The sequence below is a fragment of the Xenopus laevis genome, chromosome 2S (genome assembly GCF_017654675.1).
Source record: "Xenopus laevis strain J_2021 chromosome 2S, Xenopus_laevis_v10.1, whole genome shotgun sequence".
NCBI classification, from domain to species: domain Eukaryota; kingdom Metazoa; phylum Chordata; class Amphibia; order Anura; family Pipidae; genus Xenopus; species Xenopus laevis.
In genome coordinates, this window is record NC_054374.1 from 40,254,773 (window position 1) to 40,326,861 (window position 72,089).

Consider the following 72,089-nt stretch of genomic DNA (forward strand, 5'->3'; position numbering starts at 1 on the left):
CCCCAAACTCCGTAGCAGCTGATGACGTCACCAATGGCTGAACAAAACTGGAAGCAATAAAAATAAAGGTACAAATAGAACTATAGGGAAACTCAAGAAACAAAATTAAATAATGTGAACACACACAGGGAACAAACACAAGTTTAGCAGACACAAAAGTAAACACAACACAGTGTAGCATTTTGAAGAACATACATGAAAGTGAGACATTTCACACAAAAAATCCTGTAGATTATAATGCATAATATACCCCCTACCTAAATTTATAAAGATATCAGAAGTCACCTCGGAGTTATGTGACCTGTATAAAAGCACTCGGCCTGCGGCCTCGTGCTTTTATATGGTCACATAACTCCTCGGTGACTTATAATATCTTTATAAATTACAGTAGGGGGTACATTATCCACTATATAATGGAGTGTATGGGAGACAGCCTTTCTGTAATTCAGTGTATGGATAACGGGTTACCGGATAATGGATCCCATATTTGGATTTTCCCAAATTCTGAATCCCCCAGCAAAAACATTTGTTCTGAACTAAATCTAAATTAATTTCCTTCTTTGCATAATCAAATGTATGAGAACACAATTTTCTCTGAATTATTTTTCTACTTGCATCTACTTACATCTATTTGGTTTGTATTTTTTTTTTCTCTTTTTGTCTATATCTTTCATCTTTTCTGTTTCTTTTTCATTCTTACTTAATACTTATTGATAATGTTAAAAAAAACATCAATTAAGAAAGAAATATGAACAATGTTTTGGAATGTCAAAATTTTAAATGAGCACAATAATGCACCTTCAGCATTTTGGCACATGGACATAAGGGTTTTTATTCAACTAAATTATGATTCAATTATTATTCTTGTGTGTCAAATTTTCACAAAAAAAAGAAATCCTAGTACAGTAGTTGTTGCAATAGGTAATTTTGTAAACAAGGGCAACACTTGTGTATAATAATAAATAAAGTACCCCTTGTTGGAAAATATGAGGATTTTAGAAGTAACCTTGGAGTTCCATGATTAGTGATGGGCGAATTTGTGCCGTTTCGCCGGAAAATTCGCGAATTTCCTGCAAAATTCGCGACATGGTGAAAAATTCACGAAACGGCGCCGGCGTCTCGTTTTGACGCTGGCGTCCGTTTTTTTTGGACGCTGACAACAAATAAATGCAAATAAATTCACCCATCAATATCCATGACCTTTATATGGTCACAAACTCCTCGGTGACTTATAATATCCTTATATTTTTCAATAGGGGTACTTTATCCACTTAATATTATGCACCATTGGCTGCCTTTTATTTACAGCCATAGGTAAAAAGTGTATGTCACACTAACATGGCATAAATTTAGCAGCATCAAGACTATGAAACTACAAACATGTAGACTTTAGCAACCTTATTTTCAATTTACAGACCCACAATGCACTGTGCCTATTTATTTTTGATATTACAGTAAAAGCAGCACACTACATTTTTTTGGCCGCACAAATATTACAAAGCAGGGACAGAAAGGACAGAGTTTAGGGGAACTACCCCTCATACTTGTAGATTCGGTTATTCTGCCAGTGATCTGATCCTTCCAAAAGACGTTGCAAAAATCCAGAAGCCGTAAGCAGCACTCGCCCAATCCCTTGCAACGTCACCGACAAAAACTTTAAAAACTCCCTGTAGGAAAACCATATACAAAAATGAGTGAATATGGCTAACAAGCTTGTACCTAAAAGAAAAGGTGTACCCTCCACAAAATAAAATATAAATGATTAAATAATATGAATTAGTATTGCTGCAATGACAACTTGCATTATAAAGACACACATGTGTTGTTTCTTGTGCCTGCTGGTTCAATAATGAAATGCCTTTAGGGGATTGCTGCTGCCTGGCATGCACCTATGCCTCCTTCTTTCAAGCCCCATGAATATAATACATTTAAACTGCCCTTATTCCCCCACAGTAAGCCCTCCAGCTACCCGTACATTTTTTATGTTTCTCTGGTTGGCACCCTCAACTAGGGGAGGAGGGGGTTCAATTGGGCCAGGGCCCACACCCCCTCAGGGCCTCGGAAGCTTGCGCACTGCTGATTTCCGGCCGTATCGGACGATTTTGGGGAAGATAATATGGTACAGAGGGGGGCGGGTGCCCGGCGGTATGTCCCGCACCAGGGCCCGTCCCCCTCCAGTTACGTTACTGCCCTCAAGTATGTTGTAACATAACCCAAACAACATCACACTATACTGTATACAAGCTATCCTGCCTGTTACTCAGTTATATCGTAGTGTGGATATGAAAGTGTTCCATGCTACTATTTGAAAATCAGGATGAGTCCCTAGAGGCTGCAACATGAGAGGTTTTAATGCAATACAAAAATTAACATAATAATACATTGGGGAGGAACCAGGGACCAAAGTAGTTTCCAATAAAATTATATTTTATAATAAAATTGTATAATATTTATCTTATTATATTTTATATAATTATATTATATAATAATAATATTATTATATTTTACATTTTATTATATATATATATATATATATATATATATATATATATATATATATTATTTTATATTTTATTATAATGTTAATATATTTTATAATAGCATTTTATAATACATTTTTTAAGGAGTTTATAATAAAATCAAATGGTAAAAAGGACAGAAAGTAGAATGAAGGGAGAAAAATGGAAACTAGTAGCAGGACTATATACATGTTACAGAAAATGGTGGCTGATGGAAGTGAAATGGATAAAGAAAAAGGGAAGAAAAAGTGCAGGAGAAAAATGGAAATTTAAGGAAAGAAGAAAATGCAAATGAAAAAATGAAAGTGTAGAACTGAGAACTAAAGAAGGGATGCCAAGTCAGAGGGGCAGATTCACCAACGGGCAAATTTTCGCCAGCGTCAGCTTCGCACCCATCGTACCACTTCGCCAGGCTACGAATACGCTAATTCACTAAAATGCAAAGTTTCGTCCCGGGCGTTGAACGCTGGCTACTTTCCGCTAGCGTTACTTTGCCTGTGCGAGCATTTCATAGCGAAGATGCACTAGCATTCATTTGTGCCTAGTGAAACTTCGCTAGTGATCTTGCTCTTAGGTCAATTTGCATAGGGCGGGAAATTTAAAGTTGTATGGACGTCTTTATTATAAATGTTACCAGTTTATAGTACACATGTCCATTGTCCAGGGATCCTTAATAAAGGCAAGAAAGTTAATATAATGCCCTACACATGAGCCCACTGTAAAATGAATGTTCCATATGTTAGGAAACGTCTGGAAAAAAATGGTTCCCCCAAAAAAGTTTGTTAGGACTTTTGCAGGCAATTCTGCTAAAAAAATGAAAAGACGCCAGATTTTTTTGAACTTTGGTGCATTTTCGGCACACAGGGTATGAAGTAAGTGACAGTAGATTGAGGAAGACCTAATTGCTTTATAGCACTTCGCCTGGTCTGAGGTGGCGAAGGCAACTCTGGTGAAAGAGTTACGTTCAGTAAAATCCCACTTTAGTGAATTTGCGGAGTAACGTCCGTTCGAAAGAGCAAAAAGTCGCCTGTCGATAGAGTGCAAATGACTGCTAGCGATGAACTGTTTCGCTATTGAATTGGTGCCTGCGCCTTTTAGTAAATTGCCGATGTCCCTGCGGGTGGCAACACTGGCGAAAAGTCGCTAGTGTTAGCCACTTCGCTCTTTAGCAAATCTGCCTCCGAAACTGAATAGCATGGCACAGATTAGCACTGAATAATATTGTGTGGATATATGGGGCTGTGCATTTATTACTGGGACAATAGGTAATACAATCTGCTGGCACATTGTCGACTGTATGTACTACTGGGACACTGTGATTGTTGCACCTGTACTTAATTGTGTGTTTCATTGTAGTTTCACGGACGATTTCCGCGCGATCAGACGCGCTGCACAAAAACTCAGGCGTCACGTCAGATGCGACAGAAATTAGGTAAGTAATAGAAATGTCGGATGAAGTCCCAGTGTTGATCCGACGCGACACGACTGTCAGTTGCAGATGCAACGTGCAGCGTCTGCATCCGACAGTCGTGTCGGATCAACACTGCAACACCATCCAACAATGCATTCACTTACCTTATTTCCATTGCATCCGATTTGACGCCTGCGCTTTTGAGCAGCGCATCGGATTGCTCCAAAATCGTCCTTGGAGTTCCTCCCTTATGGTAATATGGTTGTGGCTAATATATAAGGGGTTATTTACCTACCACTTTGCAGAGAATAGTATCAAGAGGTGCAGATTAGGTCTGTTTTTACTGTCAATACAGCACTGACTAATGCAGCTAGCAATGCATTACTGAGGAAAGCTGCAAAAACTTCTCATAGCCTGTGGCAAATTATACAGTGTGCTGATTGCAGCTTTTTTTTGTTCATATAGTGGTGCAGCCTGTGAATATTTAGTGTCATGCACTGCTTGCGATAGAATCCCAGCTATTACATTGGCCCTGCCTATGGTAGCCACTAGAGCCAGATTCTATTTATTCTATTCTATTTATTTTCAGACATTAGCACAAGAGATGTTAGCAAAACAAAATACTGAGCCTCCTGTTCTAAACCTGGTTTCTTTGTGCATGAATAGTATACAAAACATGCAGTATCCACAAAATATATTTTCTGAGTGGCCTCTAACACTTCTGTTTGGCTTAAAGCAAAGTTTTTGCATTTTCTTACTAGTTATACGCCACAATTATCTTAATGCGATTTGTTTTTATATGTATATAGACCATTACTTATTGTGTTCAGTACACACATGCATAGACAATATCAGCCATTATCAGGGCCGGACTGAGAGGAAAAAGCTGCCCTTGCAAAAGTATCAAAGCAGCCCATTTATTCACGCGAATGCAAACATGATACTGTATATATATTTCTAACCTCAAGATTAACTAGAACTAGTGTTTATCAATAGATATTTTAAGTGTCCATCACCATATAATCCCCAGCAATATTATACACCCTATGTGCTGGAACTGGCCCTTGCATGAAATATCTCACCCTAGTTTCTATCACAACTATTCTATCAGATGGATTAGTTGCCCTATACTTACATAATATTCTAAATTTTCCTTTGTGTGCCCTCATCTAGACCCTGCACCCTGGCAGATGAGAGGACTTTAATTACCATGTGTCACAGGGCCAAAGTGTGGCAGACTTGAAGAGACTAGGCTGCCTGATGCAACAGCTCATTTACATTTCTTAAGTGAGTGTCTTATTTACACTTTAAATACAGACCTAATTTGCATTTTTAGGTGAGCAGGCCATTTACATTTTAAAGCAAGCGGCCCATCGGGCATTTGCCCGAACCCACAGATTGCCAGTCCGGGCCTGGCCATTATGGTCAGTATGTTTCCCAGGTTTGTGTTTCACATACCTGAGCACTTTCTTGGGACCTAGACACTGGAAGTCACAGCTCATAGAGTACAAGCCATAAAAAGTGGTCTTTATATTCAGACTTCCAAACAGGTCCCGTGGGTTGAGCTTGTAGACATTAAAGGTGACTTTTGCAATGTCCCTGCTGTTTCTTGGTTTCTCTTGCTGCAAAGTATACGACAATATATTCTGGAATAATGGTAGAAAATTAAATGAAAATGCAGGTTGCGCACACCACTTTTGAGTCACAATAAAATGCAACTATACTGTGTAAAGCAAATGGTAAAATCTCACTTAATTTTTTTGCTATATATATATATATATATATATATATATATATTTAAAAAAAAAAAGCCATGGATATCTTGTCAATTATTTCCTTATAAACGGTGAGTACTGATGTCATCAGTTATAATGATGTGAGTGAGTAGTGATGCCATTTCTGTCACATGACTCACTGAAACTTGTGTATTATATATATAGTGAATAAAGTACCCCCTCTTGTAAAATATAATGATATTATAAGTTAAAGAGGAGTTTTATAACCATATAAAAGCACAAGGCCAAAGGCTGAGTGTTTTTATACAGGTCATGAAACTCAGAGGTAACTTCTAATATCCTCATATTTTGCAACAGGAGGTACTTTATTTATTATAATACACACGTTTCAGTGAGTCATGTGACAGAAATGACATCAGAACTCACCGTTTATAAGGATACAATTTACAAGATATTCATGGCTTTTGTGTATTATAATATTATAATAAATAAAGTACCCCCTGTTGCAAAATATGGGGACAATAGAAGTTACCTCGGAGTATATAAATATAATAGTTTCTTGTGGATGCCTTTTAAAAGGCACAGATAGTTGGGTTGGAAGCTTAGCCTCTGATGACACCTAGTGAGAGAAGAGCAGTACCGACTGATTTGTGACTGCATTGTTATAAATATAAGAAAGGAACAAATATTAATATGTAATGGTCTGGCTAAATGACTTCAAACACAAGAATCAGACTGATTGATATTTGTTTCATTGCTGGAGATACACAACACCTTTCAGTTGCATCTGGTTATTTTGTTCTTATTCATTTTAAAAACAAGAGGCAAGACAACAGGTTCCTTATGGGGTATTAGCCCTGGCAGATATTTTGTCATAAAGTATATGAGAACTTCCCTTGCCCCCAGCATTGTGACACTTGGGCCTCCCTGCATGGAGATAACAGGCAGCGTAGGGAGAATATAAAGTACATGCAGCTCTGATTGTGTTATGGTTAAAACTTTTATAGACTGTACCTTCTGTGGAACCCATTTTTGTCCCCTCTCCAAGACCATGATCACAGAACCATCCTCTAGCGTTTCAAAAAAGTCTTCCCTGTCCAGCAGTGTCCCGTCATCCTCCAGCACTAATGATATGACTCCAGACAAGAACAGAGCATCCATAGCCTTACAAAGAAAAATATCACAAGAAGAAACCTTAGACACAGTATATTAGGGATAGTTGAGGACTCAAGCACTTCACCCAATAAATTTACAATTTTTGCCATTAAGAAATTATACACATGGGATATTAGCATGGAAGCAGTAATGTACAAAATGAGATGCAGAAGTGCTTGCCCTATCATTATAATGACAGTTCGCCAGCCTGAAAGTGGAGAACTTCTCTGGACGAAAATCCATTCTTGTGCTCTTAGTAACTCAGTAAAGAATCAGTGGAGAACTTTCTCCAATAAAAAATTAATTTGCCAAAACTTGCTGTTCTCATCTTCTAGTAAATTGCCCATCTTGTATGAATTATCAGTCTGGGCGAATAAACACCAAAATTCAACTTTTGTTATTTTTTCCTTAACAGTAAATATGCCCCATAAGAATGCACACAGTTAATAAAAAACATATCAGCTGATCTATAAAGACTGGATTTCTAAAACGTATAGGTTTTAGGGCAGGGCAAAGAGGGACTTGCCCAAGCACCTCACTCAGGGCAGTTGGGTGGGAGCAAAGCTGTGGAAGTGGGGTGACACCACCATACACTAAAGAAGTGATTATCAAGACGGAGTTCACAGTGAGTTTCAGATGCAGCTAGGGTTGCCATCCGGCCGGTAGTTTACCTGCCAAGGCCGGGGCCGGTATTGTCCTTTAAAAAAGCCCTTGGCCCGCCCCCAATTCACTCAGAACTTACCCTTTTTTTGGCCTTCTGACCATTGCGTGATGTTCCTTCGCCCTCTTTTGCGTCATGGTATGTGGCTCCGCCCCCTTTGTGTCATGGACAACCCCTTTTGTTCCCGCCCCCACCAGCCGGTAAAACTTTACAGAAAAGGTGGTAACCCTAGATACAGCTGATGTATATAATTTTCCTTTCCTTATGCTTTAATGTGCTGTAAATGTTATCGATATTAAAATGGTTTCTATGCATTGTAATTTTCTGCACTGCTGGTTGTGATTACATGTAACATTGAAACCATGTATGCTTCCCAAAAGCCAAGACCACAGTGTCCATAATGCATTGAAACAGAATCACAGAGCCAACTATTTTCCCATGAGGCCCAGAAACATATTTAGTTGTTTTTTCTTTCTTTTCTAGATCCTAATCTTTAAATATTTAAGAAACAAAACATCCTTTATTGACTATCTACATAAAGTAATAAAGTTCTTGATCCTATTGCGATAGAAAGACTAACCCTGGCCCCGTGACAGATTGGATGAAAAAATGACGGAGGAGCTAACCATTAAAGCACACTGATTGACCTAAAATCTAATGAGCTTGCAGTTTCAAATGGTTGACTGTCTGGAATCGAATATGTTGAAAGATAAATAGGTGTTTAAAAATTATTATTGCTCTGCAAAATTATATCAGTGTGACATATTTATTTAGGCCATTTTTATTAGCATGTAAAATGTCTGCTGTGAAGTATCTGAGAGGGGAGACGTATGAGTCTGAGAAAAATGATAAATCAATGAGAAAATATTATAATATGGTTTCATCATAATATTATATTATATCATTAAATTGATACTTGTTCCAAATAATAAATGCTTGTTCCTAATAATAGCAGTGTGGAGTTCAATTAGTGAGGTAATTGTTTCTGTGAAAAAGCAGGTGTCAATTACAGCCCTTATTTAAGGAAGGAATGAGCAAATGTTGTGCATGCTGGTTATACTGCATTTCTCTCTGAGTAAAATGGTTTAATCCAGACACTGTTCAGAAGAGTACTTTAATTAAAAGATTGATTGGAGAGAGGAAAACATATAAAGAAGTGCAGAAAATGATAGGCTGCTCAGCTAAAATTATCTCAAATGCTTTAAAATGGCAACCAAAACCTAGAAGATGTGGATGAAAACAGAAGACTACCATTGGAATGGATAGAATATTGGCAAAATGGCAAAGACAATGATCAACTTCAGGAAGATCAAAGAAGGTCTAAAGTTACCTATCAGCAAGAAGTCCCTGCAAAGTCCCATTGTTGAAAAAATACAAGCTGAAGAAGTTACAATTTGCCAAAGAACATACTGATTGGCCTAAAAAGAAATGGCGCAACATTTTGTGGACTGATGAAAGCAAGATTGTTCTTTTTGGGTCTAGAGGCTGCAGACAGTTTGTCAGACGACCCCCAAACACTAAATTCAAGTCACAGTACAGTATGAAGACAGTGAAACATGGTGACACAAGTATCACCATGGGGATGTTTCTCATACTATGGTGTTGGGCCTATTTATTACATACCAGGGATCATGGATCAGTTTCAATTAATTAAAATACTTGAAGAAGTCATGTTGCCATATGCCGAAGAGGAAATGCCCTTGAAATGGGGGTTATAACAAGACAATGGCCCCAAACACACCAGTAAATGAGCAACATCTTGGTTCCACACCAACAAGATTGACGTTATGGAGTGGCCAACCCAATCCCTGGACCTTAATCCAATAGAAAACTTGTGAAATGACATAAAGAATGCTGTTTATGAAGCAAAACCAAGAAATGCAGAAGAATCATGGAATGTAACATTTACACATTTTTCAGTTGATACAGTGATTTTTTGAGTTTGTAAAGAAGAATACAGGCCCTGCTGTTTTTAACAGATTAAAATTCCTCTTTCTTCACTTTCTGTAAAGGAATAACATAAATGTGATACATTTTTATTCATGTTTTGATTTGGAATAGAATGTGCAGTGTTCCCAATGCATTTGCGTGTTTGGAAATAAAAATTATTATAAGGATTTTGAGCTTTATTCACTTTTTAAAACACACTGCAATTATTCTGAACTCAACTTTATATATGGAGCACAGATAATATGTACCTTTCCACTTACCCTAGCTATTAGCTCTCTGAGAGATCCGGCTGTAACTCCTCTGCGTACAGTACGGTCATGGTTACAAACTCGGAATGGCCTCTGTGGTGGTGAGGAGGCAGTCTTGACTCGACGACTAATCTCTGAACCCACAGAAGACACAGACCTGTCAGCAAAAGGAGACTGGATATTAATGCAGAGAGCTACACAGCTACACAACTACAGCTGCATAGGCTTAGGTTATTGCCACCTGGGGCTGAAAAAATCAGCCCCTTCTCTTCTTGTCTGCATCCGGAACCTTTGCTTGCACTCAGGCAGATGCAATGGTTCCGGGTGTAGACTAAGTAAGGGGCGGATTGCAGCATAGGGGCTGATCCTTGGTACTGTGTTTTGCAGCAGCCCCATATGGCAATACAGTATAACATTTTTAGGTCACAGTCAGGGACTTGTTTACAATAAGTTAAAGTTAAAAGGTGTTGTTTACCTTTAAATTAACTTTTCTAAGATAATTTGCTGTTAATCTTTATGTCCTATTATTTATTAGAAACCATGCAGTGGTTTAAATGAGAGAGTGGGCGAAAAAGTAGGAGAGGGGCTGAGTAAAGCAATAAGTAATAAAAAAATATCAATACCAATAAAATTGTAGCCTCACAAATCAAGCATTTTTTGGCTGCTAGGGCAGCGACTCCTATTTGAAAGCTGGAAAGAGGCAGAAGAGGAATGCAAATAGTAATAATAAAAAACAAAAAATAAAGACATGTTGCAAAGTTGCTAAGAAGCGGCTATTCTATTACAAAAGTTAGGTGAGCTTCCCCTTTAATATTAAAGGGATACTGTCATGGGAAAAAAAAATTTTTTCAAAATGAATCAGTTAATAGTGCTGTTCCAGCAGAATTCTGCACTGAAATCCATTTGTCAAAAGAGCGAAAAAAAAAATTCCCAGCTGCCCCAAGTCATGTGATTTGTGCTCTGATAAACTTCAATCACTCTTTACTGCTGTACTGCAAGTTGGAGTGATATCACCCCCTCCCTCCCCCCCCCCAGCAGTCAAACAAAAGAACAATGGGAAGGTAACCAGATAGCAACGTCCTAACACAAGATAACAGCTGCCTGGTAGATCTAAGAACAACACTCAATAGTAAAAACCCATGTCTCACTGAGACACATTCAGTTACATTGAGAAGGAAAAACAGCAGCCTGCCAGAAAGCATTTCTCTCCCAAAGTGCAGGCACAAGTCACATGACCAGGGGCAGCTGGGAAATTGACAAAATGTCTAGCCCCATGTCAGATTTCAAAATTGAATATAAAAAAATCTGTTTGCTCTTTTGAGAAATGGATTTCAGTGCAGAATTCTGCTGGAGTAGCACTATTAACTGATACGTTTTGAAAAAAACATGTTTTCCCATGACAGGATCCCTTTAAAGAAAAGGTGAACGTTAAAGGTGAAACACCATTCCTCACCCAACTTGTTGACTGCCTGGTCCCTTTATAGAGGTAAGAAAGGGTAGCTAGGTGATTAAACTGGGCAGGTACCAGTGTCGCCACCGTGTTCAGGAGCTACAGTATATACTACATCCTAACACTAAGCCACACCCAAAGGTGGATACATGCAAATGCACTGTACATGTTATAGACAAAGTAAAGTATATAGACAAATATAATATTAACATATTGATAGTAACAATGCTATAGGTTACAGTGCCCCTTTAATAAACCTAATAAAACAAAGACATATACAGTTTAATTCTGTTTTCTCTGTAATACTTTGGATAGAACAGACACAGCTCTAATGACAATATTAAGTAACGCTGTGCAAATTATTACATGTCACTAGCTGATTATGTATCATACAGAGTATTTTAGGGCAGGATGATATTAAAATCTGTCATACAATCAGCCTATGAAGCCCTTCAGCAGACTGGGGCCATAAAAACCTTTAGAGAGACACATGTGGCCTACGGGCATCCAGTTGGACAAACCTCATGTAAAGGAACAAATCACAAAAGTAACTGGACTCTCTCTAGCCCCAATTATTGTTTCTATACTATGACAAAGCAAATAAATCACTTTAAAATCAGTGAAATTTTGGTTAAGAGTTTGGTAAGGAAACCAACCTGATTAAAGAACTCGGAGCGAAACTTGATATAAAATCCATGGAAATCCACTGTCAGTGTTTATGTGCCAGTGTTCCTATAATGGCTATGGATCCACAAGTACAGACTATTGAACTTTCCAGCAAAAATAAAGGAGCAAAGGTCAATACCATGTGAGCGAATTGTGATTTCAACACGGACAGCTCAGCCCTCACTATCAGCACACAGAACTCAGCCAAGGAATGTACTCTGACCAAGTCTCTCTTAGGGGGAAAATATAAAAATGCAGCTAGTCGCAACATAATTATGAAAGAAAGGTAAAATGTTTGCTTATCAGCAAATGTGCTTTTTATATAATTCAAAACCTTGATTGTTTCATAAATAATTTCACTTTCGTTTTTTCCATAAAAAAAGTTCTTATTAAGTTAGTAAACTTACATGAGCTCCTTACCCCTGTATCAGTCAGTATTCATCTCTAATATGAAGTTTTCATGCATACACCCAGTGCTTGAATTGGGAACAGAAAGATGAAGGGATGGTGTGTGTGGCATGTGTTGCCCCACCCACAGGATAAAGCCCCGCCCAGCAAATTGTGTTTTTAAGAGGCCACGCCGCTTTTGTGACCACACCCTCTCTAAATCAGGATTTAAATCAGTTAAATCACGACTAAATCAGGATTCCATGTATAAATACCCCATAGAACCCATAGCTATGGAAAGAATTATAGGACATACTCCTACATGTGCAGTATATACTGTAGCTTTAATGCGCTGTTTAGGTAATGATATCTGATTCCCAGATTTATAATAGTTAATTGTCAGCACAATACACAAATATGATGTTGATGACCAAGAACCCAATTACACCACAATAAACCATAATAGTGCTAATATACTGTAAGCTACAACATAAAACTAAACTCCTTTGCCTAAGGCCATATATTACCCTGATTACCCATACAGAGTGATGGCTTACCCCATTCTGGCATAATATGTAATTTGTATTATAGCAAAAGCATGAGGTATGGCAATGATTGTCATTTTGCTATTAGGTACTATACATCCCACTGACAATATATGTCCTTGCATCAGTGAATGATACATTAGGTGTTGTTAGGTTGTTAGGTGTATAAATCCTACCCAAACAGCAGAACACTAATATATATAGAAACATTCCACTAACCCTAAGAAGCAATTGAACAGAATTGTAATTTGCAAATGAAAAGGCTCATCCTTGCCCACCATACAGTGAATACTATAGGCACCATTGTACCTTGTACCCCAGCTCTATATCAGCCTCACTAAGGCAGCACCCCAAGCAAGTTAGTCCGACTTAGCTTCCTGTCAGGCACCTACTCCTGTTATTGGGGGCCACAGAAAACACATTCCGAGTTGAGGAAATGAAGCTGAATTCCCCAATTAGTGTTAAGAGTAAGCAGCAGGAGTGTGAGTATAAAGCAAGCCCCTTACCTAGGCTGTTATTGGAGACTGTAGTCCTTCTATTTTGGGCTGTTCCTAATAAATAATCCTATCAGCTTGGAATGTTTGATTCAGTCATTCCAATATTGAAACAAACCAAGAAGCCAAGTCGCTCTGAGTCACCTGCCACCAAGCCAGTTGCTCCCAATGAACAGCCTCTCTCTCTCTCCGCCACTCCAACTTGCTTCGGACTCCCTGCTTCACACAGGCGGCTCTACCTTCCCAGCAGCACAGTCACTGAAAGACCATCCCGCCTTACATAATGTGACACAGGGCAGGGATCCCAGCAACCGAGATGCGATCTCACGGGAAGGGGAGGAAGGTGCGCTCATTGTCCTGGGGGACACTGGGAAAAAACACCCCACCTCACTAACTGCTTCACTGACCAACCTACAGGAGAGCGATTTCTCCTGATGATGTCATGAAACAGCCACCATAGACAGAGCTCACAGGAAAAAAAAAAAGCTCCATCCGGGGAAAATTGGTTCCAGTGGCATCTGTCTAAGGGGATGGACATTACTGAAAAAAAGAAGTAGCGGGATGCCAGCCTACCGCATCCCGCTCCAATTCCAGCACTGCATGCATGCTTGTTAGTGATGGGCGAATTTGCGCCGTTTCGCTTCGCCGAAAAATTCCCAAATTTCGCGTGAAATTCGCGAAACGGCGAAAAATTAGCGAAACGGTGAAAAATTTGCGAAACGGCGCCGGCGTCTCGTTTTTGACGCCAGCGACCGTTTTTTTGACGCCGGCGCCCGTTTTTGCTGCGAATTTTCGCGGGCGTTTTACGAATTTATTCGCTGGCGGCGAATCGCGCAAATTCGCCCATCACTAATGCTTGTTAATAATTATCCAGAAAGTACCACCTTAAACAAATAATTCACATTCTTAGAAATGATTTTCTCGGTTACAGTTAAATACTACCTTATATTTGATGGCTGCATGAAGCCAGATTGGAGGCAAAACTCCAAAAAAACCCTATTGGGTTTACTTCATGTTTAAATTATTTTTTAGAAGACTGATGCTATGGTGATCCAAAGTATGAAAGCATCTCTTATCTGGAAACCCCCATGTCTAAAACATTTCGCATAATAGATGCTAAACCTGTAAAAGTAATAATAATAATAAGATGAATACTTGCACGATGCAAGAAACAATAGATGACTCATTACATTCACAAAATCAGGTTGGGCTATTGATTTTGTTTCTTCACCTTCAGTGTAAACTGTGCAATCACACTAGAGACTGATCTGCCAAAGCAACGATTTGTGGACACACACATACACACTGTCCCTCCCTGTCATCTTGAGTCTATTTATACAACTAACAAAATGAAGCAAAGTTAAAGCAGTATTTTGTATGGGTGGGTGGCTGGCAAATTAGACAGCGTTGGACTGGAGGGGTGTGGGCAAAACAGGGCTGACACATCAGGGGCCTGCAACCCCCTCAAGGTGGGGGGGTCAAGTCAAATGCACTGGGGGTGCCAATGTGTTAGGCACCCCCACTAAATATAATTGCTTTTCTTAGATCCTGGGCTGGATCTTTTTCCTTTTTGAAACTTTTGTTTCAATTTTCCATAAGTATAGCAGACAAGCTTAAAAAAAAGAAGCAGTACAATATGATATAAACAGATGATTATTAACAATATCAAAGTCCTGTGTCTCGTTGTTAATGAGAAGGAGAGGGGAAAGGGATGGGGATGGGGATGGGGAAGGGCAGGACAGATCCTTGCTAGGCTAGCACTTCAATTTGCTGAAAAGTGCATCAGCCTGGGGTAGTATCCTTTAAGCACCACCAGCTCTACTGGTGTTCCTCCAATCATCCTTTCTGTTGGGGATAGGCTGCACGTGCTGTAGTAAAAATTGAAGCTTTAAAGTAAAGGTAAGGATGCGCTGAATCCAGGATTCGGTTCGGGATTAAGCCAGGATTCGGTCTTCTTCAGCAGGATTCAGATTCAGCCAAATTCAAGTTCTTGGCCAAACCGAATCAGAATCCTCAAAATCATGCGACTTTTGGTCGTGCAAACCAGAAAGTGAAATTTTTTTTAAATGCGCACTGCTCATGTGGTTCTCTTTAACCCTTCTTGTCCCTTATTTTTATATGCAGTTAGAGATAGTACCCTGGGCCAGTACACTTTTCAGCAAATAGGAGTGCCGATCTGGAGCTCAAGGTAAGAGATTATATTCACTGGGGGTTAGCCTAACACATTGGCCCCCAATGAATTTGACTACACTTGTCATTCAAACATCTTGAACTTTTTTATGTTGTATTTATAATCTTTATTTATAATAAGTGCTACGGTTAAACTTTTATGTGTGTTAAGAAAACATACTCCCGTGTAGGAAACTGGCCTGCCACTATTTTTTTTCCATATATTACACCATAGTGGTGTTGTGCAGCCATCATAAAGGACCTTGAAATCCTCTGTGCAACAAAAGTTCCCTATTTAGTGCTGTCATGGCTATTTCGCTGCCTACCAATTCTTCTCAGTTACAGGTCCCATTGATCTGATAGCTGGAAATATTTAAATTTGCCATTCTCCTGCTTTCTGCTAGAGGCAAAAGCATCTCTTTACCAACACTTTCCATCGATCATTTTGCATGTCTTATGGATAGGGTTGCCACCTGGCCGGTATTTTACCGGCCTTGCCGGGGCCGGTATTACAAATTTATCGGCAATGCAGTTGCCGGGAATTTGTAATACCCTTTTAAAAAAGCCCTCGCCCTGCCCCCATTCGCGCAGAACTTACCTTTTTTGCAGTGTTCTTGACATCGCCGCAATGCCGCTCCGCCCCATTTTGCATCACACAGCATAGCCCCGCCCCTTTTTGCATCTCCTTTTTGAACCCGCCCCCCACCGGCCGGTTATTTTTTTCAGTAAAGGTGGCAACCCTACTTATGGACCAATGTGTAAAAGAAACGGATCCGCACACACCGATTAGTGCAGTCGGGGATTATCCCCTTTTATTCAGCCACCAAACATCAACGTTTCGGGGGGGAACACCCACCCTTCATCAGCTTGCAGGATTGGTGAACTACAGGTGTGCGGTAGGATAATTACATTGTAACCCTACTTATGGAACATTCCACGAGGCCTCACAAGGAAACTTTGGGTGACTTCGGAAAACTAAGCGCTCCGTGTGCCATCCCGCCGGCGATTTAGATCTTAGCTTGTGCCCTTTCCCTGATCTCAGCTGATCTGAACTGCATGTGCAGCTTCTCTGTAAGTGAGGAAAGACACACCAACTTCTTTGAAATTAAGACAGATATCAGCAGCACACTGTCGATTTGAAGAAAATGTGAAGTTTTATTGAATCATTCAAAAAAGTGCAACGTTTCGGGCCACCTGGGCCCTTTATCAAGCCCGGAAGCAGGCGTGGGTCCTTCAGCTCAGCACCTGATACGGCAAAAGGTATTTAATCAGGGATTTAAGGTCTCTGCCTTTGATATTGTATATGACACCAACTTCTTTGAAACTTTTGAGATCTAAAATCTTCAGATTTGCAATCACATCAGCTCGTTGGTGAAAAACTCAAAGAGCACTTGCATATCAATATGGAAAATGTTGATCCCAATCTCTGTACTACCTACAGTACCTAGGTCATTGTTACATAGTGATGTATATATATGCATATTTTTATTTATACAGGTATGGTATGTTATTTGGAAACCTGTTATCCTGAGAGCACTGCATCATGAAAGACTGCCATAGACTCCATTTTAATCAAATTATCAAAGTTTTAAAAAAAAGTTTCCTTTTTCTCTGTAATAATAAAACAGTAGCTTGTACTTGATCCCAACTAAGATATAATTAATCCTTACTGGAAGCAAAACAATCCTATTGGGTTTATTTAATGTTTAAATGATTGTTAGTTGACTTAAGGTATGGAGATCAAAATTACGGTAAGATTCCTTATCCAGCATTCTGGATAACAGATCCCATACCCGTAAAATGCTAGATGGCCATTAGGTGACATAACAATACCAGCAAAGCCAATAAGAGTAATTTACCTAAAAGAAGGCAGTGTACAGAATACAAAGAAACAGGTGCAATCAGCCATTTTCTATCCATCACCTAACTTTCACTGCAGAGAATGCAGATTGTAGCAGCCCCCCCTATAAGTTCTGCACCTGATGCAAGAAGAAGTGCTGCCTAAATGAGAGGGAAGCTCTTGCACTTCTTTCTCTGGTCTCTTTAAACCACCCATACATTTATTAAGCTCCTTTTTGTTTCTGTAAGTTTCCTATTCACTTTAGAAAATGTTCTTCATGGCGCAGTTGTAGGATAAAAAAATAAACATTTGCTCAATGCTCATAAATTCTTTCCATTGTTTCTTAGTGTGCCTATGTCTTGCACTGGCTCAGCCTTGCTGATCATTTAGATGAGATACTGCGGCACCGTAAGCAATGGCACAAAACATTCTGAGTTTGTTTACTAGAATGATTAACAATAGCAGTCATATTCCATGTGATGTTACACCGCCTGCTCCAGAAATCCAACAATGATCATTGTTTTTGGGTATGTGTCCATGCTTGCAGTCGTTGCATAGCTGTTCTATGGAATAGGACATTAGCCAATGGCGCAGTTAGGTCTGTGGGGCAGTTTATGTGAGCCCAGACCTTTTGCCAAGAACTTGTAATTGTTCATTTCTGTTCAATATGGTGCTTTTCTTTGCAACCATAGGATGTACGTTTCTCAGTTGTTAGGATAAGGATTCACATCATTAAGAACAGAATCACTGAATCATTTCCCCCCTCCCGTAAGACTTCCCTTGCACCATTGAAATTGGTTCATAATGAGACCTTTCATGTAGAAGAGAATGAACTGGAACTCGACAAAGCAAGCGAACGTGTGAGGGATTTCTTGGATTCATGTCAGGGGAAAGATATTAACAATCTGTCCAAGTACACGGGTAGGACAAAAGGGGTGGAAATGAGAGGGTAGTGAGGGACACCTACATCAACTCATACATGCCAGAGGCACCAGCAAGTACTTTAACGCCACAATTCCAAAAGGTACGTTTTTGTTTTTTAAATAAGGATCTTTGATCAAAGCCTGCATTTTACAGCTGTCTCAAGAGGCAATAAGGCTATTCAGTGGTGAACTGCTTAGATGTTTCTAACATCCAGATTTGGGTTACATAAGGAAACTGGCAGGTAGTGACATTAAAGGGGGTAGTTCACCTTTAAATTAACTTTTACTATGATGTAGACAATTATATGCGGGTACGATTTGCAGCTGGTCTTTATTTTTTATTTTTAATGTTTTTTCAGTATGTTCAGTAAGCTGTTTGGTATTTTAGCAGCTACCTGGTTGCTAGGGTAAATAAGACCAGGCAGTGGTTTAAATGAGAGATGGGAATATGAACAGTAGGGGGCATTGAAAGATAAGGAATAAAACATAACAATAACAATAGCTGTAGCTTCACAGAGCAATCATTTTTGGCTGAAATAATTCAAAAATTATAAAAAATAAATTATGAAAACAAATTTCAAAGTTGTTAGGAATAGGAAATTCTATAACCAAAGGTAACTTAAAGGTTAACTACCCCTTTGATGTTTAATTAGAGTAACAGCAATTTGTTTCCCAAGATATTCATAATCTGCCCACAATGTACTTTATCAGGCAATGTACACATCAGTGTGACTCGGGAGTCATTCAGTAGCTCAGGGAATTCTAGATTCAAACAACAGTTAAAATAACAATAATGTTATTAGTAACTACATTACTGCCAGTGACTTAATCTTAAATAGATCCCATGATTTCAGTGAATTATCTTAAACATTATACAGTTACATACATACACTGCAGGGCCGGAACTAGGGGTAGGCAGAGTAGGCACGTGCCTAAGGCGCAAAGCTGGAGGGGCGCCAGGCACGCACCTTCTCTGCCTCTGCTATCCCCTAGTCCGGTCCCTGCTCTGGCCGACGTGCGCGTATCTTTGTTTTGCGCGTGCGCACTTTCGTTTTTCACGCATGCGCACTCATGTTTTTTTGCGCATGCGCACTCGCGTATTGGGCGCTTTGCTGGGCCAGGCTGCCTAGGGCGCCTGCCCATGTTGGCCCGGCACTGATACACTGTAACATTACAGCACTGATCCACCATACAATCATCTTTTAGATGACCTTATTATGCATGTGATTTTAAATCATATGTTTTACAGCTCTGTGGTTTGGAATTTCAATGACTTCTGGTTGCTAGTGTCCAGATTGCCCTAGCAATGTGTTCAGCATTTTCAAAGGCAGAACACAAGAGGTACAAAAGAAGGTCTCTGCTGAAAGTTAAGCAGTATGAATTAAAAAAAAACAAAAAAAAACACAGAATCAAGTTTCTGGTTGACATATCATTTTAAGATGGAAAGAGCCTGCACAGGAAGACACATACTTCATAACCCTTAAAAAAGGAAAAAATTAACAAGCCATGAATGGGTAAAAGTCACCATTTTATAAATACAATTTTAAAAATCAACGAATGAAATAGAATGGTAAGTAGAAAGTGGGTGGTTTTTCTGCCGTGAGCTCTCTAATCTCACATTTTGATCAATTTGCCCCCATGCATTAGTTTAAAGGTTTATTTCTCCTTTATATTTGAACAAAATTGCATCTTTGGTTTATCTAATGAAAGTTCCACTGCAGGAGATATCTGTAGATAAATCAGAAGATAAGCTTTATTCTGGCATTATGTGTTACTAAGGACTAATTTAATTTGATAGTAGCTTAAGGGTTAGGGCACACGCTAAGATTCAGAGAGATTTATTCGCCCGGTGACAAATCGACTCTTCTTCAGGCGACTAATCTCCCCAAAAAGCCTTCCCGCTGGCTAGAATCTAAATCGCCGGCGGGGTGGCACTCAGAGCTCTTCGTTTTCCAAAGTTGCCTTACAAGGAAACTTCGGGCGACTACGGAACACGAAGGACCTATACAGGCCAAATGCAAGATTTATGGGGTGGACTGTTCCAAGTTCCAAGCGTCCTCTGTGCTTCCAATAAAGCAGGACATGTATGAGATCCTTTATCCAGAACCCTGTTATCCATTAAGCTCCAAATGACCACTTAGCTCATTTTAAAGGGATTTTTTATGGTGTAGTTTTTATTTCAAAATTACACTGTTTACACTGCAAATAATTCACTCTACCATATAAAATTTAATTCCTAACCCTACAGTGAAGTGATCATTTCTGACAAGCTGATCACTTGTGCTAGGAGCACAATTAAACATAATGTGTATACGGGATTATTACTTTTAAACTCCATGCTCTGTTTTCTCTTAAATAGACACGTGAGTGCCATCATGATTTTTAGGTAAAAAAATAACAAACTTGCCAATTGAAAAGTGAAACATTACAAACACTAGCTTCTATGCAACGTTCCTGTTGTTACAAGTCAATAATGAACTACGTGAATACAATCAAACTTGTTTGTGTGTTCTGCAAATTTTGTGTGTACTGTTCTCTTGTGTGAGATTGCAGATTCTGTGTAGAGCTGCTACCATTATGTATTCTTCTAAAATAAGAAAAACAAACAAACCCTGAACACAAGATTGTCCTATTGCAAGCCAGTTGGGGGCTTTTATTATTCTGTGTTGCAAGTCCACAGTATTCAGATATTCAGAAAATTCTGACTTAACTACAACACCCAGAAGGTAATAGGAGTAAAATCTGGAGGTTGGGGTTAAGGGAAGCCCCAGTGAGGATTAGCATGTGTCCTCACAATAGATTGTGCATGTGATTACTCTACCAGTAATAGGTATACCACTTTCCCTAACTTTATGATCCTGCACTAGGTTAAAGGGTCACTGGATGTATTCAATGCACTGTAGGTAGGAAGAGTTGGATAGTTTGTATAGTAAAGCTGGCCATACACTTAAAAACCCGCTCATTTGGTTGAGGTCGCTATAAGAGCAGATATTTCCCCAATATTCCCTTCTTGAGGTTATCAATAGTCGGAGTGGGGACAGCGTCAACAAGTGGATACCGTCCTTGCTCCGACGGGATTTTTAAGCTTGTCCAAGCGATTTGCATCTGATTTTTGGTCAAATATTGGCTGGGGAAGCCTGTTGGAAGGCTCCATACTGTACATGGGACAATAAGCTGCTGAATCAGTCTGCCAGCAACTTGTATTGGCCCTTGTAGTACAAGATGGCAATATGAACAATTTATATCTGTATTGCCCATTCTGCAGCATGTCATGTATTGCTGTACTACAACTCTCAGAATGTATAACATGAAAAGGCTGTCTAGAGTTCTTAGAGCTGTTGTTAAAGGTCTTTAAAGGGCAATAGGTTGATTAATCCTATTTTTAAATAAAGAGCTATCAAAGTCTGCCTCGGACTCCTGTCGTTACTAAAGATAGCCTGAAGGAAAGTTTTGCATTTCCAGTGTCCAGCATCTGGATGTACATCATTGTGGTCTGGGGAAAACATTTGTTACAGGGACAAATAGTTATTTAAACATACTGGGGCTCATTTATAAACGTCGCACAGTGAATATATTTGCCCTGTGCATGGTTATATTTAATGTATAAAGATGAATAAAAAATAATTTTGAATTGTGAATTGTGAATATTTATGCACACACTTGCAGGACAACTTTGCTGGCGGAGAAAATATTAGCAAAACGGTTTTGTTAATTGCAAATTTAAATTGCTGTCAACGCTATTTTTGCCCACAGCAGACTTGCACAGTGGCCGCACTTTTTGTTTGCAAAGAACTTTATAAATTACCACCCACTGTTGCGTACTGTAAACATAGAATATTCCTGCTCTGCATAAATTCACATATGCTGCTGGGGTTTGCCTAAAAATGACCAGTATAAGCGACAGGAACCAGTTCCACTGCTTTGCTATATATAAAATGCACTATGTTGAGGGGCAAATCAAGTAAAACTTGGGCCCTGGGCTGTTCTGAAGATCAGTGTCGGACTGGCCCATCGGGATACCAGGAAAACTCCCGGTGGGCCCAGGTATCAGGGGGCCTCTTGCATCATTTGACCTATTTAATGGTCAGTCCCTATTTCTTTATGGGAAAAAATGTGTAATAATGGAAGAATATAGTAAGTAGATATAAAAGAGGTTGAGTGAGGAGAGGAGGAATAATATTTCGGAAAGTGGGCCCACTGTCTAAGGTTTTCTGGTGGGCCCTTGACATCCCAGTTTGACACTGCTATGGATAATGTCCTAAGCTGCAGCAACATTTGCCATGTCCATCTTTAAAAGCCTTGCCCACCCAATTCAGATTGTTACCACTATAAAATCCAAGCACATAGCACTACCCTATTTGAATCCACATATGACTCACTAGATCACTGATCCCCAATTAATGGCTCATGAGAAACTTGTTGCTCACCAACCCCTTTGATTTTCCTCCCAGTGGCCTCTATAACTTCTAGAAGCAAAAGTCACAGTTAGCCCCAGAATTAAAGGACTTAGCCTAGGACAGTGCTGTACCTTGGATCATAGAGCATCACTGTGACAGTGGCCCTAGTAATACTTGACAGTGGTCAATTTCATGACTCTAGGCCTCAAGCATTTCATGATGCAGCGTAGTAAAAAAAATTTCATAGCACAGAGATCAAAGCATTTCTTTACAAAATTGCCCCAGCATCCCATTGTACAATGTCTATCTCATAGCACAATGACCCCGGTATATCATAATACAGTGGGCTGCACATTAAATTAGTGACATTAGTAGACAAAAGGAGACCATACAAGCTCATAGCTTGTCCTAGGGAAGATAGGGCCCAATCCTTGTCCTATTCTTGGGCAGATAGTGCCCAAGCCAAAATCAAGCTCAGAACCCCAGTGCTGCAAGGCAGAAGTGCTACCCAAAGAGCCACTGTGCTGCCCACAGACACACATGACATTATAAAATATATAAATAATGTTCCCCTTGTTTGGTTATCTGGGGATATTAGAATTTACATTGGAGCTCCACAAGTTATATAGTCATCCAAACTGATCAGTTGTAACAGATGGCACTTTATATTTATTCTGAGAGTTTCTGTATCTACTGGTTGACAGTACTAATAAAGCCCACAAGGTGGTACCAGAGAATGCCAGAGACCTTGAAGGCTTCCTTTGGGTTATCTCCTCAGCCATGCCATAGAACTGATAGCGAGGAATCTGATGAATGACAGACAGACTGGCACTTAAATCATCTGTAAGGAAACAAATTATGATGTGAATTACTGGAAGGGCTGGCCCATCGCTTATTTTGTATGTATATTTATACATGGTGCAAGTGAACATGCATTGATTAAAGAAGCACCTGTAGATGGAAATTGGACAGTCAACATCATAAGATGCTTAATAAACAATCATTAAGCAGTCAGTAAAGATGAACAGTCAGGGCCGATCACAGTGTCGGTCTGGGCTGGCGAGACAACGGGAAAAAATCTGGTGGGCCCTGGCCCTCTTGGGCCCAGACTCGGTCTTTAAGTGCTTTCGGCTTCCAGCTTTCCTCCCTAGCCCCCTGCGCAGCTGAACAAAAATGAAGGTAGGTGGCTGGTTGTGGCTCAGGGATGGGGCAAATTTGCCCCTGGGCAGTTACCAATAGCAACCAATCAGTGATTAGCTTTTTAAAGCCAGCTGCAAGTAGAACAATGAATGTAGCAATATGATTAGTTGCCATGGGTTACTGCCCATTGGCAAATTTGCCCAGTGTTGATAAATGACCCCCACTTACTGTATATCCAATATACTTACTGCGACTGATTGCATTATGTTTTCTTTTAAACAGGCAGAGAATTATCGACATTCCTATAACAGAAATTCATTCCCCCATATATAACTTGCAATATGAGTATTCCCCATACTATTGGAACTCAAGTTTGAGCATCAAATAAACTATTAGATGGATATTTTTCTTACACATTATGTGAGTCGCTGATTCCAGGGTAACCATGCCACCCACATTCATTTTGTTTAGATGTTGGTCAATTTCTCCGGCATTTATATGACCGATTGTGAAATATTGATTTCCAACCAATTTCTGCTCAATCTGTTCATGATAAGATTCTGGGTATTTCATCATACACATACTCGAAAATCTGATGTTTTCATATCAGCGCGTTACTCTTTAATATGTGTGGTTTTATATGCATGGGATAGTAGGTGGGATTTATTAACAGATTTGCTATGTAACACGCTAGAAGAGTTTATGGTGCAGCTTATCACTAATCAGCTGAGTATATAACTAAAGCTGTATGAATGGGTCACTTCTCTCCGTAGTGCCGGTACTTCCCAGCTATCTGCAATACTGGGCAAATACTGGGCAAAAGCTGGTAATACACATACCAATAAAACAGTACATGTACATTGGCTGGACATTCCCGAACAATATCTTTGTACTATGGAGAGCAGTTGGATTGGTCATCATTGGACGTATTTGGAAATTTCATCTGCTGACTCACAGTGTCCGCAAGTGCATTTGTCTGTTCATCCTTCATCCTGTATAACCCCAGCAAAAAAAAATGGTCATATACTTCAGTTAAACATTTACTACCAGTATTATTTGTTTTTTGCTGGGTGTATATCAGTTGATATTAGTCTTAAAGGGGTTGTTCACCTTTGATTTAACTATTAGAAAGTGATATTCTAGGACAATTTCCAACTGGTTTTCATTTCTTATTATTTGTTTTTTGAGTTGTTTAGCTTTTTATCCAGCAGATCTCCATTTCAGCACTCTGGTTGCTAATATCCCAATTACCCTAGCAATGAAGCGCCAATTTGAATAAAAGACTGGAATATGAATAGGAGAGGCCCTGAATAGAAAGTTGAGTAATAATAAGTTGCAATAACAATACAATTTGTAGCCTTACAGAGCATTTGTTTTTTTAGATGACCCCCCATTTGAAATCTGGAGAGAGTCAGAAGAAAAGGGCAAATAATTAAAAAAAACCATAAAAAATAAATAAATAATAAACAATGTAAAGTTGCTTAGAACTGTCCATTCTATGACATACTAAAAGTTAACTTTAAGGTGACCCACCCCTTTAATAATCAGTTTTTTTTCATTTATTTTATTTTATACATGAGACTGGGTCAATGGGTCATGCTTGCAGACAATTTCCATATAAGTAACATAAGGGAGACTGAAAGCATTTTGACCCCCACCCACAGTGCTACAAACTCCTGCAGGGGCAAAATGCTTGAATCTCTGCATGCGATTGCCCTTTAGTCTTCAGCAGAGTTTTAAGTTTATATGTAACATTACCTTAAAGTATAGAATATTTGTGCAACTGGCTGCAGCCAATTTAAGGGGTGTTGTCTTTGAAATTACCCCTCTGTATCTTAAATCCAAATAAAAAATAAATTAAAAAAAAGTTCAAGAGAGCACTTAATACACATTATAGGGGACATAAAGGCTAAAATATAATAAAATAGTTTACAATTATTGAGAGTGCTATTATGCCATATTCCTGTAAGGGATTAATAGTTAAAACCAGTGTATATGTTCCACACATATTCATAGACGCTAAAATAACTTCTAATATTTTTGCAGGCATACAAATATATTTACCTTTTTAAACATGATCAGCAGAAAATATGTAAATGTATTGGTATTTAAAAAAAAAGAGAAATAATCTGACATCATTGCTGGCCAGCTTTCCAGACATAGCGGCACTAATTTCAAGTTAATGGTTCAAGAAAATAAAGATACTTAGTTATCTTTTGAACTGATAACCCTCATGAATGACACCCACTGAAATACAAAATCTCAGTGCAGGCAGAATGTTCCCCTCTCATTTATTTGCCGGTGAGGTTGGACAGTGAAAGATGCAGCTCTTGGACAGATATCAAGAAACACACCTTCATGACCTCCCACTGGCTGTCTCTGCACTATATCTGTGCCAGGGGTGCTAGGGGAAGCCCAGAGATCTGCCATCCTGAGGAAGGTCACTACTGAGTTACAGTCACTCACTGGCCTGGGAGTCACTTTTTAATTTTCTGCCAGTCTGTCACTTTTTTTTCTTTTTTCTCTTCTTTAGATTATGGCTCCGTGTATGAAATGGCTGTTGAACTGCAAGAGATTTTTAATTATATTTATTACACCACTACTGCTGCTGCCACTGCCACTTCTCATTCAAACAAAGGTAATGAAAATAAAACTTTAATCTCTTTTTGTGTCTGTGGTACCATGACAGGCACTTGGGTGGGCTTATATATGCTTAAAATATGGCATTGTAAATTGTAACTCTGCTCCATTTTTTCATACAGCTTTATATATAAATACCCAAGAGTTCTGTATCAATTAAGGAAACATAGAGCATAATAACTCATCTTACAGACAAATACTACTATTTTTTTTTGGATACATTAAAAATCTATTTGCTAACTGGATAGCTGGTGCTCCGCATATGTTACTTTTCAGTTTTATAAATCAGTGGGGTTTATTTTGGACAGACACGTTGCACTGTTCTGTGTCTATGTATAACAAGGATTTTAATTTCTGCAGCCAAATCAATCTCTGGGTAAATATTTTGGAGGTGGCGCGAAGCCACAAATTACACAGTTATGACAACCTGTGCTCCTTTTTGTGTACATGTTCTTTATGTGTTTATTTGGTTCAGCTACTTAAGCAAAACTACAGCCTTGCTGGCATATCCACTACTTGCATTGTGTTTGTGATGCATGTGTAAGTTCATTAGTGATTTAAAGAACATTTTCAATGTGTGTAAAGTATAAATGCTGTGTGCAGTTTGAATTTGCTTACATCAGTGGTTATAAGCATTATGGTATGTGTCATGCGACCTGGGCCAGTCTTAGGCACTAGTCTGTACTATCAGTACAGTACGGTCCAGGTAAATATAGAATAGCAGGTATAGTAAGGAAATATGGTGGGGATAATAGTCTCTGGGAAGGGACTGTGGCTGTGAGACAACAGGTATAGTAGGGAGAAATGGTGCCGATAGTAACAGTGAGGATATTAGTCTCTGGGAAGGGAGTGTGACTGTGGGATAGCAGGTATAGTAGGGAGAGATGGTGCCTATAATAGCAGTGGCATAATAGTCTCTGGAAAGGGACTATGGCTGTGGGATAGCAGGTATAGTAGGGAGAGATGGTGCCTATAGTAGCAGAGGGGATAATAGCCTCTGGGAAGGGACTGTGGCTGTGGGATAGCAGGTATAGTAGGGAGAGATGGTGCCTATAGTAGCAGTGGAGATACTAGCATCTGGGAAGGAATGCAGCAGTGGGATAGCAGGTATAAATAAATATAATGAATATAGCAGGGTTAGATGATGCGTGTAGTATAAGTGGGAATAATAGACTCTAGGATAGGACTGTGGCTGTTGGATAGCAGGTATAACTAAATATAATAAATATAGCAGCGTTAGATGGTGCCTGTTAATTAGTGGGAATAATAGACTCTAAGACTGTGAGGGATAGCAGGTATAGTAAGTAGTGGTGTTGCCTATAGTAGCAGTGTGCATAATGGACAATGGAAGGGACAATGGCTGTGAGATAGCAGGTATAGTGCTATATAATTGCTTACCAGTCTCTTAGTGCTTGATCAAATATTTCTCCCATCAATCCCCATTCCACTGACAACCTCCTTCAGAGTGCTGGGAATTGTATGTCAACAACAACTGAAAAGCCATAGGGTGGATGCTCATTGTTTTTCATGCCAATCTCCATTACAGCACTGGCAGAATCGAGCAGAATTGAGCAAATAATCAAAATAATCCACTGGTTGAAAGAAAGGAATTTTAATCTTTCTTCTGGACTTCTACTACAATTCCTTTTACATTTTTGTTAACCTACTTTTATTTAAATGGATATTGTGTTCAGTTCTGTGTGCACCTCCAATGTATAACTTAAATATTTTAGGACACCCTTAACAAGCAATGGGTTTACATATACTGTATATTTTACCTGTGCTATGCTGAGTGTTATAGTTCTTTATAACACTCAGAAATTGTACGGTATGATGTACTGTATATGAGATGTATATCTGTGCATCTACTGATATATGACTTGGATGCAATGGGCCAACTTTATTTCCTGAACATATTTGAAGCCTTATGCAAAAAAAGGGGGGGTTCTGGGAGCACTCCAAGGCTAAGTAAAAATATATTTAAATACAATGGAATTGCTACTGATCTGGCCAAATTAAGTACAAACATAGAGAAAAAGAAGGGGGATTGATCAATGCACATTTTATGGTCGCTTGTTTCACAAGTAATCCAATATCTAGGCAAGTGCGTGTATTTACAAAAACAAGGGTTATTAGTTACAAAGTAATCATCATAAAATTGACAAGCCACCATACCAGCCTCTCTCTCTTAAAAGTCGCAAGCGGGGGAGGATTAAGCCTGCGGAAGTGGAACCAATGCCGTGGTCTAGGCAATCACTCTCCTTTAAAAGCTAATGGCGGAGGAGGACTAAGCCCTCTGAGTGAAACCAATGCCCAGGTCACGAGACACTTATCCCAAGAAATGCTACTATGCAGGGAGGTGAATATTATGACCGGAGGGAAATAGTTAGGGACCGCCATATGGGATTTAGCTTGACGTGGTATGGTGGCTTATCAGTTTTATGATCATAACTTTGTAACTAAAACCCCATGTTTTTGTAAATACACGCACTTGCACGGATATTGGATTACTTATGAAACAGGGGACCAGGGAATGTGCATTGATCAATCCCCCTTCTTTTTCTCCATATTTGAAGCCTTGCCTAGGTTTCCTTTTGAAAATTAAGCCTGCACTTTCCCATTACTCAATAAATGCATAGTTAATCAGTATATTGTGAATCTGCTGGAAGATATTGCTTCTGCTGTCCAGCGAGTTGGCCAATAACCATCACTTTGCAGCCTAATAAGTTTGTCAATATGTTTGCTAGGAGCCAGGTCCGGACTGAGAATTAAAACAGGCCCTGGCATTTCAGGTACATAGAGGCCCAATCAGCCCACACAGAGGCCCAAACAGCCCCCATCAGCCCACTAAATACTGACTTTCTATGCAGCAACCTTATAGCAGCCCCTCTGGCATTTGCCAGAACCCACTGATTGCCAGTCCGGGCCTGCTAGGAGCCCACCTACAAGCCCTCACCCCCACAAACCATCTAACTATTTTATGAATGCTGCTTAGTTTTATCTGTGTGTCTGTCTTGGAGCTACATCTGGCATTCCCATAGATGTAAAACATTTAATAATCTGGGCAATGCCTGGGTGTGGTCAGGGTACCTTAAACCTGTGACCATATTTTTCTAATCTTCCCATTTACATTTTTTGAAGATATAAGGGAAACTGATGTTTTCCCCCTAAACAAATAAAAATTCCTAGAAGCAAAAAGTAAAGTCAGAGCACCTCGTGCTGCAGCCCTTTCGGGGAACATTTCATTTACAGACAAATGGCTTAGGTATACAATGTTAAAACTGTCCTTCAGGGACACCACTGCCTATTGGCACACACCAAAAAACTCAGTAAGACCGAGAGAGAGCACACGATGCAGATTAACTGCTAAGTGGTTTATTCTTCACACACATTATTATTGTGTAGTTGGGACACCTTAAACAAATATTCAGCACAATAAATGTAAACATTTACACAAGTAGAACAAAATGATCACTGGTAGATTACATCACTTTTTCGTTTAATTTGATATATCTCACCATGCCTTTCACAATGTTACCTATATTCTTTCTTCCTTAGTAACGATCCCAATGACGGCCAGGGATAGACTTTAGGGCACAACAGAAGGAGCATTAGCCCTCATTTGAACCTCATTGGTTGGCAAGAAATAGAAAGATAGAATGTATGAATGGTTTATTACAGTTTACTTCCTATTACAAGTACATTAGAGAACATTAGAGACAGGTAATGGGGGATATTTTCTCCCATAAAAAGGATCACAGCACCAGAAGCCATCCCTTTATATCAGAGGAACAGCATAGGTGGTGCTTGGTGCAGTGAGGTTGGGGAAATGCCCTGCTGGATGATGTTATGATGGTACATTAATGCCTTTAAAAGTACCTTATTAAAAAAACAACTTTGTTCACTAAGCCACTTTAGTATAACTATACGGACAGGGGGAAGTATTTTGTTGAATCTGTATTGTCCTAGGGATGTGCAGGCCTGACATTTTTCACTCTCTAATTATGCCTTTCTTGGCACCAGCAAATTAAGACTGTACCTAAAGGTGTAAAAAATAATTTATGCAGTGAAAAAAGTGATAGAAATACAGTATATTCACCCATGTTGTGTAAGGTTATCTGCATTACATTTTCACGCTGATATTTACCTATATTTTGCTTAAAATTTGAAATTTACTTTATGCCTTGAAATGACACCACTCTAGACTAGCTGTTATCTTTAATGACCAATATATGTCCCATAGCACTACTATCATATTTATCCATAGCTCATTTCTCTAATGATTTAGTGCATTGTGGCATTTTAACCACAAAGTCTATAGCAACTTGCTAGGATATATCTATTACCAAAATGGCAATGTCTTTAGTTAAGGCACACATTAGATAGTTAGATATCATCTGCATGGGAGGCATAAATCCTTTTCATGAACCATAACTTGGTTGTGCCAACTTTTCCCTGGGAAATTACACAATGAATGAACTACAGTATGTTACATGCAGAGCCTGGTTTATTATAGGGCATTGTGTGAAATGTCACTTTACTATTTTGTCTCCATCATTTTTGTGGGCTGGTCAATAAACTCTGCAACCCTTATTGCCATTGGTCTTACATCTGTTGTGAAGTCTAAGAATCACAAAGGCAGCAGTGACTGGAGGTGACAGGACAACCCAACAAAATAGACATTTAAAGGGTTATGTAATAAGAGGCACCACGTTTGCCCAGGAGCAACCAATCAGTAGGTAGCATTTACCCTATTTAAAAGCAAACATCTTATTGGTTGCTATGGGTTACTGCTTCTGGGCAAACTTAGTGGCTTTAATTACATATGGGGATAGTGTCATTAAGTGCTTAGCAGACTCTTGATAAATCAGCTCATGGTTCTAGGCTTTTATTGGGCTCTGAACTTTTGTGATCCCCATACTATGAGTTTGGGGTAAACGAAGGCTGCATAATACATCCCCAAGCAAATCGCTGGATTTGTTGTTACAAAAGAAAACCTGTGATTATTTTCAAGAGACATGAAAGTGTCCATTTAAATTCTTCTTGTATTGCCAATGTGTCAAGCTACTAGCAAGTTATCATTGAATATCTGGCTCAGGTCCCAGCCTTACAATAGCTTGTATGGTTTCGGCAAAGGAACAGACAGTTCCATGCTAGCAAGTATCAATGGACCTCATATGTGCAACTCCATGATTAACTCTTTCTGTTTTATTTATCATGCTTTAAATAACTTTATTTAACCTCTGATTCAGTCTTAAATATATTTCATGAAGTTCTCTCTAATATATGTACTTTTTTGCCCCAGTTTTTTAAAAAAAGTGAGGCTGACTGGTTCCTAAATGAATATCAGATAACAGTAAATTGAGATCAGTTACATATCCAAATCATTATTTTTTATTTGCATTATACTGCATGCTAAGGATTTGCTCTCACTGGACTGTGGAATTCAGTTGAAGTTGTTCTTTAGATCATTGCTCCCCCACCTTCTTTTCACTCTGGTAATCCCTTGTAGGCTCTTACATAACCTAAAGCAGTGGTCCCCAACCAATGGCTTGTAAGCAACATGTTGCACCACCAACTCCTTAGATGTTGCTCCCAGTGGGCTCAAAGCAGGTGCTTATTTTTGAGTTCCAGACTTGAAGAAAAGTTTTGGGTGCATAAAAACTAGGAGTACTGCAAAACAAAGCCTCCTATAGGCTGCCAGCCTACACTGGGGCTACCAAATCATAGGCCTTATTTGGCACCCTAGGAACTTTTTTCATGCTTGTGTTGCTCCCTAACTCTTTTATATATTTGCCTCAAAGGGGGAAAATCCTTCCTGACTCCAAAATGTCGCTGGATCTACTTGTACTATGAGCTCCCCCGCTGTCCAACATCTTACTTACCTCATCATAAAAAGCAATCAAATTTGTCTGGCATGATCTATACTTCAAGTCATTAATGAACAAGTTAAATAAAAGTGGACCCAATACCGAACCCTGAGGGACCCCACTAAGAACCTTAGTTACGTACAAAAGGTTGGGGACCCCTGCCCCAAGGTATTTCTTTTTTTCTTTTAAACAGCTTTCTATTCATTTGAATGTGTTACGGCAGGTCCTGGATGATGTAAAATAACAGTGTGTTGTCATTTGCTATATTTTCTCTACAAATGTCATCAGTACTATTAGCATTCTGGGTTTGCCATACCACGGAATTTTTGGCTGAAATCAATGGAATAACATTTTGTGCATATGCAAATAAATTAACCTTGGTCTACAAAATGCAACAGTCTGTAAATGTGTTATTCTGAAGTGGCCAAGTATATCTCATTCTGCCCAGAGCTTCAGACAATTATACATTAAGTATATGGCATTTTTATAATAATGATTTTATTTCCCCAATGGGGGATGCACCCACCAGCCCTTGCTATTACCGTGGCTATGTGCATCCATCTAGCAATTGTGTCACTATAAAGCAGTGCATAATAATATGTAGAAACTGACTTTAGAGCAGTGGCATTCAACCCATTCTTTGAAATACTAGTGGCAAAATAGCCACATAAACTGTGCATTCTTTATTGGGCTGCATTTTGTGCTTTACACAGAGGTAAAGAATCTCTATTGGGCCCTATAATTAGTAACCAATGTGTATAAGAAATGGATCCGCACACACGCTGATTAATGCAGTCGGGGAATATCCCCTTTTATTCAGCCACCAAACATCAACGTTTCGGGGGGGAACACCCACCCTTCATCAGGATACAATTATTTGTGCAGTAACCCACAAATAATTGTATCCTGATGAAGGGTGGGTGTTGGGTAGGTGTTCCTCCCCGAAACGTTGATGTTTGGTGGCTGAATAAAAGGGGATATTCCCCGACTGCATTAATCAGCGTGTGTGCGGATCCGTTTCTTATACACATTGGTTGCTAAGGGACCCGGCCGGGTCAACGGAAGCAACGCACCACCAACTGCAGGATTGGTGAACTACAGGTGTGCGGTAGGAGAATTACATTGTCCCTATAATTAGTAGCCATAGCTCTTATTAAACTTAATAACTAGAGCTCTCTACACTGTGCAGGAGAAAGGCCTAAAAATATCATTTAACATTCAGTGCCAATAATACTCTTTTAATTCATATTTTGGTTATCATCGTGATATGGAAATGGGGCAGTTTTAACAGTTCTGCTTGACACTGCAGGAATAATGTATTTCTTTATTACCAAACGGTTTTAACTTGCATTTCTGGGTGAAGAGAACATGAGCAGTCTGGTATATGAAAAGCAACTTAGGACCCAATGAAATAAAAATAAACAAGTCCATTTACTGTATGAATAGTAGCAACATTAATTTAAGGATTTCTAGATTGGCATGTTTAAAGTTATGTGATTGAATCAGCAGCTGATTGGCTGTACCACAGTGGAAGAGCTTCAACCTACAGTGTATTCAATAGTGCATTGACTACTACTAAGCATTAGGCAATGGGGGTGAATCTGAACAGAAGCTTTGTACCAACACCCCCTTAATACACTTCCATGTAAGGTCTGTCTGACACAATGGCAGAATAGCTGAAGCAAGAAAGATCTTAACGTACTTCAGTTTTTTTCTCCAAACATTATTAAAACTCTTACAGTATGCCTTCTGTTTCCCAAGACATGCAAGATGATTCGTTGTTGGGTTGTCGAAAGGTTGTGAAAATGTAACCAAAAAACGACACCTGGTTTTTGAAGAAGATCAAATCAATACTGTTTAATACATACTCCCATCAGTGTGCTTCTTAGAATCATAAAATATGTCTGTATAACATCCATCAATTAACTTAATGGAGCATAAACCTTAACGCTCCATCCAACTGTATGTTCTCCACCAGGACAATTTCAACATATTATCAAGATAAAAAGTATGTTTTAAATGTGTTGGATCCCTAATGATATACCACTAAAGGAACTTCCCCCATGTACCCAGGACAAGTAGCTAATTTGAATTGAGGATCCAGCCAACTCTGTTTATACTGGTCTATCTGCTTGTTCTGCCCTGATGTAAACTTATACTGAAACAATTTGGCCTTGCAATGCATACTGTCCCAATTTTTCAGTTCTGGCTAATTACATAAAATCAACCTTGATATTTTTTTAAAAAGTCAACGTTTGCGTATTTGGCCTAAAAGCCTTTTTTTTTAACACAATCACTTTATTTCAGGGGCTCAAATGCAATTAGACAAATTAAAAAGCTGAAAATAAAATGTTTGTTTCTAATACTTGGTTGAAAACCCTTTGCTGGCAATGGCAGCCTGAAGTCTTGAACTCATGGACATCATCAGATTCTGGGCTTCGTCCTTTTTAATGCTCTGTCAGGCCTTTACTGCAGCGGCTTTCAGTTGCTGTTTGTTTGTGGGCCTTTCTGTCCGAAGTTTAGTCTTCAACAAGTGAAATGCAGCTCAATTGGGTTCAGATCAGATGACTGACTTGGCCATTCAAGAATATTCCACTTCTTTGCTTTAATAAACTCCTGGGTTGCTTCGGCTGTATGCAGGGCCGCCATCAGGGGGGGACAGGGGGGACAAGCGTACCGGGCCCGGGCATGAAGGGGGGCCCGGCAGCGCTGCATTTTTTTGAAGATCCGGGCCCCCCTTACGAGCGCCCGAGCCGTACGACTTGCCTCTTCAGTGCCGAATGCGGAAGTGCCGAAAAGCCGAAGCCGATGCGACGAAAAGACCCGAAGTCACGGAAAAAGCCGAAGTCCCGAAGTCACGAAGCGCCGAAAAGACCCGAAGTCACGAAAACAGCCGAAGCCGAAGTCCTGAAGCAGCGCAAAGATCCGAAGTCACGAAAACAGCCGAAGCCGAAGTCCTGAAGCGGTGAAAAGACCCGAAGTCACGAAAGGAGGCGAAGTTGAAGTACTGAAGCCATGAGTTCAATTCTACTGAACACCAGTTTGTGTTTTTTTTTTTTTAATCCCCTGGCCACCAATGTATTATTTTAATATTCTATAGGCCCCTGCCACCAATCTTTTTTTTAAAACTTTTGTTTTTGGGGCCCCAATTTTTTTTTTAACTCGTAAGGGGCCCCTTGCCACCATTGTTTTTTTTTGGGTTTTTTTTTTTAAAAAAAAATTAATTTTCTTTTTGGTGGCCCCAAATTTTTTTAACTTGTAAGGGGGCCCCTGCCACCAGTTTTTTTTTTTTTCAAAAAAAAATTATTTTTTTTTAGATTTTTTTTGGGGCCCCAATTTGTTTTTAACTTGTAAGGGGGCCCCTGCCACCATTTTTTTTTTTTTCAAAAAAATTTTTTTTTCTCCAAATTTTTTTTTTGGGGCCCCAATTTGTTTTTAACTTATAAGGGGGCCCCTGCCGCCAATGTTTTTTTTTTTTTTCAAAAAAAAATTAATTTTTTTCAAATTTTTTTTTGGGGCCCCAATTTGTTTTTAACTTATAAGGGGGCCCCTGCCGCCAATGTTTTTTTTTTTTTAGTTTTTTTTACATTTTTTTTTGTTGGGGCCCCAAGTTTTTTTTAACAGGGGGCCCCTGCCACCAATGTTTTTAAAAAAAAAAAAATTTAATTTTTTTTTTTGGGGCCCCAATTTTTTTTATAAGGGGGCCCTGACCATCAATAGCTTTTTACAACTTGTGTGGGGGGGGGGGTTACTTTTTTAGCGCTGATGTCTGTGTGGTCTTTTAACTGCGATGTGGGCGGGATATGGGGCGGAGCTTGGTCGTCAGTGTGGGCGGGGCCCAGGGGGCCCCAAAAATTTTGTTGTACGGGGCCCCGTGATTTCTAATGGCGGCCCTGGCTGTATGTTTTGGGTCATTGTTCATCTGTATTATGAAACGACTCCCAATCAATTGGACTGCATTTAGCTGGATTTGAGCAGACAGTATGTCTCTGAACACCTCAGAATTCATTCAGCTGCTTCTGTCCTGTGTCACATCATGGATAAACACTAGTGTCCCAGTGCCACTGGCAGCCATGCACGCTCAAGCTATCATACTGCCTCCACCATGTTTTATAGTTGATGTGGTATGCTTTGGATCATGAACCATACTTTTTTCTTGCCATCATTCTGGTAGAAGTTGATCTTAGTTTCATCCGTCCAAAGAATGTTTTTCCAGAACTGTGCTGGCTTTTTTAGAAGTTTTTTTTTAGCAAAGTCCAATTTAGCCTTTCTATTCTTGATGCTTATGAGTGGCTTGCACCTTGCAGTGCACCCTCTGTATTTACTTTCATGCAGTCTTCTCTTTATGGTAGACTTGGATAACGATACGCCTACCTCCTGGAGATTGTTGTTCACTTCTTTGGTTGTTGTGAAGGGGTTTCTCTTCACCATGGAAATTGTTCTGCAATCATCCACCACTGTTGTCTTCCATGGACGTCCAGATCTTTTTTCGTTGCTGACCAGTGCTTTCTTTCTTTCTTTCTCAGGATGCACCAAACTGTAGATTTTGCCACTCCTAATATTGTAGCAATTTCTCAGATGGGTTTTTTCTGTCTTTGCAGCTTATTTTTCTCTGTAATAATAAAACAGTACCTTGTTCTTGATCCCAACTGAGATATAATTAATCCCCATTGGAAGCAGAACTAGCCAATTGGGTTGTATTTTTGTACGTAGTCTATAGGACAAGCCAGCACTCCCTAACTTGTGCATCTGAATAAGACGGGTGGAGCAGGAGGGAGGATGTCTATGTTCCCTGCCCCTCATGAATACAGTGCTGCTTAACTCAGGCAGAACTGTATTCACTGCAAGAGCACAGAGAATTTCTGCAATTCATCTACTGTGCATGGCAAGGCACAAAGAGCAAAAACAGGTGAACTGCACATGTTTTTGCATTTTGCACCCTGCCTTGCATGTAGTATGCTTGATAAACATCCCCTTTTATTGCACAGCATTGTGGAATATTGTACAGAAACCTTCAATAAGATTCTTTGCAACCCTAGCTCTCCAGGGATAAATGGCAATTATTTGCTATCCAACATTACAATGCAAAAGAGTTGGACTTACTGGTGTTGAGGTGTTGGTGCTAGAGTGCAATCAGAGTGAAGCCTCCAATGATATAATGAGCAAATAACAAAGGACCAGAGCATGCTGGAATATCCAGCTAGAGGGGCTGCACCATTTCATTTGAATACAATCAGTGCAGATCAGCAACTGGAATTTATTAGAAGCATCTTTGATTTTCCAAGGCATCTGGTATCCTTACTATGGTGAGACTGAAAGAAAATTTTTAAAATGAATTCCTGATATTGCTGGATTACAGCTCCTAGCATTTATTTGCATTTACTAATATGTTGGCATGCACTAGGAGTTGTAGTACAACAACATTTGGCTGGTGATACAATACTACAGATGATTTACTTGTAAATCATGACGCACAAAAATACATTTAAAAGAAACATGTGTACTCTCAGCGGAAACAGAATTGCTTCACACTTTGATAAGCAGGACCTGTGCAACAGCAAATATTTGGGATCAAGGCGAGTAAGCATGTGCAACTATGCAGCAATAACTTCAAAAGAGACAAGACATAGTTCTAACAAGGGGTCCCTTCAGGTCAGCGATAGCTAGCAAGGGAGAAAACACTAGCTAAAAATGTTGTGAATGTGAAAGCATGTCATTTGAAAAATTTTCAAATGGTAACATTTTTGTATGAGAAAAGAATAGACTGTAACCATGTGCATGGTTATACTGTGTTACCCCTTTCTCCCTATATCAAATAATTCTGTATAGCCATTGGTTGACCCAGTGCAAGAGGCGGGGTTTAATTTCTCTAAACAAAGAAATTATTACTAATATAGAACCCTCTCCCTTTTTTGTTTTGGGTTACAGATTATAAGAATCAGTGTGTTCATAATGTAATAAATTAACCAAACATGGAGTAGCTTCAGTTTCCCTGTTTAGCTCAATAAATGACAAAAAATATAGATTCTCCATCATTAAAATAACAAAAACAGCATAGGTCTTTGTACCTGGGCCCACTGGGTGGTTGGTCGGCTAACCCACCCTTTCCTAACTTTGACACAGCTCAAAAGGTGTACTGGGATCTCATTTACAGTAGCACCCAACCTGCCAGGGGCATAACTACAGAGGAAGCAGACCCTGCGGCTGCAGGGGGGCCAGGAGGTATAGGGGGCCCTAATTAACGAGCATTTTGAATATATTCTGGTAATCCAGGACAACGTCTAGATATGTTTTTCTCCTTAAAATGAATTTGCGGGCCCCAGTAATATCTAGTTATGCCACTGCAACCTGCCCATGTCTGATGTCACCAGTAGCAGGAGGGCACAGGTATATTGTGGGAGTTTAGACCTGAGTGGCCTATGACCACAAACCCTGTTCACTGAAGTCATGTTAAACAAGGGGGCATACCTTTAACCTGGTCAGACATTGCTGATATTGTTTGACTCGCAGTAGAATGTTTACTGCACATAACAGTCTGCTAGTTTATAAAGTACTACATATTTCACAGTTGCTATGCAATCCCCAAAAATATGTTTTTCATTCCTAGGTTTTTCGATTTTTGGTACAATAAATACAATAGTAAGGTATTTAGACTTTTTTTCCTTCACCTGAAACAGCCACCCAGAAATTATATTGATTCTCCAAAATACAAGGTTTTTGTAGTGTCTTCTGAAAGCAAACCTTTCCAAATAAAGGGCTTGAATGCTGTGTCATTATGATAAATAAACATCACGTTGTTTCAATTGTTCCCACGAATAAACTCTCTGATTGAGTTGAAGGCTATGTACATTGGCACATTTTCTGTGCTCTGCCCTCTTGTGTGTTCTTATACCTGGGTAGAGGAAACAGAATACAGGGGGTGTATAATTCACTTAAAGTTTTTGGTTATTGCCTAATTCCCATTTAGAAGTGTTTGCATTGCAGCCAAATTGGATTACAATATTATAATATACCCCTATTGTTCTCCTCCAAGCAGCTATATAAACACACTATAAGACATTGTGCAGGAGAGAGTTAAAAACGACTTACATTTTCAAGGCAACATGTACATTTTCTTTGTTTAGGGGAGCTCAAATTTTAATACAACTAAGGCAATGAAAGTAAACATGTAGGGATGCTATTTGACTAATGAAATTTAGTGATTAAGAGTGATAAATTCAACAGGAATGCCAATAATTAATATAGAACCATTACATGAATATTTGTCATACAGTTATTTACTGACCCTTTAAATCAATATTTCACAAAAATTAATGTATTCTTTAACTGGCATATTTTAACCTAAAGCTTGTTCTCTTTCAGGAAGCCAGCTGTGCCTACGCCATCATCCTAATGGCAGTCTATTGGTGTACAGAAGTGATTCCGCTTGCTGTCACTGCACTGATACCTGTTCTTCTGTTTCCAATGTTTGGAATTCTGGAATCGAAAAAGGTAACTGTTGCTCTAATTGCCACTTCGCTCTCAGAGCTTTAAGAGAGCGAAAGCCTCCTTACCATGTGACGAAATGTATGTAGACACCAACCTGTCCAACATATTATTCCAAAACCAGGGTATTAATATGAAATGTGTCTTCTCTTGCTACTAACACAGCCTCAGCTCTTCAGCTTTCCGCTAGATGCTGGAACATTTTTGGTTGGATGTGATTCCATTCAGCCACAAGAGAACAATGCAGGTTGGGCACTGATAGTGATCAGACCAAACCCCAGTAGGATTGAGGTCAGGGCTCTGAGTAGACCAGTATCTTGCTCAGTGCACAAGGACATTATTTTGCTGAAGGGTCTTCTCCAAATTGTTTCACAAAGTAGAAACCGCTGAATTGTCATTGTTTACTGTAGCTTAAGGGTAAGGCCAGACGTGACGTTTTTGCTGCGTTTTTACATTGCGTTTTTAAAAAACAACAACCAGGAGTAAATACGCTACTGAAACCACACACGACCGTCAACATGCGTTTTTCATGCGGTTTTCCCAACATGCACTTCTCATTGTTCACATTGAATTTGGACGCCATATTTAAAATACGCTGTGTATTTACGTAAAGTGTGGTTTCAAACGTGCAGATCCCATAGAGCCTATTGATTTGGTAGTTTCTTGACGTATTGGCGTTTCTGCTAAAAAACTGCAATACTGGTGTCCTGTGGCGGATTTCAGCTTGCAAGCGCCCTGTGTGAATTGCCATAGTGCGTTTTCCATTAGTTTCAGTGGTAGTGCAGTTTATGCGTATTTACGCCTGGCTGTTCATTTTTAAAAATGCAAGGTAAAAACGCCGCAAAAACGCCACTTCTGGCCTTGCCCTAAAGGTTTTCTTTCAGTGGAAAAAGAAAGACTTACACTCGCACACCCTGGCCGTCCAGACTCCAGCGACTCCCAGGTGCTCGATGCCAGAGGGAATGGGCAACCTCAGAAACAACGTAGAAATAGGACACACCGGCACAACATGGGTAATTCCAGCAGGTAAAAGCATGCTTGAGAAAGGGGTCACGCCCCGAAACGTTGCATCCGCAATAAATGAGCAAGGTTTTACCTGCTGGAATTACCCATGTTGTGCCGGTGTGTCCTATTTCTTTCAGTGGAACCACAGGCTGCATGTAGAAAACAGCCGCACACCATTATTTAACCTCAACTAACCTAGAGGCACATTTACAGTAGCAAAGGTCAAATTCCGAATTCATGTGAGTTTTTAAAATTCCTCTAAACTCCCATAAATTCGAAATTCGACCACTCGAAAACCGCTTTTCTTTTTTTAGCTTGGATGAAAGGAATTGACCCGAAAACTCTAATCGAATTCAAATCAAACTTGATTCGAGTTTTAAAAACTCGATTCGAAAATAGTTTCTCTCCCTAAAACGTTTTCAGATGCGACAATTGTGGTCATCCCCAAACCAGGGAAGGACCCTACATTGTGCTCCTCCTATAGGCCAATCTCATTACTCAATATGGAAATCAAAATTCTTGCAAAAATTTTAGCTAAACGTCTTGTCAAAGTGGTATCTACGGTGGTGGAACCTGATCAGACCGGCTTTATGCCTTCTAAATCAACCAGCTTTAACCTGAGAAGACTGTTCCTAAATTTGCAACTGAAACACGAAAATATGGGTTCCAGGCTGGTGGTCTCCTTGGATATGGCTAAGGCATTTGATTCGGTGGAGTGGCCTTACTTATGGGAGGTAGTAACTAGAATGGGTTTTGGCCCTTCCTTTACAAAGTGGCTTCGGCTGATGTACAGCGAACCAAAGGCATCCATCCGGGTTAATGGCATTACTTCCGTACCATTTCGCCTGTCCAGAGGTACTCGTCAAGGGTGCCCTCTCTCTCCGCTCATATTTGCGTTGGCAATTGAACCCATGGCCATAGCTATTCGTCAATCTCAGAGGGTACGGGGATTCATCTACAAAACAGTAGAGGAGAAGGTCTCATTGTATGCAGATGATACGCTCCTATACTTAGCAGACCCACATGAATCACTTGCCTCTGTACTTGGGATTGTCAAACAATTTGGTATATTTTCAGGCCTTCAAATTAATTGGGACAAGTCCATACTGTTTCCCCTTGACGGACAGCTTCCAACAGGGATGGCCGCAAACTGTAACCTAAAAGTAGCGGATAATTTTAAGTACCTAGGGATAATGGTGCACAAAGATCCGACTTTATTTTTGCAGCATAATTTACACTCCTTACTCCGTAAATTCAAAGACACACTTGCACACTGGACTAAACTCCCTCTCACGCTAATAGGCAGAATAAATATATGCAAAATGATTTATCTTCCTAAATTTCTCTATATACTGAGTAATACCCCCTGCCACATACCCAAGAAAGCCTTACATGATCTAGACCGAACACAGTCTGAATTTATTTGGGGGAATAAAACGCCCACTCTGTCCAGAGCCATTCTTAATGCTCCTCATGATCAGTTGGGTCTGACCTCTCCCAATTATGAGCTGTACTATCTTGCCTCCCAGGCCTCGCATGCAGCCGGTTGGAAACTGTTTGACGCTGATAACCCGGCATCCATAATAGAGGCACTCTATCTTACTTCTGTGGAAAGCCTGCACAATGCTTTATATAGAACTCGAAAGGATCTTGGCCCTTTGTTACCTGTAATGGATGCCACTAAGAGAGCCTGGGATGCAATTGTGCAAATCACTAAAGCGGATACCAGTCTTTCTCCGGATTCACCTTTATGGGGTAATAGTAATTATCCACACTTAGCCACATTCACAGAGGTGGGAACATGGTCTAAATTTGGTTTAAAGCGGCTATCACAAGTATACGCTGATGGAACTCTTCGCACACTGCCTGAATTTCGCCAGATCCTCTCTCTGCCTGATTTGTCCGAATTCCGTTATAACCAGATTAGTCATCTTTGCTCCGCGCAGTTCCCAACCCCTCCTCCCCTCCTGCAATACACAGGGATGGAAGAATTAATATCTCAACCCGCCAAAGTCAAGCTTCTATCCAATGCATATAGGCGCTTAATTTCCAATAGATATGATCCCCGACCCAGAGTGAAGTATAAGTGGGAGAGTAGTGGGGTTTGTGTTGACCCAGATGATTCGGAAGAAATTATAGACAATCTATACATTCCTTTAGTGAGTGTCAGAGACAAGCTTATACAGTTTAAGATAGTACATCAAACGTACCTCACCCCTCAGAAACTATTTACTATTGGAAAGGTAGCTTCACCCAGCTGTCCGAGATGTGGTGCTCCTGTAGCTAATTTCATACATCTAATGTGGGACTGCCCAGTAATACTCAGATATTGGAGGGCAATTTTGAACTTCATGGCTACTGAACTGGAACTTCCCCAGATACTTAACCCTGCTACATGTCTTCTGGGTCTCCTTGACTCCGTGATACCCAGAGTAAATACTAGATGCCTGATGAGGTTGCTTTTCTTTTACGCTAAGAAAGTCGTTGCCCTGCACTGGATGGGCCTATCGCCACCGTCTCTGAGTAGATGGATTGGTCTGGTTAATTCGCAACTGGAACTGTACAAGCTTACGTACTTGGCACAAGGATGCCCAAAGAAGTTTGAGAATATTTGGAACCCTTGGCTCGAGTCGCCAGCCACCTCGACCACCCATTGATAGTTACTTTTTCAGCCATACCTCTTCTCCCCACTTTCCCCTTCTTTTCTTTTCTTCTAACTTGCTTTTCTTCCTTCTAATTTTCTGTTGTTAAAATTCAATAAAAATTTACCTTTAACAAAAAAAAACTCGATTCGAGTTTTTTCTCCGAAAAAAACCCTCAAATGTTAGGAAGGCTGCAAACAACTCAACCTCTACCATTGACTTAAACAGCAATTTGGCAGGTTTTAGGTGGTGAATAGTCGAATTCGAGTTCTTAAGGGCCAGAGTATGATAAATATTGAAAATCGAATTTTTTAAAAAACATGAATCAAATCTGAATAACTCCCTAATCGAATTTGACAGTTTTGACCATAAAAAAATTTGAGAATTCGAATTTTCAATTTGACCCTTGATAAATCTGCCCCTTAATGTGGCTATTAAGCACTTGCCAGATAATGTTCCCCTGGATTCTGTGAAACATTTTCATGCCAGATGGCTAGATGGTGAAATGCCAGTTATCACTTTAGAGGACACCTGTTTACTGCTCTAGAGTCAAATGGATGTGATCTTTACACCATTTTGACATTGCACAGGATGAGGTTAGGTTTTTTACCACTAACGACCAAAATAAAACCCATGCAGCCTACTAATATTGCTTGAGCCATGACTATTTAGAATTCAGCAATGAGTTAGCCACATAGAATTAATATATGAATAATTGTGGAATTTATCTATGGCTTTTAAGTAATCTGACAGTCAGAGCTAATCCCTACGTGTGCTCCACAGGTGTGCATGCAGTACCTTAAAGACACCAACATGCTCTTTGTGGGAGGCCTGATTGTGGCTGTGGCAGTAGAACACTGGAACCTACACAAGCGCATTGCTCTGAAAGTTCTTCTCATTGTTGGTGTGAGACCTGCTCTGTAAGAACCCCTTGTTTTAATTCATGAAGTGTTATTCAGGGTAAAGAAACTCCAGAATGTCTATTAATATGCTGTACATTTATGGGAAACTTTGAAAGTAGCATATTAATATCTGAATGTGCCACCTCACCTAAATGAACATTGTTTAGTTACATAAAGTAATATTATTAGTTATATAAGTCATAAAATGTGTCTCCTTTTTAATTCTTTACCTTTACATTTATTGTGTTGTATACTTAGACTTATGTTGGGATTTATGGGGGTTACTGCATTCCTTTCGATGTGGATAAGTAACACTGCCACCACAGCCATGATGGTTCCTATTGTCCAGGCTGTTCTTAGTCAGCTCAACAATGCTGAAGATGATCCAGCCATGCTAGAATCCCTGGAAGGACAGACCAACCCAGCACTGGTGCTAGAGAAAAAAAATGCCATACCTATGGAACCTGTTCAGAGTAAGTAAATATGTGTGATGACACAAGAGATGTGTCCTGGGCATCTTATGCCTTTAGAAAAAATGACTGGAAATTTCTCATTCAAGCAACTTTCCCTTCCTGTTATATCCTGAGGCATTCAAAAAGCACTTGTAAATTCTGACCATCAAGAGGCATCACTCACACCCTTTAATCATCATTGGTTGGACAAATTTAATAGAGCTTGTCCAACAATAGGTCATGGTGCAGAGTACATATGGCTAATAACAGGTGCCAATGGACAGCTCTTAGCACCTAAAGGTGCAGGACTTTGTGCACCAGAATGGAGCTGCATTATATTTTTAATATTTATAATGGGCATTGCTGGGGTGGTACATGAGCATGTCAACTTTCTTATATTTTAGCTTTCAAGCCCATAGGCTGGTGGTAATTACAAGGCTTGTGATTTGGAATTCCTTCTTCTAATCTAATACATCTAATATATACTGGTTTGTTTGAAAGTTGGATAAGTCTGATGACACTGTTAGATCCAACGGTGTCAGATAGAATTGAACCACAATGCATCATGGTGTCCAGCCAACTTGATTCACCTTCCCTTATATGAAGCCTCATGGAAATAGCATAGGGAGAATTCATATAGTATTATAGTGTTCCATTTTTTTCTGCCCAAGGTTTAAAACAATTGGATTCAACTGAATCACCTTAAAAATCGCACAAAAAAACTCTCACTTAAAAATACAATTCAGTTTGATTCAGTTCCCTGCTTCCAGAATTTGACCCACTGGTTCAGTTGTGTTAAAAATTGTCTCGTGTATTGAAAAACTAGTGTTACATAATGCCACATTACGAAAAAGAATATTAAAATAGTTATGGTTGTTTCTTAAGCAGTTAACTGGGTTTAAAGGCAAATTCTAGCAAAACTCTTCCAGTAACCAATTAACTTAAAAACGTGGAAACCTTCATCGTAATATGCACAGAATAAAACCATTGGAATCTTTTTTTGTAGCGTTCAATCAACAGAATCTGTGAGATTTGTGACTGAAACTAAGCAAATGTTTTCTTTGGTTGCTCTATTGCTGATCCTACAAGTTAATACTGACATACAAAGAAAACACTGAAAGGCCTCACTTTCTCATTACTTTAGGTTCATTTGTTGCACAAAATTACTTATTTAACCACTCAAATAAAATATTGACCTGAACACTTTTATTCTTCCTAAAAGCTAATCTGGATTCTGGGTTCAGCTAATAACCTTTGTTCCTGGGAAATACTGAGCACAATCAGGTGTTGTTGTTTAACAAGCAAAACACACACCGACTTCAGATATAAGGAAATAGCTTACATTTTATCTACAGTATAGTGGTATAGTTCATGGTGAGCCAACTTGCACCAATGCTTCAGTCTAGCTGGTGCACAACTACCAGAGTCCCTGACAGCTAAAATATGTTCACACAGTTGTTTATCAATAGGTTCATCCCCATGGATTATACTATTTCAGATGCTCTTTGAACCAGCCACTCTGGATGATGCCAGACAACATAGTGTAAGAATGAGAAACATGATGGCACTGGCAGTAAGTTAAGGTGGCCATACACGGAGAGATATGCTCGTTTGGCATATCTCTCCCCGATATGGGCATATCTCTAGCCAATATGCCCAATATCGGGCTGATCCGATCGTGGGCCCTAGGGCCCAACGATCGGATCCTAACGATCGCGGGATCGCATCAATGAACAGATGTGGCCGCGATCCGACGGGATTTTTAGTCCCATCCGATCGAGATCTGTCCGACTTTCGGCCAGACCTCAATCGGGGAAGCCACCTTAAGTTAACAGCCAGTTCCATAGATTTTACAATGTATTGCACACAACCAGTTCAATATTCCAATTCACGTGTACTAGTTAATACAGAAATATTTAGATTAACAGAAACTGAATTTCTAAATGGAATTCATATACTAAGGGCAGCACATAAAGGCAGTATTTAAAATACTTTCAGAGCAAAACCTTTTCGCACAGGAGCAACATAACTCTGAAAATGTCATAATAGTTCAGCATCTCACATTACTTGTATATTAAGGCAACTGTGCCACGTGTATCAGAGCGTTTGGCCATGCCCCTTAAATAATACCAATTGTTATATAATCAAAAAGAACACAAGGGACTTCTCCCCACACTACATATGTCTGAAAAAATCTGTGAACAAAATTAATAGTAATTAAATATCAAAGTAACATAAAAAGCAATTTTTAAGTTATCTTAATACTGATCCACAAACATCAAAGACTCAGGGGTTCACCCTGCGAATTTGTTTCATATTATATGAAGTAGGGGAACATTCGCATGCTGTTCATTTACGAGCTTTGGAACTTTTTTCCGCTTAGGATCAAGATGGACCCATTTAACTGAACCTTATCGAACCATTGTGTTTACAAGCGCTTATCCATAATTCTGTTCCTGAGCTTTTCCACCACATTTCTCATTATTAATGGATCATTTATTACCTTACTTAATAGCATGCTAATCTTTCCCCGAGTTGGTTGATATAACCAGCTTTTGGGTATCTGTCCTTTTAGAAGGGATCCCTTGAGTTTTATGTGCAGCGCTGCTTATTATTTTAAATGGTTTTAATTTCACTGTTTCAATATGGCATGGTGGTGAATAACTTTGATATTTAATTATTATTAATTTTGTTCACAGATTTTTTCAGACATATGTAGTGTGGGGAGAAGTCCCTTGTGTTCTTTTTGATTATATATTGTTAATTTAGTGGACACCCCAACACTACAAGTCTGCTATTACCTCATTAAGCCTCATCTGAGCCCTTTTTTGTATATACCAATTGTTATAGCTATACAATTCTGGGGTTCTGTTACACTCATATGTAAACTGTATAAATAATAATACATCTCATAAATAACAATGTAAAAGCCCATAATAAACCTATTGCTTTACTTGATCAAGACCAGTGTCATAAAATATATATTGCAGGACTTAAACTCTGTAAAACATTACTAATAATAGTAAAAGGATTCACACGTCTGTAGAGCAGATGTTTCTGATGCAGATCTAATTATATTTGCTCTGTTTCTTCTCAAAGAGACTTGCATATAAATGAACACAGATAACATTTAAATGAAGCGTGTAAATCAAACTCATAATTCCGTCCAAGTGACTGAATTCAAAAAACCTCCCTCTTAGCTCTGAGTCCCAACAAATTACCCCTCTCACCCCTAGCCTTGCAGTTTAAATGCCTTGAATCGAGAAAAAAATCAATGTGCCACATGTAACGATATATACAGGCAGGCAAATAAGCCTGGGAAAACCTCATCATGACAATAACCATCCCTTATTGTACAAAAGGAAATAATCTGTAGATGAGTAGTGATCAGCAGATGCCATAGCTTTATTTTTACATTGCTCTGTGTTGACAAAACGTTTATATAATTCTAGGGCTGCAGTTTTTCATATGCTGTAAAAACATTTATTATTGAGGGTATTCTTAATTCCTTTATTTTACTTTCTCCAGTTGTGAGTAATGGGCATATGCCCGAGGTCCACGTGGAAGTCCCTGAGAAAGATGAAAGAAAACGTATTTCTAAGGGAATGATGCTTTCCGTATGCTATGCTGCAAGTATTGGAGGAACTGCTACATTAACAGGGACAGGCCCAAACCTTGTGCTAAAAGGACAATTTACCCAGTAAGAATAATTTTTCATTTGCAATTTTATGGGAAATTGATATGTCTGTATTTCAGAGATTCTGGAACAAGGTTTTTCATCTCACTGGTCCCATACTACTATAACAATAATCTGAGGGTATAAATAAACTTTCAGCGTGTGATTTTATACAAATTAAAATGTACTTTTTATTAGGATTAATTGCTGTATTTTGAAGCTTATTGAATATATTATTTTTTAAATATAAAAAAGGTTATATAAAAGGTTTATGTCAGAAGAGAATACTTATTAACATCACATATTATGAACATAGAACATAGAAAGGAATATCGAAAATCACAACGTAATTTTATGACATTTAAAAATTTGTTACACCGTTGTCATAATTGTTCTCTTATGTTTTTGTGCTGTGTTGCAGATAATACTCATCAGGGAAAGATGATGTCCTACAAGGCCTGCAAATAATTTATTGATATTTCTTACATTTTTTTTTTATAACAAAATGTTATAATTACTAGTTTGACATAAATAATGTATATACTCTTATGCTATGTAAAGCAATATACATAAAGAGAAATAGAAAAAAACTTTGGTCTATTCCCAATACATTTAAGCATTTTGTTTTGCAGAATTTTCCCAAACAACGGAGATATACTGAACTTTGCTTCATGGTTTGGGTTTGCATTTCCCAATATGGTTGTTATGTTGTGCATGAGTTGGTTCTGGCTGCAGTTGTCCTTTATGGGATTCAAGTAAGTATAATAATTTGTCACGATTTCTAATCTATAAAAGGGATATTGTTGTCAGAATGCAAAGCAATTACTTGCAAGTTAAGTAGTATAGTTTAGGGAGAAAATGCATTATCATTTATTACAAGTTCTAGAGCACAAAAATGTGCCCACTATTAGAATACTTTCATTCTAGGTTTTTGTGTGCTCTGCGTGTGGAGGCCCATTTATTATAGGTCGAACCAGATCTGATTATAAAAAGGATGAACAGAAAAAAATATGAATATATCGGCTAATTACTAATAATAAAAAAAAATTGAAAACCTCTAAAATTCTGAATGGTAAAAAAAAAGTTCCAAAAGGATCAGCAAAGCTACCAATGATTTCTATGGGACCTCAACTACTTTTACTTTGAGAAATTTTGTATTAGATTTTTTTGTGGTTTTTACACAAAAAATAACAAATATTTGGGGTTTTAAATAAACAAAAAATACAAATTTTGAAAAATAAAAAATCTGAGTTTTAGTAAATTGAGCCCCTAGAGCAGGTCATATGTACAGGGCTTTATTGTGGCCTGTGTCCACAGGCACTCTCTAACATGCATGCTGGAATGACAACCTGGTGGACTGCACCTTTGTTGTACTTTGTACCCTGCCCTGCATTTATGATCCTAATGATGATCCAACAATAATCCCTATTTTTAATGCTTTCAAGAAGGAATCAGTTTCCAGGTACTGACTATTTGTGTTTCCTTTCTGGAAAGCTCTGTTTCTCGTGTATGGCAGGGATTCTACACTGGCCAACAAAATCAGAGCCCTTGTTTCACTGAATGGTTCATATTGACTAGACTCCTTCCATGAGATGTGTTTGTTGATTGCTATAGTAACAATGCAATATCAGATTTCTAACTTATGCAATTATGGCAACCCTAGAACCCAATATTCTACATATGGCACTTTGTTTTTATGAAAGATTGGGAGCACCATTAGTTGGGCTGCTGCCTATTTGATGTATAACCCTCATTTGGTTACTGTCTCTTTAAATAGCATTTAACCCTTGGCAATCCAGGGCTCTGAGTCCCTTTTGCATATGAAAAGTACTGGATTTACAGAGCAGAGCCTCCACCTAGGGAACACCGAGGAGCATACCTCAGGGGATTTCCACTAGAAAAAATAAAACACACAGTTTGCAATCAAACAAATATAAACTTTATGTAAAACTGTATTTAGCAACGGTAAATGCAAATCACACAATATCACTTTACTCTGGGGAACCCCTGGCACATTCTCTCAATGCCATAGCCCCATACTCCACACCAGGTGGATAAATGCAAAATAAATCCAGTCAGTTCAATGTCACTTCCACAAGAGCTCTTATGTCCCAGGTAGCGCTACCTGCCCCAAGGTACCTTTCCCTGTGAAAGTAGTAACTGCTCCCACGTGGTAGGTACATTAGCAAGACCTTTCCTCACAACCATGCCATGAAAATATATATAAAATCATGTTAAAAACAAGCAGTACTGCATCTGAAAGGTGCTTGTTTTTAACATGATTTTATATATATTTTCATGGCATGGTTGTGAATAAATATTGCCTTTTAATACTATATTGATATATCTTTTGTCATATTGCATTACCCAGCAGCAGGAGTCTCTGGGGGTTAAGTCCCAATTTTGTGGCCAAAGTATCTACAAGCAGGAGATAGAAACTGGCTCACCATGATGCTCAAATACTTCCTCAAAGTAGAGCAAAAAAAACCTTTCAAGCAGCAATGTCACACTCCACAGATCCCTTTATAAGCTCTGTCGGAAACCCTGTACATTTGGCTCCAAAGTCAGGCACTCCCCCTCTCCCAAGGATGCACTGGGGCACCCAGCCAATCGATGGCTCTCCAGCCTGTAACTGGGCTGGATGTTGTCACAGACAGAAAGACAAGGGAAGTATGTGTCTGATCCCCTACAGATATAATATCAAAAATACATCAATTGTATATGGGATTCTGGGAAGGGAACTTGCATTTATTTTAAGTTTGCTACTTGTTAGAAATTAGACACTGTGTTGTTGGTATCACTTTAACAATGTAGAGAAAATGTTATTCTACATGCACAAAATGAATATGTAGCAAGGGAAGCTTTATACTACTTCATCCTGTTGATACTTTTTGTGCTACAGTATGGTTATTCTTGAAATGACCTACTTTTCTGAGAGTGTATAACATTGTTGGTTGAAGAGCAGTGAAAGCCAGAAAGGGACATTAAAAGTGTTGAGGCTTTGGTCACCCTTTCTCTTTATAACTTACATGCTTTCTTCTTTTTCTGTGCTTTTCCTTTGCTCCTAATAATATAAATTTCTCTTTGTTAGTGTCCCTCTCTTCTTTGATTCAGTTTCCCTTTCTGTATCTTTTCATTCTTACAGGCAGATCTGCTGGATTAATCTTTCATTGAGAAATTCAGACCTGAGAATAGATGGAAGCTATTAAGAAGGGTTTAAGATATAATTCCTCACAGACAAATGTTCCCTATACTACAAAGAGTAACCCATTCACCTTTTCCCTACATTAAGCTTTAAGAAGACATGGGGATGTGGAGCTACAGCCTCTGAAAAAGAACGATCGGCCTATAACGTCATCCGGGAAGAATACCGCAAGCTGGGACCCATTTCCTATGCAGAGTCTAGTGTACTGTTTCTCTTCATTCTACTGGTGTTGCTTTGGTTTACCAGAGACCCTGGCTTTGTCGTCGGCTGGGCTACAGTTCTCTTCAATAAAGACAACATAGAGTAAGAATAAGTGGATTTTTCCTTCTTAACTTTTAGAGCAGAGGTGCCCTAATTGTGGTCCAAATTTTGAAGGCTGGACATATATATATTTTATTTCAAGGAAACAAAGGAATATATTGTTTCAGGTAGAGGACAGAAACTATGCACACATTTAATAAAGAAAGACCTTTGATGTATCATTGCTACAGAAACTGAACCACAGTACAATGGTCCATTGAAAGCTTACAACATATAATCAAGTCCTTAACCTCTACAGTTTAGATTATAAATCAGCATATTGCCCAAAAGATACAAGTGGCAACTTGTACATCATGAAGCTTGCACCATCACAACAATATAAGAATTTTGGCAGCATAGTACACAGAGTGAGTTATAACAACAGTTGTAACTACCAGAAGTATTTTAGATGTTGCCAGGGGTATCACTTTACAACCAAGGGCTGTTTATTGTTTGGTGACAGTTTTTTTTATTTATGGCACTTGGATTTGCATTTTGTTGGTAGCAAACAATTATCTGTAATACATTACTGAAGATATGAAATGTACACTGAAAGGTACAAACGACTTGTTTTTTTTTTTTTTGTAGGTATGTAACAGATGCTACAGTAGCTGTGTTTGTTGCTTTTCTACTTTTTATTCTACCGGCTACCAAACCAAAGATTGGCTGTTGTAAAACAAGAAAAAGCTTTGATCTAGAAGACTTTGAAGAAGGTACCCTTTGCACTGAATCACTGACAGCATTACAAACAGATTCATATCATCTGATCTGATGCTACTCTTCACTTCATCTGCCGATACACCACAAGACAGGAGATATAGAGCATCAGCAGATTTCATTTTCTATTCCTTCCTGATCCCAGAAATGACCAATATCCTTTGTACATAAATATCAGTTTAGATAGTTGGAGCACTATACACATACCAATTTGCATAATACTTTGTTTCATACTACAGGTATGGGATATATTATACCGGATAAGGGGTCTTTTCATAATTCGGATCTCCATACCTTAAAGGGGACCCGTCACCCAAACAAATATTAATAATCCTATTTTATCACATCAGTCAAGCAAAATGAACTTTAATTACACTATATAAATTATTTGAATCTTGTTTCCTCCAGTCTGGGAATTCATAATTATAGCAAGTAGGCAGGAGCCATTTGGTGGAGAAATGTTATTAAGGCAAGCCTTGCATCAGCTCAGAATCTTGTTTGTACACCAGAATGAGGGACCTGATGTCCATCCCCATGCACTGGTTACACAATTAAACTGTGAAGAGAACGGGGTAATGTGGGGAGAGCAGTAACATGTAGTAATTGTCTGCCCAGGACATAGAGGAGGGGCAGACACAATTTGATTGACAGCTGAGATGTTTAAATGAGCAATGCTTTAATAAAAAATAGAAATTGGATTTAATTTGAAAGGGACTTTTATTATACAGATTTTTGTGTCTGGGTGACAGGTCCACTTTAAGTCTGCTAAAAATCATTTCCACATTAAATATATCCAATAGGATTGTTCTCCCACTAATAAGGATTAATTATATCTTAGTTGAGATCAAGTACAAGGTACTGTCTTATTATTACAGATAAAAAGGAAAACATTTAAAAAATTTGAATTATTTGATTATAATGGAGTCTGTGAGAGATCGCCTTCCCATAATTTGGAGTTTTCTGGATAATGGGTTTCCCGATAATGGATCCTATACCTGTATATTATTAGTATGTGTATGGCCAGCTTAAAGCTCATGAAACGCAGAGTATTTTGATCATAGCAGGTTCCTATGGGATAATCATGGCAACACCATTTTTGCTGATGGACACCTCCTATTCAAAGACTTAGTGGCAGATTTATCAAAATTGTAGTTTGTTAAAAAATTGTAGAAAAAAAGCTGAAAAACGTGTGCAACTTTTTTTCTCGAATGATAGCTTATTTAGGAAAAAAAGTGACAAAATATTCCCCCCCCCCACAAGTTATTAAAATCCACTGGTGGTCTGGACCCCCCTTCAAGTTAAAAAAAAAACATTATTGGCCAGCAGGGGGTACCCCCCTGCAAGTAAAAAAAATATTGTTGGCCTGGACCCCCCTCCACAAGTTATAAAAAACCATTGGTGATCAGCCCCCCCCCCACAAGTAAAAAATAAATTGATGATTGATGACCTGGGCTCTCCTGCCCCCACAAGTTATAAAAAGCCATTGGAGGCCAGGACCCTCCTTTAGTTAAAAAAAAAAATTGGTGGCCAGCCCCCCCACCCCCAAATTTTAAAAAAAATTGCTTGCCAGGGTTTAGCTCTTAAGGGGGGGCCCGACCATGCTTCACATACTTGATAAGCCGGCCCCCCCAGCTGTCAGCGTGCTGCAAGCTTCAGAAGAGAGGACTGGAACTCCCATACGTGCATGATTTTTCTCCTATTCAGTTCTCTGTACCCCCATTGGTCGCATACGTTTAAGTTCCGGTAAAGCTGCATTGGGATTGGATAGGCTGGAGGGGAAGTTCCTACTTCAACTATCCAATCCCTGTATAGCTTTAACGGGACTTAAGCGACCAATGAGGATACAGAGAACTCAGAGATCTGAATAGGAGAAAAATCATGCATGCACTGGAGTTCCTGTGCTCTTTTCTGAAGCTTGCAGCACGCTGACAGAAGGGGGGCCGGCTAAGCAAGTAAGCAACGAATGTCCGGGCCCCCCTTAGACACAAAAACCTGCGGGACACCTGTCCCCCCCTGTGACCCCCTGATGGCGACCCTGTCTGTCACATAAACCTTGCCACAATAACCCTCTAAATTTCAGCCATAGGTAGGTAAGGGCAATGGCACCTGCAGCCACAGTAAATCGTCAGATCCAGCACATTGACATTTCTTTCTATTGCAGAACAGAAAGACACGTTTTTTTCTACACCATTACTAACATGGAAGGTAGTCCAAAAGAAGATGCCCTGGAGCATTGTGATTCTCCTGGGAGGAGGATTTGCTTTGGCAAAAGGGAGTGATGTAAGTTTATCCTTTGCAAGAAAAGTCTAATCTCAAACTATGTTTAATACCAGTGGTGCTGCACCAATGAGGCAAGTTGAGAAACTCACCTTATGTGCAGTGCCCCACTGGGACGGCAAAAATGATACTTCTGGTAACTTTTCAAACCGGCTCTTCATACACAGAGAGCACAATTGCCCTAGCACCCTAGATCCCCCAGACATACCTCCCTGGACCCCTGGACATTCATCCTGTTCTGGATTGAATCATTTTCCATGGATAGAATATTGACCCAGTTCAGTAGGAAATAAACTAATTTGAAAGGAAGCACCAGGAAATAGGAAATATAACTCAGCTGAAGTTCAAAACTTGGACAGATTGTTATGATGTTAACATTCTTTCTCTTTTCTACAGGCTTCTGGTCTGTCTCATTGGCTGGGACAACAGATGACTCCTCTGCACAGTATTCCACCATGGGCTATTGCTATTATCTTGTGTCTGATAATCGCTGTATTCACAGAATGTGCCAGTAATGTTGCAACTGCAACACTTTTTCTGCCTATCCTTGCATCCATGGTAGGAGCAGACACCACTCTGCAAGATAACCACAGTGTATTGTTAAATTTTTTTTTTTTATTAAAGGAGAAGGAAAGACACCAAGGCAGTTTAGAACACCATTTTTATTCTTTAGAATGCTTTTCCATACCTGAGTAAACAGCTCTAGACACTGTTTCTGCTTGTTTAGGGTAGTAGAGGCCATATTAGCTTGCTGTGACTGATATCACTTCCTGCCTGAGTCTCTCCCTGCTCGCTAATAGCTCTGAGCTTAGATTACAGCAGTGAGGGAAGGAGAGCTGGGGAGAGGAGCAAACTGAGCATGCTCAAACCCAAGCCCTGGAGGTTTAAGCTGAAAACAGAAAGTCTGATACAGAAGCCTATGTGTACACAATAGAAGGAAAGAAATATGGTGTTTCTTTTGACAGAAGACTCTGAGCAGCATTACTTTGAGGGTTTACTAGTGTATTTATATAGACATTTCTGATAAAGCTTACTTAGTTTTAACCTTTCCTTCTCCTTTAAAGGGGATTTAAAGCCAAAAACTGCTTTACAGAAGACATTATTAAGAATATTGACCTTTTCCTGGATATTTACCTTTAAACTTCAGTAACATTGCTATAAACTGTTTTGTTTAAGCTAGGGATGCACCGAATCCACTATTTTGGATTCGGCCGAACCCCCAAATCCTTTGTGAAAGATTTGGCCGAATACCGAACCAAATCCGAATTTGCATATGCAAATTAGGAGTGGGAAGGGGAAAACATTTTTTACTTCCTTCTTTTGTGACAAAAAATCACGTGATTTCCTTCCCTGCCCCTAATTTGCAATAGCAAATTAGGATTTGAATTCTGTTCGGCCAGGCAGGAGGCCGAATCCTACTGAAAAAGGCCGAATCCTGGCCGAATCCCAAATCCTGGATTCGGTGCATCCCTAGTTTAAGCACAGCAAATTTCGAAGCAAAACTCTGCATATATGTATATTTCTGCATTTACATGCTCACTGTATATCTACCATTGTGAGTGCATGTAAAGGACTAATGATGGATAATGAAATGCAGATTTCCGTCATATTCATTTTTATTTAAATCTTTTGTGCGCATGCACTTCAGCATGTATCTCAGCCATCCATAAAGGCATCTGAGTTTGTTTATATTCTGCATGTTGTCATAGTTCATTCTGTCAATTTCTCTCTCAGACCAGATCCATTGAGGTTAATCCGCTGTACATCATGATTCCCTGCACACTCAGCACATCTTTTGCCTTTATGCTCCCTGTGGCCACGCCACCAAATGCCATTGTCTTCTCTTATGGGCATCTCCGTGTTTCAGATATGGTAACTCATCTTCATTACTGTATGGGTTTATGAGTTTAATGTATACAAAACTTATTTATATTCAGCATCAACAGTTTTACATCTGTTTCTTTATCTGATTGCTGACGATAAAATGGAAGGTTAATTAACCAGGAATAAATGCATCATGTTAATCACAAATTTGTTTTGCATATAACACTAAAGGGGTCATTTACTCACAGCAGGCACAGAGTGATAAGTCCACTTCTGAACTCAAATGCCATCATTTTTACCCATAATGTAGTGTTTTTTTTCCAATGACTTGCTTATTTTGGTTGTCAGGAAGAGATATGCCTGATGCCGACACTTCAACATTTGCACACTTGTGTTTCGATACAAAGATGCAAGTGAGAGTGAAGTTTGTGTTATAACAAAAAATAGGAAAAGTTGTGCTCACCAATAATTTTGAAATCGTTAAGCAAGAGTGCAGTGAGGCTGTGACCACAAAATTCATATAGACAAATACAAGAGGTCCTCTGCACTCAACCCATTATCATTATATTAAGGACATTGTGTCAGGATTCCCTCAGAGCCTATATGTGAGGAGATGGTTACTTAGTCCCAAGTAAGACTAACCGTTCAAGTGCGACCAGAAATAGTAGGGGATATTAGTGGAACAATCCAAGGTCAGTAAGCAGAGAGAGCTGGCACAGGTGGAGTTCAGTTTATTTTTCACTATAAAATCCAAATTCTTTGTGAAAAAAGAACTCAAATTTTTTGGAACTTATCAATGCAAAACGTCTGAATATGAAAATCCGGCATCTGAGACCTGACGAGGTTGTATATAAGTCAATGGGAGTGTTCCCTATCCTATTTGGAAGTTTCTGTGGTCTGCTTTAGAATTAGCCCGAAAATCGTACTCAGAATGATTAGGGTTTTCATTTGATTGTATCAAGTTTGTCCCCAATCCAATTAAATCGTGCTTTTTAAAATAATAATTCTAGTGGATTCTAGTTTGGTCTGACTTTTTTATTTTAGAAAATCAGAAAAAAAACAGATTTTGATAAATAACACCCTAACAGTATCATGTGAATAGAAGCAACCAAAATACTAGTATGGTCTGTGAGAATAAGCAGTGGACGTGAACATGTATTTGTGACCTTGTACTGTTCAATATGCTTCCTCTGTTATGACTGTACTGAACATGCTACTGCCTTGTATTTTCCTTTTTGATGTGAAATAAAAATATAAGTTACAAAAAAAAGAAGCAACCAAAATAAGGCCATACACGCACACATCAGTAAAATAGCTATCTAATACCAATAGGGGTGCGGTATTATTGCAGTATGCATGGAGAACCTCTGTCAAGGCAGACAGCATACCAGATCCCATCTGGATATATAAATGCAAATAGGCAGATTATGATTCTTCTGTCCACCTGGTAATATACTGTATATTTCTTTTATGTACACCTCCTTTTAAAATGAGTAAATACCATGCATAAACTGTTGCACACTGTTCAGCTATATTTCACCGTACAGTATATCACTGCTAATCATTGCATCTATGTATTTATTTTTTTCAGGTAAAAACAGGCATTGTCATGAACATCATTGGAATTATATGCACAACATTAGCTATCAACACCTGGGGACGTCCCATATTCAGCCTAGACACATTCCCGCAGTGGGCCAACATCACAGACTAGAAAGATACTATTTCTATAGACCTATGAGACTGCGAGTCATTGCCATGATTCTACAGACAATATTATCAGTGCATCTACCTTTAAAAAGTACTGTTAAGATAAGGCACAAAGATTTAAATCCTTTATCTTCTATACCAAGGAATTGTGCAGAGTTTCTCTACCAGTTCAGTTTGAAGAACATGAGATTTGAACAAAAGATGATGCGAACAAGGAAGAAATATAATGATAATAATAGATTGCTGCAATCGTGCAACTGGCTGCAGGGGTTCTGTTTTGTAGCCTCTGTGCATTGGGCAAAACATCAACATCTCTCTTTTTAAATCAACCACCATGAAAATTACTGTTCAGTCCCTTTGGCCTGGATCATCATTGGCTCTGTATGTAACAGACTGCTTCCTATGTAACAGACCCACAATTGCTAATAGGAAAAACAGTGACCATGCTGATGTTCTTCTACGTGGAGCAGAGGTGTTTTGGTTTGAGAAACCTCAGAATATTTTGTAAATTAAATATGCATTTGTAAATGTACATTGCTATATGTGTAGGTATTGGCAAACCCTTGGAAAAAAGTTTTGTAATATATAATCAAGAATGAATCAGAGTGAGAATCAAAAACAAATTATGAAATGGGCTTGCTTACCAGTTTGACATTATCCAGACCCTTCATTGGTCCTTGTCTTTGCTCCAGAGGCTTGAGTTCAGTTTATATACAGTTGTATAGCCATGGAGGAAGCATTTCAAATAGAAACAGAGATTCATATGTTTTACCAAACATTTTACATTTAACTATTTCCTTTTCAGAAAAGATTACAAAAAACATTGTGATGTTAGAGCCAAGCACTTGATGTTAGAGCCCAGCACTTATGCTGAGCAGTTAAACATGATGAACCATTCATCTACTTTGATTACTGTATCTGTTTTCTTGACTGTGAGGAAATTGTTCCTGACAACTAGGAAAGTGTTAATAAATGTGAAAAAAATCAAATTGTTGACCCAGTAAATTATAGTAAGATAGCCTCATATTTCTCATGCATTAAAATATAGGACAACATTGGGATAATGGGATAACAATAGTTATGCCAATGAATAATCCTTTTTAAAATTGTGTACACAGTTATGATATCTGTTATCCAGAATGCTTGGGACCTGGGATCTTTCTGTAATTTGGATTGTTATACCAGCCTTACCATTAATTAATAAACCCAATTGGCTGGTTTTGCTTCCAATGAGGATTAATAGTATCTTAGTTTGGATCAAGTACAAGGTACTATTTTATTACAGAGAAAAAAATCAATTAATTTTTTTTAGATTATATGGATAAAATTGAGTCTATAGGAAATTACCATTCTGTAATTCGGAGCTTTCTGGCTAACAGGTTCCTAGATAATGAATCATATACCTATATATTATCAGCAATTATCTAGTTGATAATAAGATGACCTACCAAACTGGCAACCAATCTCTTCATGTGTGGTGCACTCTTCTGACCATTTGCAACCATTATAACCATTATGTAATGCTTCGGGATCACAGCAGGGTGCTCCAAGTTGAAAATTCTTTTGGCCGATACTTTCCATTGGCATGGTTGGGAAATTAGTAGTAGAATGTATGCAAATGTAAAACCTGAAGCCCATGGGTAGCAAAATGCATGGCTGTTTTATAAGTTGCATACAGGCCGCCTTATAATACAGTTATCTTAGTCATCTCCATGTTTTCACCTCCTTAGTTAAATGATTTATTGAACATAATTAAAAAGCAATGAACATTATATAGCTATACATAAATGATTTACATGTGTGCAAGAGTATTTATTGTGTGATACATTTGTTGTGTGCAGTTTGCATATTGGTCCTTAAATTCTCTTCTCTGGTTTCTTTCATTCAGCTTCTAAAGATTTGTCTTTATATTTTAAAAGGATTTTATTCTGTAAAGTATTGTAAAGCATCATTTTGTGCAGATATAATATTACAAAATGCCGTCAATGGTTAAAACAGCTACAGTTTATGGCAGGTGGCTGTGTATTTATTTTAGGTGAATTCCTCTTGATGTTTTGAATACAAAAGGAAGGTTACCTAGTGCTTTTAAGGGGCAGTCATCATTTCTTGGCCATCTTTGATCTGACCATGATTGTCCCATTGTAGAATTGCACAAAACTTCCACGTAGATGATGAAAGGTGCAAGGGAGTCCTGAAATGAATGCCTACCTAGAGGAAGTATACCTTCCTGGGTTCCCTTATAATGCTGATCAAATACGAGCAACTGATTAGTGTCAAGTGGTCGCTCAATATTATTATTGCTAACAGAAGTTATGGCATTTGCCCTTTGAAAAACTAAAAGTAGATTCTAATTTACATCTACAGAACACTGGTACATTGTACTCCAGTTTTGCCCAGGTTGCTTAAAAAACAAGTAAAATTGTTCCGATTTCCACCTTGCAATTTGTAATTTGTAAATGAGCCTTTATTTGTAAAATACATATATATATATATATATATATATATATATATATATATCCCTGTAATACATTTTAAAATCTTTAAAATGATAAAACACCTTGATGGTAGTGTACTTCTGCTTTGCACAGAACAGGCTGAACCCTATTCAGTCTATGTGATTTACCAACTGTAACTACTTTTTGTTCATGTCCTCATCTCGATTACTATGTATTTTGTCATTCTATCAATCTAGGTGAATAAACAGATGTTCAAAGCAAATTAACATACCTTTAAAGTCAGTTCTTTCCCCTAGTCATGACGCAAATAAAAAGTGATGCAAGCTTTGATGGAAATTGCAAAGTACTCTATAAACTAATGAATTACTTATCTGTTTTGGACTTAAAAGGGTAGTTTACTTTAACATTATCTTTTTTTTATATCCATTAACTTCAGATAAAATTATGCACCAAATGTTGCTGTGATTTACAAATGGAATTTAAAATCATTTAGTCATAGTCAGATTTTATTGTCATCTCAACTGTATATAAACATACACACTGGGACCAAACGGCAACATTTTTTCAGCCCAAAAGAAACAATACAAATTATAACAATATACAAACACATTTTACAGCAAGAATAGATGCAGTTTCAGCAATTTTCAACAATATACAGTACAACAGAAAAATATAAAAAAGCCCAGCAATTTCAGTATCATTTTCCAGTGTAATATCGCCATACATACAGTACATGTTCCATTTCAATTTGTATACTGCACAATAAGACCTTATATATTAGACTTCTCATCACAACCAATATGTTAAGTGTATACCATTGTGCATAATTGTGAATTTGTGCAACAGATACAGAAGCCCCTTGATTTTTCAATTAAAAAGAACATTTAAAAAAAGCAAGTGTTCATTTAAGAGTTCCATAGCTTGTGAGATAAAACTGTTGCACATCTGAGCTGATTGATAATTGTATACTTTTAAAAAAAATGTGAAGGATCGTCCATAATATTGGATGCTTTTCGAGAACACACTGTATTAAGAATCTTGAATTGATGGGAGTGTAACTTCAATAATCTCTCCTCTTGTTCTCACAATCTTTTGCAACAGCAGCTTTCAGCAACACTACATACAGTGATATAGTACGTCAGTTCACTTTCTATAACTCCTCTCTACAATGGAATGGAATAAATAAAAGGCATAATGCTATCATACTCCATTTTATATACAAAGGAGGACTAACGACAATAAGAGAGCCTTGTGCTTGGGACAGCCATATCCTATGTCATTTATTAGCAAAACAAAACATTATATTGAAAACTAAAAAAGGGAAAAATAATATAGCAATATATATACAGCAATGCAAAGGAAAGGTCGCTAAGGTTGTAAATACCTTTTTAACAGCCAGTTTGGCGGTTCAAAGCTGATATGAAAGAACATTATAGAAAAAATACATACAGTATAATAGGATGCTAGTCTCTAAAGGGCCTGTCCAAAAGGGCCCATTGTTTCTGGGATAAAGCCCCCTGTTCAAAAGGGTATAAATGTCCAAAACCAAAAACGTTATCCCAAAACTCTATATTAAATTAAAATATGTCTTTAATCAAAATCATGCTAAAAAGATAGGCATACAGACCACATGGTATTCCGCCTTATGCGTTTCATACCCCCTGGTACTTAAACATAGGCCTATGAATAAATATAGAGTTTTTGGATAAAATCTTTGGTTTTAGATGAAAGAACATGTCTAGTTTGAATAGTCTCTATCCAGATTCAAACAATGATCAAGTGGAAAGGCAGAAAAGCTTGTTGTATACTGCTGCATGTATGGTGGACAGAACAAACCATAGGAAGTAGACCCTAGGTGTTCCCTGAGATTAGCTTGGTTTAGCCCAAGCCATGGGTTGTCTGCTTGTTTGCCGATCCTGTTAGGTTATGACACACAATCTTATGAAGCAAACCTTATTTGCACCAAATCCATTGGAACATCAAAAAAACATTAAAAAAAACAAAAGGGTGTCTCATTGGAATGAGCTCAGCAAACACGAGAAATATATGGTATCACTATAACATGATAGCATACTGCAAGAGAATCATTACATCTACTGATTTCAAACTAACTAGTGCTGAACCACAATTCATCAGGTTTGATTTAAATTACCACATTAAAGATTACAGGGAACTGTCCTCAGTTAAATACACACTAGGGGTCACAGACAGAGTTACAGTACATGTCTTTTTTCAACACTGAATTGATGGTCTGGATAGATTTAATTATATAGTATGTTTTTTTTGCAATATATACTCATTTGCTGGCTGGTGTATAATTTCCTTAGACTCACATAATAAGATGACAGCACAGCTTGTGAATGCTTCTCTTCAGTTTTATTTTTTCATAAGAGAGGAATGTAGTGCGTTGCTTTTACCTGTACAGAGAATTTGCAGAGAATGGATGCTGTGTACACACAGACTTCTATAAAGTCAAATTTCACTACCATTTTAAGAGAAATAAATGTACACACAGACTTATATAAAATGGAACATATTACCTTTCAAACAGGCTCACTGCCCAGTATAATAAATTATTTCTTCACATCTGAATGTTAAACTGGACATTTTCCCTGTACTGAATATTCAGAAGATGTATAGTATGGACAGATTCCATATCAATAAGAGAAACCTGTCTGCTTTATTGCCTTCTGTCAGTCAACACCAAGCACATTTGCAGGTTGATTAACCTACTAGTGCTGAATCATGAGCAATGGAACCCTTTAGTCTACCTTTACACATCAGACCATTACTTATAATCCTAACTAATACGAACAAATAACACATTAATATTAATAATATATTTAAGGCTTGATGGACATATACTATAATATATTACATGCTAAAATAAAAAGTACTGTGTCATATTAATTTTGTTTCACATGAGCTGTATAGTTAACTTATCCCTGTGACACCTAGAAAAAAATAATTTGTGTAACACAAACATTTGGTACAAATGCATATGTACTGTAATTTGGAACAAAATCTGGGAACTGGAGAAACCGCATTAAAGCCTCAATGGCGAAAAGTGATTGTATATATGGTTATAGTATTTGGCAGTAAAAGCAGTAATTTCTGCACAGATTCTGTTACTGATGGCAACCTTAAAAACAGAAGAGAATCTAAAGACCAAATATTTATAACTAAAATAGTCAAAGACATACCTGTATAGGGGCAGATTTATCAAGGGTTAAATATTAAATTCAAATGTGAGATTTATCACATCTTGACCATGGAATCAGTCCTATTTCGAATATTCGCCACTTAAAACCTGCCGAGTTCATGTACAAGTCAATGGCAGAGGGCTGTTGAGCCATTTGGAGATATAAATAGCCTTCCTGACATCTAAGTTTTTTTTTCGGAGAAAAATTTGATTCGTACAAATCTAATATGAATCGATTTTTAGGTCGAAACCAATCGATCGAATATTAGCCATTCAAAATTTTTCTAAAATAACCTCACAGTTGAATTGTGAGTATATTCTAATTTAAAAAAAATTCACATGAATTTCGAAATTTGACCTTTGATAAATGGGTCTCCCCATGTTTTATATGTTGACTATTTTTTTTAACAAAAGTGGCCCCCATTTGCTTAAATTATCTGAATTTTAATAAAAATATATTCAGATTTCTGTAGATTCCTAGCAGCCAAGAACTCTTTTGGACCGGGTACATAGCTGTCAGTCAAATGGTTCACTGCACCATTAGCCACATCTGAATATTCAGTCACGCAGACCAGGCCCTGTATTGCATAATTGGACTACATGAAGGTGTGTTGTCACGTTTGCCAGTCATAATTCCATTCCCCACATACATTAGATCAGCAGTGATAGTATGTTTCCCATAAATACCCTTTTAATGGAATGTAAAGAAAGTTGTTTGGACAATGGATTAGTTCACTGGTTGTTTAAACTCGTGATGTGCTGTACAGCATTTTTGCATGAATGCATTATGTTCTTCCAGCTCTTGGGAAAAACTCCTGGGTTTTTTCGATATAGTAGCCTTCCTATTATGGCTCTTTCAAGCCCTCATCTGAATGTGCTTTCTGTTTTTTGAGGACACTGACCCCAGCGAACAAAAACAGACTGACACGGAGGCCTCACTTTTAACAAAGGCATATAAAAACCCTAAGATATTGTAGGCAATAATTAATAATATATGGTGCTGGTTTCAGCCCTGTCTGTGTTTGAAATGAGTGGCGGGTGTGTCCTAACGGGGGGATAGCCAATCACAGCTCTGCAATCACACTAGTAAAGGCAGGCTTCAGTTCCCTATCAGGTAAGCCTAGCTACTGATTGGCCCTTATCCTACAGTGCAGTGTGCTAAAAGCTGCCAGGTCCACAACACTGCCTGGGAATGTAGGCAGCAGGAAGTGGAACAGATCGATGAGACTAGAATCAAATTGAAACAGGAACAAATATGAATAAATCGAGCGAAAATTTAAATTGTACATTTTTTTGAGTTACTGAAAGGCACGATATTTTCGTATTCTCAGGCTAATTCCAGACCACAGAAACATCCAAAAAGGATAGGGACCTCTCCCATTGACTTATATATGCAATGAATTACTGCTACCTTTACCCTTCTGAGACAATTCTAGTATCCCAACACCTTGCTTCCATCCAAAGCGGTCAATTTGTAAATCGAATGTGTAGGTGTGGATACAAAAAAGCGCAAAGTTTCTGCTGAAAACTGTGCATTTATTCACAAACAAGACATGTTTCGAGCTTGCTAGCACTTTATCAAGTGTAAAAGAGCTAGCAAGCTCGAAACATGTCGTGTTTGTGAATAAAGGCACCGTTTGCAGCAGAAACTCTGCGCTTTTTTGTATCCACACCTACTCATTGACTTATATAAAACCTTGGTAGGTCTGAGATGCCGGATTTTTGGATTCTGACTTTTTCCATCCTCTGGGTTTAAAAAATCTCAAAAAATTCAAGTTTATGGCATTCAGACTTTAATAAATAACCCCCTAGATGGTTTTTGCAGAATTTGACAATAAATCAGCCCAAAACACTACCTTTAAAAAATCACATTCCTTCTATATATAAAAGAGTATAATGCACTGGCACATTTTTTTACACAATATGTTCCCTTTAAGGTTATTCATACTTTTATTGGTTACATTTATTTTCAGGCCCTTTACTATTGAGCATCAGTTTGTATTTTAAAATCTCTGGTTATCTCCAAGCAATCAGTTATTTGCATTATTTTATTTTCCAAGTCTCTGAGCTTTTAAAGCCTTTTTACTGTCACTCTGTTGTGAATAGCGATAAATCGGTATGTAGTATATTGGCCATTTGTCAAATACTGTTTACAATGTCTAAATCAGCCTAATGTTTTGTGAACATGAACATGATAACATTAAAAACCATGGCATTAAATAATATGTAAAGACAGCTGAACTTTATTAAGATTTAAAGAAACTCTACAGCCCATGTGAGAGTGTATACCAGTAAATCCTTCTTATATAAATCCTGGAGTCTTGCAGTTATTTTTTGCATATAAAATAATGAAATAATGACTTCCTGGACTTCGGCAGCCTTTTTCCATGGGACAATATAGTCCCGGTATTGGCTGGGGAAAATAAAGCAACCAGTTTCATATGAAATCTAATCTAACACAGTGGGGCTCATTTACAATCACAGGGCAGATTTGCCCATGGCCAGTAAGCAATAGCAATCAATCAGTTATTGCATTTTTTCAGCCAGCTGCAGGTAAAAGAATGAATGCAGCAATTTGATTGGTTGCCATAGATTACTGTCCATGTACAAATTTGCCCATTGATTTTAAATGAGCCCCAGTGACTTTTCTGCTAGTAAATTAGGTGCTAAGAGACAAAATAACTGAATATCAACCTTTATAAAACAAGTCTGAAAGGTCTTTAGAGACTTGTTCACACTTGTTAAATATTCTGGTATAGCATAGTAATTATTTGTAACCATTGCTATTTATGTCAATTGTTTCAATGTTATTGTATAAAACACATAGCTCTTCTTAGTCATACCAGTTGTAAACATAAATTACGCTTCATACCTAAATGCATACCATGCTGGCCTATCATTAACTGCCTTTCTGTAGAATTCCGTGTATTGACTGTGTAGCTTTAGGCTGAATTAGAGCTTGTGTAACCTATGATGAACCGTCTTGATCCAATGAAAGACTTGACTTAATCTGAATTCCAGCAAAACAGCCTTGCATGTAATTATTCAGGGAATGGCTGCAATGGAATTATTGTTTGGTAACAGGCCTCACTGAACATGTAGAAAGAACATGTTGATGTAACACTTTTTCAGCAGTTACTAAGGTCAGAATAGTGCTGTCATTGTCAATCTGGCTAATACATACTTGTGTCATTTAGACAATATATATTTTTATTTTTTTACCTTAGCTTCATTACCACTTTGATAATTCTGAACAGACCAAATTCCCAGCTCTACTAATATATACCAGGTCACACCTTCATATCCTTTCCATGGGAAAATAAGAACATTGAAAGACTTTGTTTGTATCGTCAATGCTGTCCTTCAGCGATCACCTGCTTCACATGGCTCACAATTAGTTGGTTCAACACTCTTAAGGGTAGGACTAGACAAGTGTTTTCCGTGCGATTCTGCCGCATCTGATGCATTGATCCGACGGGACACGACTGTCGGATGCAGGCGCTGCGCCTGCATCCAACAGTCGTGTTGCGTCGGATCAACGATGCGACACCATGCGCCATTTCTATTTCTTACCATATTTTCTGTCGCATCCGACTTGATGTCTGCATTTTGGATGCGGCAGAATCGCATGGAAAACGCTTGTCTAGTCCTACCCCTAGTTTGGCACAGTGTGTTGGAATTCTACCAAAATAAATCAAAGTGTGCAAAAATATGAACTAAGGGTATTTTCACACCCCTCAAGCTGATAGGACAGGTCAGCAGAAACCCCCTCCCACTAAAACAATCGAAATATCCTATCCAACAATCTAATTAGCTGATGATGACGCTCTAAAAAGTTTTTCTTTATGGCTCACCAGGGCCTATTTGAGATTCGTTAGCTTAGGGAGTTGGCCTCTCTCCCTGGATGGGCTTTGTGAAGTAATGCTTTGTATTCTCGAAAAACGGTCCGCACACACCAATGTTGCAGTCGGGGATAGTGCCCCTTTTATTAATGCCACCAACAATAAATATTCAACGTTTCGGGGGGACACAGCCTCCCTTCCCGAAACGTTGAATATTTATTGTTGGTGGCATTAATAAAAGGGGCACTATCCCCGACTGCAACATTGGTGTGTGCGGACCGTTTTTCGAGAATACAAAGCATTAAGGTGACCAGGCAAGGTCAACGGTGGACCAGCACCACTACGCAGAAAAAGTGGAAGGAGGTGTGCGGTAATACAAAGTTTCTTTGTGAAGTAATGCCTCTCAGAGGAGCCATCTAGCAGTAATCTTACTTTTAGGAAGCCCGGGATTAAGAACTGCAAAGTATGGCACCTTCTGCCTAAATTCTAGATGTAATTAGAACAGCAGAGAAAGCTGTAAAAACACATAATACCTATGTGTTACACATGTTTCAGGGCGGCTCCAGGGCCATCTTCTCCTTCTCTCCTTGCTAAGCGTAAGCTGCGAGAGGTTGCCGAACCCATGTTTTTGGTGGGTCCACAGGCTGAGACGCACTTTGATGGGGCATGCATAAATGATGTCATTTGGGTGCATGTAGGTAACAGAGACTCGTCCCAGAAGCACCAATTGAAATTCTGCAGCATGCTGCTTCTGTGTTCCTCGCTGAATTTTGGAGTTTTCTGCAAAAGGTATGCTTAAGGCAACCATGGTTGTTTCTTTTCTGGTTTCATTTGCTCAAATGAAGCCACAGGTGCCTAGTAGCCCAGAATTTGCAGCCCATACTGGAGCTGATGGCAGCCAAAACAAACAATTTTTCAAGACAGGCATTTTCCATAGCTAACCAATGGAGAAGATCAAGATTGAGTCAATGAAAATGTTGGAAGTTTTGGAATCAATGTGTGAAAGTTTTTTGGTTCCCCTCCCTAACAGATTGCTCAGGTATATCACCTTTAGTGTGGGGGCTGCCATAGTGACCAGGGAAAAAAATACGCAACAAATACGCAACAACAAAAAAAACTGGTTGCTTGGACATTAAAAGACAAGGGCAGGTAGGGGGAGTGGGTGCATATCTGGGCAATTAGATTGTTTTAGTGGCAGAGGGTTTCTGCTGAGCTAATGGATTGAGAGGAGGGAAAATATCCGTAATGTGAAGGCTGCCCATAGCAACCTGGAAAAGAACATTTCGGTAAGTATGAAGTTACATTTTTTTATTATCTTTTGCATTAATGCAGTTGTGCCACTTTTACACTGTTTTATTTTCCATATGATGATTACTTGCATCATTTTGGCACTCCTGTTACAGTGGTTTCTGTATGGCTTTACAGCATATTACATATTATCTCCTATTCATATTCCGTATATTATTCAAATCAATGCATGGTTGCTAGAGTCATTTGGATTCTAGCAACCAGATTGATGAAATTACAAATTGGAGAGCTGCTGAATAAAAAAAACTAAATAACTCAAAAAAATTAAAACCACTTGCAAAGTGTTTCAGAATATCACTCTCTATGTCATACAAAAAGTCAATTTAAATGTGAACAACCCATTTAAGAAATTTAAATATTTTAGACTTTAAGTTTTTGTATTTCTGTAGCAAATTACAATCTGTCTGTTTCTAAAGAAAGGATGATTCATCCAAGCTAGGGAGTGCGGTGTTTAGGGTCAATGCTTTTCAGGATAAGCAGCCATGCAGTTCTACTGTGAAATGAGAAAAAAGGACTTTCTTATTGGCATATAAGCTACTGGATGCTGTTTTTTTTATGTTTTTAACTTTAACTTTCGTTTTTTTAGTTTTTGTAACTTTAGTTTTTTTTAACTTTGTGTTACATTCAGAATCTCTAGCAAAAATGTTGCTTTTATTATGCTTTATTTATACAGCACCAGCATGTTATGCAGGGAACTAATGGCTTCTGCAGGCAGCAAGGGATCCCTCTAAGGGGCAAAATTACTAAAGGGCGAAGTGACCACAGCTGGCAAAATTTCTCCAGCGTGATGTCATTTCGGTACTTCGCTGATTTACGCAGGAGTAACTTCGCTAGCGAAAGAGACTGACGCTGGAGCTCAATCGCACTCAATCACCAGGCGAAGTTGCACTCTGGTGAGGGGACATAACTGTGCAAATTCACTAAGATACGGATTTTACTGAACGTTACCTTTTGTGCCAGACTTGCCTTCGCCACCTCAGACCAACTTCGCATGTTAGTGAATTAGAGTTGTCTGAGTAAATTTTCACCCGGCGAAGTGTTGCACTGCCTGCAAAGCCGTCACTGGCGAATTTTCACCGCTTAGTAAATTTGCCCCTAAGATGTTAAAACAGTTACATTAGTGTCGGACTGGGACACCAAAAGACCTTAGATCAGGGGCCCACTCTCAGTACTATTATAATTCCTCTATTCTGCTAGACTATTTTCTTTACATGCTAATCTATTATTCAATATACTGTATTTAGTCTCTTTGTTCTCATAGAAGTAGGAAATGGCCATGAAATATTCCAAATGTTTTGAAGCAGCAGGGCCCACCGGGAGTTTTCCTGGTATACCTGTGGGCCAGTCCAACACTGGTTACATTTACCCCAACCTTAACAAAAGTCTCTGGATTTATCTTAATTTCAGAAATTACCTTTTCCTTTACATAAACGTTATTAGTTATCCTCCATGTTGTTTGTATGTTAGAAGGCCTACCCATTTAGGAACTCTTGAATAGGCGGGAGCCCTGCAGCAGTTATTTCAGGTACATACTACTATGTACCTGAAATGGAATCATCCAGTTTTGTACCATACCAGAGGGTAAGTTCCATAAACATCCACCCTAATGCATTCTTTGTTTGAAACAGGAATGTTGCCATGTAGGGTACCTGCATATCTTAATGTACTGGATACTGTGGAAACTGCCCCCTCCCAGGCTGATATTAGGTCAGGGGTCCCCAACCTTTTTCCCCCATGAGCAAAGCAACATTCAGATGTAAAAAGAGTTGGGGAGCAACACAAGCATGAATAATGTTCCAGGGTGGTGCCAAATAAGGGCTGTGATTCAGGCCCGGATTTGTGTAAAGTCCACCAAGGCCCGGGCCTAGGGCGGCAGGACTTTAGGGGGGCGGCATGATGCCCAACCACACCCACATTGGTTCAGAAACACTGAGGATGCGCAGGTAAAACAATTTTTTTTTTAAATTACCTGTGCACTAATTCCCATTGTTCCAGTCCCGATAATGAAAATTTGAGTGAGGGAAAGGACGGGGGGTGATGAATGGCACCGGGCCTAGGGCCGCCCGCTATGTAAACCGGCGCTGCTGTGATTGGCTATTAGTAGCCCCTATGAGGACTGGTAGCCTACAAGATGCTCTGGTTGACAGTGCATCTGGTTTTTATGCAACCAAAACTTGCCTCCAAGCCAGGAATTTAAAAATAAGCACCTGCTTTGAGGCAACTGAGAGCAACATCCAAGGGGTTGGGGAGCAACATGTTGCTCACAAGCTACTGGTTGGGGATCACTGTATTAGGTAATACAGATAATATGTACAGTGGCAGATGTACCGGGGGAGCAGGGGGTGCAATTTGGCCAGGGCCTGCACCCCTACAGGGCCCCCCGGCAGCTCATGCACAGGGTCGGACTGGCCTGCCGGGGTTCCGGCTCTTATTTATTTGCCATCATCTCTTGATAATAAAAAGTTTTGTACCAGACAGTCCGTCAGGGCGGTGGGCCCCAGTCAACTAAAATCAGAAGAGCACCGGACCAGAGTGATCAGAAGGCGGCCCCGTCCCCATAGCTGACCGGTGCCCGCTTCACTAACTTGCAGCAGTTCTAAGTAATAGCTGGTTGGTCGCGTCTGCCCATAGTTGGGTTCCGACTTCACATGATGTCACCAGCAATGTAACATGGTCAGAGCATAGGACCCTGTGATGCTAGTGGCTGGCCTGCACTGTGCCTGCACGGATGTGTAACACCTATTTGGGCCATACAGGGTTAATTCACCAGCTAGAACACTAGAGCATGGGTTACACGCGACTTACACCCAGGGCAGGGCCTTCGCTAAGTGGAAGTGTTCCCTCTATGGTGTAGTGCAACTACATCCCCCCCAGGCTACTGTGCA

The 72,089-nt window shown here is 38.9% G+C and overlaps 2 protein-coding genes across 3 annotated transcripts; one reads left to right on the plus strand and one right to left on the minus strand.

Moving 5' to 3' along the window:
* Positions 1-1,531: 1,531 nt before the first annotated feature.
* On the minus strand, positions 1,532-11,921 carry LOC108709362 (cell death activator CIDE-B). The gene is made up of 5 exons (XM_018249132.2): positions 11,787-11,921; positions 9,693-9,837; positions 6,681-6,830; positions 5,389-5,576; positions 1,532-1,667 (listed from the first exon to the last, which is right to left on the minus strand). Exons 1-5 carry the CDS (start codon positions 11,825-11,827, stop codon positions 1,532-1,534), a joined length of 660 nt encoding a protein of 219 aa, XP_018104621.1. The 5' UTR covers positions 11,828-11,921.
* Positions 11,922-18,157: 6,236 nt separating this feature from the next.
* Positions 18,158-59,668, plus strand: slc13a5.S (solute carrier family 13 member 5 S homeolog). 2 transcript variants are annotated; one of them, XM_041583700.1, is made up of 13 exons: positions 18,158-18,255; positions 26,225-26,329; positions 39,564-39,692; positions 44,117-44,253; positions 44,494-44,708; positions 48,216-48,387; positions 48,996-49,118; positions 51,656-51,871; positions 52,457-52,581; positions 54,747-54,865; positions 55,259-55,420; positions 56,597-56,734; positions 58,278-59,668. In XM_041583700.1, exons 1-13 carry the CDS (start codon positions 18,211-18,213, stop codon positions 58,398-58,400), a joined length of 1,809 nt encoding a protein of 602 aa, XP_041439634.1. In that variant the 5' UTR covers positions 18,158-18,210; the 3' UTR covers positions 58,401-59,668. The 2 variants fall into 2 exon arrangements, with proteins under 2 accessions (XP_041439634.1, XP_018104624.1); XM_018249135.2 differs by lacking the exon at positions 18,158-18,255 and adding an exon at positions 25,958-26,131.
* Positions 59,669-72,089: the final 12,421 nt, after the last annotated feature.

What these genes read in the sequence shown, in the direction of transcription:
- LOC108709362 (XM_018249132.2), bottom strand. Translation starts at nt 11,827, where the DNA reads ATGGATTTTATATCAAGTTTCGCTCCGAGTTCTTTAATCAG. An exon ending in TCAGAGAGCTAATAGCTAGG is followed by an intron (nt 6,831 to 9,692) that starts GTAAGTGGAAAG and finishes TTTCTTTGTAAG; the next exon opens with GCTATGGATGCTCTGTTCTT. An exon ending in AAAAATGGGTTCCACAGAAG is followed by an intron (nt 5,577 to 6,680) that starts GTACAGTCTATA and finishes CCATTATTCCAG; the next exon opens with AATATATTGTCGTATACTTT.
- slc13a5.S (XM_041583700.1), top strand. Translation starts at nt 18,211, where the DNA reads ATGCCAGAGGCACCAGCAAGTACTTTAACGCCACAATTCCAAAAG. An exon ending in CACTTCTCATTCAAACAAAG is followed by an intron (nt 26,330 to 39,563) that starts GTAATGAAAATA and finishes GTTCTCTTTCAG; the next exon opens with GAAGCCAGCTGTGCCTACGC. An exon ending in TTCAATAAAGACAACATAGA is followed by an intron (nt 51,872 to 52,456) that starts GTAAGAATAAGT and finishes TTTTTTTTGTAG; the next exon opens with GTATGTAACAGATGCTACAG.